General features: G+C 37.1%; 1 protein-coding gene across 1 annotated transcript; it reads left to right on the plus strand.

Moving 5' to 3' along the window:
* Nucleotides 1-24,345: 24,345 nt before the first annotated feature.
* On the plus strand, nucleotides 24,346-58,727 carry EDNRA (endothelin receptor type A). Its single transcript, XM_049815061.1, has 8 exons — nucleotides 24,346-24,627; nucleotides 27,572-28,051; nucleotides 40,853-40,980; nucleotides 48,224-48,422; nucleotides 52,303-52,455; nucleotides 54,625-54,758; nucleotides 55,165-55,273; nucleotides 57,271-58,727. The coding sequence occupies exons 2-8, from the start codon at nucleotides 27,650-27,652 to the stop codon at nucleotides 57,409-57,411; spliced, it is 1,266 nt and encodes a 421-aa protein (XP_049671018.1). The 5' UTR covers nucleotides 24,346-24,627; nucleotides 27,572-27,649; the 3' UTR covers nucleotides 57,412-58,727.
* Nucleotides 58,728-72,089: the final 13,362 nt, after the last annotated feature.

Consider the following 72,089-nt stretch of genomic DNA (forward strand, 5'->3'; position numbering starts at 1 on the left):
AAAAGTGCAGGTTTTGCTATGCAAATGAAGTGAGGAAAGTGATATGTCTCAAACAAAGGAAAGCTACAAAACAAAATGAACATTATCTGGAGAAGAGTACGTAGGAGGTGGAAATTTCAGAAGTGCACACATGGGTTGTTTGTAACACACCTCAACTGGCTAATTATACTTTACACATGCCAAGCCTCCTGATTTTATAGAAAAATCAAGAAGATGAATATATGTTCCATATATACCCCTGTTTACAATTTAGAAGACATGGAGCTAAACAATGTCTTAACAGCACCTGATGTATGCAATCGTATTACTATAATACCTATGAGCTTTTATTATGGAAAAAGCCCCTTTGTACTATCTGCTGTATTAATACAGAATAAAATAAATTAACTAAAGAAAACATTACTTTGGTAGAACTGTTGTAGAAACCCTGGTGCATTACAAGTCAGTAAATCAAATGTAATCACAGTTCTTGATTTCATGTTATTGGTCAGCATAGTCATATTTTGCTCTGATCCTTAAGGCACCGAGCTGAAGTTTTCATAGTTGTTTTTCCTCACGTTATGTTCTCCAAGCCCATCTAAGAATCATGGTAGTATGGCCTAAGTTTTACAGATGCTGAGCATGGATAATTTGCACCTTCAACATAATTCTGAAAAGTTCATCCCATCTGATATTAGGCTGTTTAATCAAGATACCTAATATTAACTTTCAAGTTCAATTTTCATAGAATCATAGAATAGTTTGGGTTGGAAGGGACATTAAGATAATCTAGTTCCAACCCCCCTGCCACGGGTAGGGACACCTTCCACTTCACCAGGCTGCTCAAAGCCCCATCCAGGCTGGCCTGGAACACTTCCAGGGATGGAGCAGCCACAGCTTCTCCAGGCAACCTGTTCCAGTGCCTCACCACCCTCTCAGAAAAAGAGATTTTTTCCTAATATCTAATCTAAATCTACCCTCTTTCAGTTTAAAATCATTACCCCTTGTCCCATCACTACACTCCCTGTTGAAGAGTCCCTCCCCATCTTTCCTGTAGGCGCCCCTTAAGTACTGGAAGGCTGCTATAAGGTCTCCCCGTACCCTTCTCTTCTCCAGGCTGAACAATCCCAACTCTCTCAGCCTGTCTTCATAGAAGAGGTGCTCCAGTCCCCTGATCAACCTCGTGGCCCTCCTCTGTACCTGGTCGTGCAGGTCCATGTCTTTCTGATGTTGGAGGCCCCAGAGCTGAATGCAGTACTGCAGGTGGGTTCTCACCACAGAGACAGAATGGACAGAATGACCACCCTCCACCTGCTAGCCACAATTCTTTTGATGCAGCCCAGAGTGCAATTGGCTTTCTGGGCTGCGAGGGCACATTGCCAGCTCATATTCAGTTTTTCACATACCAACACCCCTGAGTCCTTCTCCACAGGGCTGCTCTCAATCAATCCACTCATCACCCAGCCTGGATTTGTGCTTGGGATTGCCCCAACCCATATGCAGGACCTTGCACTTGGCTTTGTTGAACTTCATGAGGTTCACACGGGCCCACCTCTCAACCCTGTCAAGGTCCCTCTGGATGGCATTCGTTCCCTCCAGTGTGTTGACCTCACCACTCAGCTTGGTGTCATCAGCAAACTTGCTGAGGGTGCACTCAATCCCACTGTCCACATCGCTGACAAAGACATTAAACAGCACCAGTCCCAATACTGACCCCTGAGGAACACCACTCGTCACTGGTCTCGAATCTGAAATCGAGCCTTTGACCGCAACTCTCTGAGTGCAACCATCTAGCCAATTCCTTATCCACAGAGTGGTCCATCCATCAAATCCATGTCTCTCTAATTTAGAGACAAAGATGTCATGTGGGAAGGCAAGGATGTCATGCAGGAAGACATGCTGGAATTGACCATCTCTGAAATTTGGACTTAATTAATTTCAGCTTCAGTTAAAAACTATTTGATATCACTGTAAATCCAGAAATAATGCTACTTCACATAATCTGTGACAATGAGATTGTAGCCAGAATCTAACATATGGATTGCATTTAGAGATGTACTGTTCTGTTTCAGATATTACAAATAGACACACACTACCATGTATTATTTGCACATTTGTATTTGCTGTGTCTCATACAGCTATGAACTTTCCCAACATTGGATTTATTCAGTAAGGATAGAAAGTGAGAAAGCAATGAATTATAGCAACATTTTCACATAGCATGCAAGTCACCTTATAAATACAATGAAAGGCCAAAGACTACTGAAGGTAGAAAATTATGCAGTATCATCCAAAGTTTGTCAGTGACTAGAATCAATTTAGTTTCAGAAAGATTCAGATTAGACTGTTCAGCTAGCTGCCAACTAACTTTTTATATATGGGGAAAGCAACAACCACATAGCCAGCAATTGTGGAGTTTGCACACATAGTCTCTTTGGTATGCTTATATTGAAGACTCCAACAGAGTTTTTACTGCTTAAAGCTACTGTGGGTGAACTAGAACAACTGAGACTATCTTGGAGATAGCGCAACCCTCTTCCAAGCACACTTAATTCTACATAAACTGTGAACAAAGCATGGAGCGCAAGCACAGAGGAAGCCAATTCTTTTTACTGGTAAGCTTTGTTCATGTTACCGTGAAACTTTAGGACAAGCATGCCCTGGGTTTCCCTCTGGCTTACACACAACATCAATGAAGTGCATTTCGGTTGCCAAATTTAAAACTGCCGAAGTGAGAAAGAACATAACCTTGGGGTCATATGACCATTTGAGTTCACAGGTTTGCGGTTGTGTGCTTTTGTTTTGGTTTGGTTTTTTTTCTTCTATTTGCAACTTTTACTCACATATTTCTCTGGGGAAAAAAAAGCCACAAAGGGAATCCATACAAAAGTCCACAATATCCTCTTTAACTTTATTGTTACTGCTATGTACAACATACCTACACTTTGATTTCTTTGGTGTGTCCCCTTTTCAGAGAATATGTGAAGCATTTGTTAACAGTGCTGTGAGGGCAAAAGGATGTCATAGAACTGGAATGTTTCCATGGGACAGCCAACCGCAGGCTGATTCCTGAAGACAGTGACAGGATCTAAGTTATTGCAGTTGTTTAAACTTGAGCTGGGGGCATCTTACAGAAACTATTACTAATGCCTGTAGAGAGATGGAACTGATTATTTAATAAGTATTCCAGCTGTTTTTTCTGGTGCTTTCAGCCTGTGTTTGACAGTTGAATACTTCAAACACATTTGTTCTAGATCCAATAAGATAAAATCTAGTAAATAAGTGAGAATGAGATATTGTTAATACTCCCAAGTGTGGTTATGTGATTCTTTCACAGACACTTACAGATTCAAAATACAAAGGTTTTGCAATAATAAGCTGCTGTTTAAAGTTCCAAGCACTATTCGCAACAATTATAGTTTGAAATATAAATGCTATTAATTATTAGGAAATACATCTGACAGACAACCTATAACTCTCTGGACATGGTCCCGAGCAACCAGCTCCAGGTGGCCCTGCTGGAGCAGAGCGTTGGAGCAGATGACCTCCAGAGTTGCCTTCCAACCTCAACCATTCTGTGATCCTGTAATTCTGTGAATCTATGTGCACAGAAGTGGATATACAAGTACCTATTTTGTTTGGGAATTTAGCATTTTGAAGAAGTCCCTCTTTGAGGGTCCAAATATTAAAGACATAAAGGGACTTCTCAATAAGTTAAGAACATTAAGATGGCAGGCAGAATGTGAAAATCATACACTTAAAATACTGCATGAGGAGTGGCAAAGAGAAAAGGTTTTGCATAGAGAGATGCAAGTTATTGCTAATAAAACCTCTAATGCATATATACTGAAGTTCGTTTCTCAAAAAAAAAAAAGACAAAAAAAAAAAGAGTACTATCAATTGACTCAGTTACTTCCAATTTCTCTATATTCAGCTTCTCTCTCTCACTCTCTCAGTCTCTGATCAAGACACAGTCCTACCATGGTACCTACACAAAAAATATTCTCATAAGCTAAGGTCTGGCAAACATTCATCTGTGCACATAATTTTATTAAGAGCTGCTCATGCCTAATTTCAGCTACACAATCATGAGGACTTTAAAGGTCAGGTCAGCTCCCTAACCATAGCAAGACTGAGGCACTTTTAAAACTGACAGTACCTATAAGTAGATAACAACATGCATGTATCGTTTTGTATTGCTCTTCCCCACTCCTTAAAGGCTCTAAGTCTTTTGGAGCTTGGATCAGGACTTTTTATGAGTTAGTAGACACACCTAGCAAAATGCCTCTTCACACCAAGTTGGACACTGAACAAATAAATTCTTATACAAAATAGCAAAGTAGGAACATGTTAATAAAGATGGCTGAAGGCAGAAAGGAGGGTATTCAAATCATCACATTTAGGTGCCTATCTTAAGAGGATGATTTGCCTTTATAGTAGATGAAGAAGGATCTCTCTCCCCAGTGACTAGGAAAGATTCTAGACAGATGACCCTTCTAGCTTAGGTGCATCAGTTAGGTGGGATGAATACCGATACCTCTATTCATTCATTGCTTACATTTAAATGTTGTGAAAACACTTTTCCTTTATCCCACAAATCAGGACATTAGCTATGCCACCATAGAGATCATCTCAGGAGAACAGATAACCTTTAAATACAGAGACAAACAAGATTTAAATGTAATATGGTCAGCAAGAACATACATTCTGAAATAGAACACATAGGATTTCACTAGTGCATTGTGCAATGGCATTAGAACTTCCCTGTATCCTTGGGATACTCTCCTGCCTGCTGCTGCATCTTAACACTGCATTTTCTGCACTCATCTTTAAAGGTCCTGTACAATCCAAACTACTCTATGAGTCTACAGTTTGTTTCAAATTGATGGTTTGTAATCAAATGTTCACTAAATACTGGTAGGGGTTTGGGGGGTTTTTGTTTGGGTTTGTTTGTTTGTTTGTTTGTTTTTCATTTCTGGCTATCCTGGTTTGCAACAGAAACTCCTGTCCATGGTTTCCATTACTCATGGCCAAGAAAGACTCAGTTGGGCAGAAACATGTAAAGAAGAATCATAGGTTCCTACTTAACCTATTGTAAGAAAGGCATATAAGGCAACCTAGTTTGCTAGCCAAGCAAAATAAAGTCTGCAAGAGAAATTACTTCTCTTTCTAAACAACACCAAGGAATAAAAATTACCTAGGTTAAATAAAATGTTAGCATAAGAGAAATTTTCTTCAATGAAATTAAAGAAATTTTGGCCAAAATTTGGAAGAATATATTTTGGAACACCCTTTAATTAGGAACTAGGAGGGGCAAGAAACCTAACTGGTTTCAAGGAAGACCACTGATAAATTCTTGTAATGCACCAAATGTTGTGGTTATCTGTGACACCAAAGCCTGATCCCAGTCATCTAGAGATTGTGGATCCTAAATTCCCAATTGGTTTGTCTGATTGCTCTCCTAAGACCAGCAAGTTTGTTAATGAAAACAAATATAACTTACATTAAAAAGAATAATAAATTGACCACAAAAAATTATGAGCAGAAATCACATCAATTTCTGCCTACAACCTGGACTAGGGAAATTGAAGCTAATGCCCAAGTAATCCCTTACAAGCTATTATATTACTCATTCAAGCACAGGACAAATATTTGTTTTTTTCATTCTTTCTTGGCAATAAAATTATAAGCAAAGATCACAGCAAACCACTGTTTTAAGCAAAAGAAAACCTAAAGGATAGGAAGAGGAAAAGATGTGTTCAGCTGCACACATCCAAGAAGCAGCAGCATTTCTTCAGAGGGAGGCAAGATTAGTGAGTTTTATGTGGAGAATCTGGCACCTGCTAAGAAAATAAAAAATTCTGGAAATGCAACACCACAAATTACACACACTAGATAAACCAGAGAAGTACTAAACCTCATTAATTTACAGGTAGAACAAGGTCTACACTTTGGATTCATGAGTGTTCTCCTCAAGAAAATAGATTTTGAAAGTATTACTGTGAATGAAACAACTCCATATAAATTAAGCCAATTTCACTCACTCTTAACATGAGCTCATGCCTGAGACTTGGTAATTCACATTTTTGTATGTTCGAAAAGCTTCTTTAGACAAAGCCAAGTCTGGTAGCACCAAAATGGTGTCTGGAATGGCACTTCCATGAAAGACAGAACATAGAAGTGCCAGAAAACTTTCTGCCAGACCAGAAAGCCTGATCTCCTGAGGCTTCCAGACCAGTTTTGTTCATCTCAGAAGTAGGCATACATTTTGGAGAAGCATCAAACTTCCACTCACTACCCAATAAGATCTTAAAGTTTGACATGTAACAATGTAAAATCTGAGCACACAATCCTTGTGTGTTCTCTATAGACATCATTTTCCCTTTGATCACCTTTATAATTTCAAAGCAGAGAAGCATCAAGAAACATTTCAGTCAACATTGGTTCTGGTAAAGATTTCCTTTTTACTGTTTTCTTTGTAGATTTTCAGTAAGATCACTTCATGTTTAGTTTCAAGTCTGAAACTTAAATAAAAGTAAAGATCAGTCTAAAACAGCTTCCCATGTTTTCAGGTGACAAATGCTACATTTCAACTTGATCCACTCAGCATATTTCAGTGTTGACATACCCAGAATGTGCACAACTGCCACTAGACCTTTTGTTGAACTGGAATCTGGCTGGTGACAGAAAGTTATGGAGTACAGGGTTTTCAAAGGCAAACTCAACCATCTTTGTAAGAAAGGGACCAAACCAGAATCTTCCCTCTGCTATCCCTGCGAAGGTCTACAGTAAGTCTATTACTGTCAATATTGACAGAATTGTGAACATATCTGCAAAATCAGACAATCAATTTAATGTAAATTAATGGAATTCACCAGGATAAAAAAGGGTGTGTCCTGGTACAAATGTGATCTGCAAAGCAGAGTTTTGTGACCTGAGATCATTGCTATCAATTTTTCTTACAAGTCACACAGTACCATCTTATCTCTGCATCTAGGGCAATGCCACTACACACTGGGCTAACCTGAGATATGAATCTAGACTATTGAAAACTTCCTAATCATGGGTTCAAACTGACTTTACATGATACTGTTTTTATGGGATATTCCTTTTTTTTTTTTTTAATCCAGTTAGGGAAATTTTGCACACATAGAGTATGTGCAGTAATATAATCATTACACGTTATCACTAATACAGTAAAGCAATATTTCAAAACACTGTAGGAAAAGCAATCCTCTTCTCAGATACAATATAGTACCAGCTACCAGGGCATGGAGCAGTTAGACCAAGTAGTTTGGGTTGGTCTTATCAATATCAACAGTAACAAAGGAAATATTTGCCAAAAATATACAGTGCATTGTTTTCAATATGTTGCACATAACATGCTTCCCTAAGCCAAATGCAATAAAACTCAAAATTGGGATGAAAACATCCTACAGGTCAAACTCAACTCTAGGCACACTGAGCAGAACATTCATTATGTTAAGTACAAAGTGGAGGCTCTCCTGACAGCACACATTGCCCATTGTCAATAACATTACTAAGGTGTAAATAACATTAGGTAAATTTCACTCTTCCCAGGAGAGAAAGAAAACCTTTGCTATCCATGAGCTATGGAGATGCTTTATTCAGGATTTGCATGATAGCTTCCCCATTACATTCCATCTAGCTATTTACATGAAGCCATTCTAATGCAGCTCATTAAGAGTTCCACAATAGCAGCATGAGCCAATATAGAAGCACATCAGGTGGGAATGGGAATAGGTATTGCTGCTCATGGGCTTCTTCATGTCCTTTTGCTTTAATTCGTTGCATTTCCAAGCCTAAAGTCACAATCCAGAACAGATCAATTCACCTGACACTTTAACTCATTGTTAAAGAGACAGGCGGCAGCTGGATCACTTCAAATTAGTTTGAGGATCACCAGTTGCATACTTACCACAGTTTAGGCAAACTCTGAACAGACCAAAAATCAAAGTTTCTGCTAGAGTCTGAAATAATTCTAATCGGAATCAGCTATTCAGAAAAATTAAAGCAGCAAGGTTCAGGTATAGTCTGTGCACTTTGGTTGCGGACAGGAGGCACATAACAGCTGCCATCTCATGAAGACTTTTATTGAAGGTGTAATAGGAATGTGAAAGAGTAAGAAGCAGCAGGAAAGAGGCAGATACATGGTTCAGTTCCCTACTGTAGGTTAGCCAGAAAAGCCATAGGATATCACAGGACCTGAGGAAGAGGTGGAACAACAAAAGAATTATGACATAAAATTCTGGACAATAGTTTCTTTCTAAGGCTAATTCTGAGATGCTGGACTTTCATGCTACTTTTAGCAAAGGTCTGAACATAATCTCCCAATGACAAATGCTAACACGTGTGATGCTAATCACATGCAAGCACTCCTACAAATTTTTTCCGTTCTCCTGCCGTCCCTCTATACACATTCAGCTACCTTCGCATATTTGTTTGTAAGTCAAAGACTAGCTGATGTCAGTTAAAGGAAGTGACATTTTACTGTCACTTTAAAGGAGCTAACTCCTACCAGCAATGGCAGAACTAGCCTACAAAACAGCACTACTTAAGACAGAATAGCTTTAGAACTGCCAGAAGTTTGGGGGTTATATTTGTAGGCCAAATTTAATCATTCCATGGTTACATTTCTGGCTCCAAGAAATGTTAGTACCAATACAGCAACAAACGATTTTTGCTTTTTTGCATTAGGAATTTTTTTCTTATATGTTGTGTGCTGTGCTAGTTATCTTTCTGTAACAGACAAGAACAAAAGTACAAAATTTACAAGAGGCAAGCTGCTAATGTAAAGGCATGTATGTAAACCAGAAGTACTTTACTGGAGCAGTTTGAACTTACTTTGTATGATCATACAGCAATTTGCCTAGTGATGATGCAGGTTTTTAATAGTAGGTTATGGAGAATTTCAGACTACTTACTTTAAGTTACAGCCTAGAACTGGTACACATCCATAATGGTAGACGCTGAAAGATTCAGTCTTCATGTTGAGACAAAATGTGAAATCATTAACCAGAAAAAGGTCAATTGCCTCCTAAGATGTACACATGTCTTTCTCAGCTCACCTTTTGTAGTGTTTTACTATATATTGCAAAATATACATTTGCAATTTAATTATATCATCTGCTTCCTTCCTACAAAGTGAAAGGAAACAAAGGAAGACCTATATTAGCTGTGAGCCTGGCGTCTTCTACTGAAGAAGCATATCTTGTACAATAACCCAGGTACAGGGATAAAAAAAAATGTGTTCACCTCCATAGGGATTACGTATGCCATATAAACATTCAAATACAAACTTGTTCTATAGACTGCTGTCCTGGTTTCAGCTGGGATAGATAATTGTCTTCCTAGTTATCATTTATTATCTACCAGTTTTACTTACTCTAGTCATACTTATCTGTGGACTATATTATTGGATACACTCTACAGTGTGTCTTTCTGTTGAAAGGCATTTGGACTGGATTTATAATAAAGAACATATTATCTTTCTTGTAGTTCTGGAAATACAAATAATTTTTCTTGGCAAGATATATCCTGATATACCCTCTTTCTGGGGGTTTCTACTATCTTCTGCCTTAGCATCTGTATTCATTCCAATATTTTATCCTGTGCACTTTCAAAGTGCTACAGTTTACTTCCATGGTAAGAAAAAAAAAATAAATCTTGTTTGTTATGTTGACATGGCTGGATACCTTTACATCTGTCCAAGACAAGCTACCAGTTCTGTATCCACAGTATATTCTGTCTCAGACACAGGAAGGTGAAAGAGGTTTAGAACCAAGTAATGTAAAACACACTAAAAGCTCCGTGAAAACTGCTGAGATTTTTAAGTCCTACCAACAGCAGGCTTCTAAAGTCATCACTTTGATGGCTATGACTTCACTAAATGTCCCTTCCAACATAGAGCTCATTATGTCTGTAGAGTTAGTGTCAACCCCCACAAATCTTGAATGCTCTGGGTGATCACCGTCAGAAAGCACGCACAGATGTTTCCTTGATTGTAAATGAATTGGTAGCAAATAAATGGAGGGAAACTAATCAGTACTAGAAATGCACAAAGAAATAATGTGCCCCATCTCTATTCTGTTTGGGTTGTAATTGTCAGTGAGAAACCCTAATACTCCTTATGTAACATCAGTGAAATAACCACTACGACTCTCGAGAAATCATGACTGTTGGACTTGCTGTTTTTCTGTTGATGCAGCCAACATTCTTAATCCTTCACAGGAAAATCCTTCTGCATATAGTCTTTACTGTACAGTCACAGGAGCACGGACCCTTATGTGGCCTTCTATTTTTCAGTGTGAAAATTTTGGAACTCCATATTGGCTCTCAGGCTTCCATGACTAGGTAGAGAAGCTGAAAAGAATAATCTGTTCTTTAATGAGTTTGAGTGAGAGGCCAGTTGGAATTTATTTTAAATTTTAAAACAAGATAATGATGTAAAATAGCAACCTGACTTCCTTCACAAAAGGGGGAAAAAATGCAATTTAGAATGGTGCAAGATTTTAGTCACTTGGGATGAAATTCTAGCTTAACTGAGAGAAAAAAAAAAGAGTTTTCCAAGTAACTTCAAAGTGGTCAGGATTTCATTCCTTATATGCTTCAAATATTTTATTCCGAGGAGGAATAAGCTGCTGAAGCTTAAAAAATATGCTTCATTTAGTTAATTTTCAAATGCACCAAGATGCTGGAAGTATACCAATTCTTAAGTTGTAAATGGGAAAGAAAACCTTTGAAATGTCACTTTAAAGAGAATAAGCAGGCTTCTTATTAAAGGGTCTTATTTGGCAACAACAAATTGTAGCATGCCTTCCCATTCCTCATTCTCCTCTTACAACTATTATTTATTGCCATTACTGGGATGTATTCTATAATTGGATTCTGGCACAGATCAGTGGAAAGAGAAAAATCTTTCCAATCTGATTCAAAATAGGTTTTACTTTGTAAAATACACATGCAAAGAGTGAAAGATTATCTCTTTGCTCCCCAGTAGTTATTCAAACCATTTAGACATTTTAGTTTAGGCACACTTTAAACCTGCAATTTCTGAAGCTGTTTTTGAAAACTTTCTGTGTGATTTGGGGTAATTTTTTTCATATTTGTTGGATAGCTTTCTACTAATGGATTTTGGCTGAGCAAGTACTGTGTTCCTTTCAAGAAATACACTTTGAACAAACTTGCCTTTCACCAAAGTCACATACTCTGCAGTCATAAATAAAATAAATGTGGTACTTAGAGTTAAAAAGCTGAAAATCAGGCATGTTGATTAGGCATGAAATCAGTGATTCCACTTCAGTGTCTATTCAGAAAGCATACTGAAGGAATTAAAAAAAAATAAGAAAAGCATAAAAAAGCATAATAGTATAACATAATAACAAATACAAATAAGAATAAATAAAAAATAGCAAAAGAAAAGCTAAACCTTCTCCCTCTGTTTAGAAGATAGTCTTTCACAGTTGAAGAACTTTTTTAATCAAAATGTAAATGGCCAAGCTGAGAACTGTCAACACATTCACATACTCTTCAGCAAAGCACAAACTCTTTGGACTTCAGGCTAATTAGAACAATACTCAGAGAAGAGAATAAGAAAGAAAAATACAAGGAAAACAGGAAGCTGGTAACATTTAACTAAAACATTCAGGTTTTTTCAATTTTCTTTCCTTTCTATAAAGCTTAAGCTATAGCAACTGCCAGCACACACCAGTTGATGGTATCAGCTGCTTAACAAATCAGAAGTACTCTGTAGCTTTGACATAAAAATAATCGAAAACTTTTCTGAGCTTTAGACCACTTTTACAGTCATAATCACCAGCTGAAATCTATTTTGTAAGAAATTGTGTCCTTGCAGCCCACCTTACCCATTTATCACTACCAACTTTTTCTCTACAAAGGAGGCCTGCCCAAGGATCCCTTTGTTTGTTCCAGACCAACTCAGCTGCCCAAGTTTAATGCATAAGTGCAAGTGGGTATTATTATCAGGTGGACTTGGCATGAGGTGAATTAGAAATTAGCTTCTGATTCGTGACAAGCAATGGATGGGTAGCACCGTCTTAAATTTGGGCAACTAAATTCAGAAGATGCTTGTTTGTGGCCTACTTTGAATTAGGAGAGAAGAGCTATTTTACTTCAAAGCAATCAGAGAACAGATTCTGTATACCAGTTCCTCCTACTGAAAACCCAAAAGAATGCTACAGACTTGCAGAAATGTTCCAGTTTCTGTGCAAAGATATTTTTTCTAGTGCCAGGCATTTTGAGTCTTATTTTAAAAGCTCAGTACCAGCTTGTTTTTATTAAGTGGTTGAAAACATTTGACTCAACCATTTTAAAAGCAAAAAACCCCTAAAATCTCTTCTTTCTTTAAAAAAGCTACATCGTTGCCTCTGAGAACTTCACGTGCATCTACAGTGATGTTACGTACAAAGAGTGTATTTTTTTAAAACCCTGATAGTTTTAATTCCTCTGCATGTTTGTGAGTACACAGAGGAGAGAAACAAATATCAGATATATCTGAAAAGGTAAATGTTTAATGAAAGATCTGGTTAAACTGACAATGCAGTCTTTTGAATGCTTTCCAGGATAAACACAGCTTATGAGTATTTCTCTGAGTATGGTTTATCATATATGTGTAAATAAAGAAAATGGCAAAGGTAACCTCAACCCTTCAGATAAATGCATGCATTTCATGATACGTGTTGTCTTCCAAACAGATCGGTGGCTTTCATTAAAATTTTGGATCTATCTCAGCTCTTCATTATTCAAACTTAATCTTAAGAATTTAGTTTTCTGAAACTCTAGCAGGAGGAACAAAGCTTAAAACCTTAGCAATAAGCATAGTGCTCTAGAAATAGGTGACCTAAACAAGATGCTGTAAATAAGTCAAAAGGGCTGTCGGTAATGAATGCAGAAACATGTGTTTTTCAGAAGTGCGTGACTTCTAACAAGCATAGACTTAAACAAAGCAAACAATAATACACTACAGTGGTAGCTTTTGCAGCAACACCTCAGCAAATAGGGTAAAGGGATACATACTTAAGTACAAATCTTAAAACAGTGTCTAGCCTGTAGAATACTGTAGGTTATGATAGGGTATATAACCAAGTGAAGGAAGGAAAATATTATAAACATAAATATGCACAAGCAAATTAAACAATAAGAAAGCACAAGAGAAAGTTTAGTGGGCATGGTGGTGTTGGGTTAACGGTTGGACTCGATGATCTTGAAGGTCTTTTCCAACCTACATGATTCTATGATTCTATGGAAGTTGCTTTCTTTGAAGAAGATCCGTCCTGAGATGGTGACTGACTGATGTGATAACTTGTTTAGCAAACCAAATGGTGTTAACCTCAGCTAGGGTAAATACTAGAACAGAACAATGCTCTATGTCTCTCCCACTATTTACCTGTGTTTACAACTGTTCCAAGTATGCTTTCCATAAAGGAGTGTTGTGCTTTCTGTAAGAAACTTAAGTCCCCCACTAGGCCTGTGGGTTTTCACATAGATGGTTTGATGGTGGTTAAATAAGAGACCAAAAAATTGCTGTGCTCTACCAGAAGAAATAAAAAATTGATTAGTTAATATCATTTCATATCCAAAGTCCTAGGTGAAAAGGAGACTGTGTCTGAAAGTATTATTCATCCACCTTCCTGAGCACTTGAGATGCTCAGTCAAGTATAGTGTTAGTTGACAGAACCACCAGGTGACAATGGAGGGCAAAGTGTACTATAATAGAACAACCTTATACAAGGAAATAGCCCGAATCTGAGTCTCATCATTTTGATATAAGTTGCCAAACATATCTGCTCAAACTAGCATTTCTTAATATACCAAGTCATACCAACCCTCCAGGGCAGAAGGAATTAAACTATCAGTTCCTATTCACCACGAAAAAAACCCTTAAACTTTGTTTCATGTTGAGACACCTCATTAGGGGTGGGTACTTAAATCCACAGACAGCATTATAATAACTAATGATTAATTAAAATTTTTTTAAAACACAACAATTGAGAATTTGAACCCTTTAGAAAATTGCAGAGACTAGGCATGTGACTATCTTGAGGCAACAATTATTGTTACTATCTCTAGAGAGTACTTGGCCCAGACATGTCTATTAATACCAGACTTATTAGGTCTTGACAGCTTATAGGACATCTGTTTGTTTCATTTCCCTTTAGTCTCGCCAAATGCTAGCAGCAAAAATCATACAGACTTTTTTCCTACTTCTGCATAACTTGAAAGACTTTTTTGCATATATGAATTTTGACAATAAACAAGATCTTCTAGTGTTCTGTATCTGATATATATGTACAGGCATGTGTATTCAAAGAACTGCAAAGCTGGGTAAATTTCTTTAATCTGAGGACATTTATCTAGGAATAAAGGTGCAGTTCGTGGAGCTAACAAACATTCCTCAGAGGTAGGACAGTTTTAATAGATTTGGTTTTTAACTTGAACTACAAAGGGTCACAGAGACCAAAATATCCCAGCAGAAGTTTTTCACAAGCAACTCCCTCAAGCATTTCAGTATATAGCAAAATTCCAATAAAGCATTACAAAATTTCAGAAAATAATATGGAGGCTTTTGGTATGCCTTTCCCCATTTTTCCACTTTTTAACATAAATTGAAGAGAAAAAGTCAGCACACAGATCCTAACTCAAACAAAATTCAGTCTAAGGTATAAAGTACAGGTTATAAGCTAAGCTGGAAGCAGTTTTTTTAGTCCATCTTGCATTTTTCTAGACTGTTACAGTACGAGATTTAAATAGCACCAACTGAAAAAGTAGGAGATCGCTACTTGTATATTATAAATCAATCACAGGAAGTTGCTGATGCTTTGATACAGGTGTTTTGCTACGAGTATATGCCAAACAGCTAAACTATTTAATCTACAAGAATCCAGCTTTGCCCACTTGTTTGATCTTTATATGGCTGTATAAATAATTCGTTTAAATTTTTAAAGTGACTTTATCTTTGATTATAAACTTCATGTGAACAATATAATTTCATACATATACATTATTTGTAATTATTAAAAAAAATTTAGCCTCACTCAACCTTTGAGTAAGGCCCATCCACACAGTCAATACACAGGGTTTTTATTTCAGTTTAAAGCTTGTTTGGATGCAGATTTGTTTAAATATTTTCACTCCCAGGAACCTCATTTCCAGTAAGAATGTTTCAGATTACAGAATATTTCAGAGTCAAAATTTGATTTTCAACTATTTTTCAACACTTATTGAAAATTTACTTGTTTAGATTATTATAGCCACTAGTGAATTAATAATCAAAAAAGCCAGGAAGTACTAAAAGAAGTTATGAAAATTGATCAAAATTCTTAACAAGTAGAAACAGCTTTTGCAGAAAATTGCAGCAACTGTCCAGTTTCAGATATATTTTTAGATATAGGTACATGATGGTGTGGTTCCCTAGAAAGTACGTTAATAAGAGTCGGAAAGAATTAAAGCATTTGTGATCACTCCCTGACAATACAAATAAATGTGTTTCCATTTCCATCAAGAGATTTACACTCACTTATGCCAGCTGAGAATCTGATTCCAACAGTGTTGTAAGAGTCCCACAACATATCTTTGATTTCAGTGGGTCTGAATTAAATAATATTTGATCACAATATTGATATGTATGTTTTCAGCATCTGTTTCACAATAATGTGCATGGCTTTTAGTATATTCATAATACACTATTTTAAATAACTACAGAGCTTTCATCAAACAAAAAAGAACATTACATTCCCACCGTCTTAAATCTGACCTAGTTAAGATTTAGCATTATACCATTTACTTATGGATTAGAAAATATATGAGTTTTACATCCATAAGGAAGTGGAAAGTGCTTTTCCAGATGTTCTTCCCTTGGAAAGTATGATGCAAATTATAAACTCACTAGTTCAAAGAGTACATAAACTTATATTTGCATTCATTTATTGGTTGTATTTTTTAACCTACTTCCTGAATAGTTAAATTGAATAGCACATTAAATCAATTAGGAGTTGATGAAGGTTTGTGACTAGGATAAGTAGTAATTAAAAACTTAAAAACTGATCTATACTGATTCTTGTTACCTAAAGTACATGATTTTATTTAATTACTAACAATAGTTTGCTTTTGGCTATATTCATAAGAGTTACCACAGAGAGCTGATATCATTATTTACCCTACTGTGCCCAGGAATTTCATAGGTCTCAAATTTTAATTTTTTTATCTATATGAACAGAATAGTCTTGTGTTACAGCTTGATACAAAGGACTTGTTGTAGGACTTCCTTCTGTACATTATTTATGTTCTTCTTGCACTGGATTTTAACATGACAAAAATCCAATATTATAAAATGAAGGTCCTTATAACTGTAGGGGAATATCAGACAGGAAAGGGAGACTGGCAAAAATATCTCTTATTCATTTTCATTTCACATTCTGAAAAATCTGAAAGTACTAACTGTGACAAGAACAAAAATGAAAGGAAATAACGCACACATGGTACTAACATGCCTGTATATTTTTAACAGCATTATTAATTTATCTTTCCATAATTTCCCTTTATGTGAGAGGACACAGGTTAATTCGCAGTGGCTTGCCACATAGAAATCAGCTCGGTCTCAAGTTATTTTATAAGGCAAATTGAGATTGCTATCACCACAGAAAGAAATATTTCTGCCCAAAGATAGCAGAACTGAGGTGGGTCTTTTGTCTAGGATACTTAGACTAAGACACATGAAACCACTCCCTGTTTTCTTTCCAGCACTCCCTCAGAGCTGGGGAGCCAGCAGCCAAGGGGGATACCACAGACAGCGAGGCAGGGGCTTTGCCAGCCACAGGCTTGACATTCTCCCAGTTTCCTTGTCTGTCTTGCCTCACCACACCAACCCCAGCACCATGAGTGGGATTAAGGGTAAACCAGCAAAATGAATCCATTTAGTGTTTAGTGTGTGAAGAAATGGGCACACTACCAACTGTGTGAGAAACTACAGTAGATCAGCAACGGCGGGTAGGACAAGGATCGGTAGAAGGAAGATGGCTGATGAACACTGTTGTCAGCGTTCGATGCCTATCAGGCGTATGCGGAAGGTATGAGTAGTTCTCATTAGAAAGAATACAGTAAAAGAGATAAAGCTCTCTATGAACAAGCTGGGATGGAAGAGGAATGAAAGGAGCCAAGGTGAGTTGGCTCCCAACCCTCTGAATCCTCAAGACAAGTTCAGATTTCTTGACAATTCTGTAACTTAGTATCACTGAATTGCATTAACACAACTGCAAAAACACTCCTTCCATATAGTGTCTAAATTCAAGAAACACAGAACAATTTCCAATGATAAAATGGGTCCCGTGGTACTTTCACTGTAAGAAAGATTTTTGTGAGACTGGATTCTGTTGAATGGATCTATGGTATTTTTATGGAAAACACCCAAAATATAATTCTGAATTATGCCTCCGATCAAAACGCAGGATTTCAAAATAGGTCCTTAACATCAATATGTTATTATTCATTGTGGATCTGCATATGACTGCTAAGAAGCTCCTGGATTATGGTAGTTTTATATCAATCATGCAGAAAATGCTGGATTTGATCTAGTAAAAATGTTTAATATGACTTTATCCTGGATTTTTTTCACGAGACTACTGATATTTCTTTACTGAATGATGAAGTAAAAAAAAACCCACAAAACATGTATTTAGGTACCAACTGCAAGGAACTAACATGAGGCTTTAGCGTAAGGACTTTCATTTGTCTCTTGACATAATAACGTTCATGCTTGTTTTTTCTCATGTACATAAAGGAGGGTGAAAGCCATTACAATGGAAGTCCATGTCACAGCAAGGTAATAAAGGTAACTTGCTTAACAAAAACTATTGCTGTCTCCTCTTATCAGTTATAAGTATCACAATTTAGGTGCTCATTTGCCTCATGTGAAGGCCGTGACAACACATGACAGCACTTCATACCAAACCTATACCCATGACTCCAATCATATCTTAACCCAGCCCCTCTAAACATGGAATAGAGCCAGCTGTACTGTTAAAACAAACAGCATACTCCACATGCATAAACATAAAAGTAGAAGGATCATTCTTGGATGGGTGGAAGAGTTTTATCACCAAAATCTAAAGAGCTGTCTGTTCCTTCTTTCTCATGTATTAAAACCCTAGATTTTTCTATTTACAGTCTTAATGTTATCCTAGCTACATAAATGTGTGCTTTGGTTTCTAATAAAGAATAGCAGAAAGGAATGGTGCAACCTTTTCCAGAAACCTTGATAATTTGAAAAGTCTTTATCCTAAAATTGAGTTGCAGAGCATTCATTTTTTTTACATCTATAAAAACATGCAGAAGTTTGTAGATCTATCACTTGATGATAAGTCTGTAAATAGGCCTACATGTATCACTTATGGTAAGATAATATATGGAATAGTATATGTTAATCATTAGACATTGAATAACATAAGAATGGGAGTTTACTGTATCAAAGTAAATGTACAAGCAGCTTATTTCAACTTAGCTTTAGTCAGGCCAACAAAAAATTATATAACTTAGGAACATTAGAAGTAGGTGAGATGAGTCAGGGTTTTCTGTGAAAAACAGCTTCACTACAGAGTAGCCAATAGAAATAATTTTAACCTTATTTAGATTAAGATAAAATGGCATTCTAATATCTCACTATCTTATCTAGATAATTTTATTAGTGCATAAGATGATAAAAGAAGCATCTGGCAGCAGAGCAGCATTCTTCTATCACAGAACGTGTGTTCTGTACAGGCTCCCATCTGCAAATGCAGATTGAAACTTAACTTTTGTGAACTAAGGCAAATTATGAAAGATTTTCTAATCTAATATATTCTCTTCCTCTTAGTGTTCTTTAAATCAAATTTTAATTTGTCTTTGTATCTGCTCTTCCTTCTTCCATTTTTTCTTTAGTATGCATATAACCACTCATTGCATAATTTCACTCATTGCACGATTATGTAACAGGCTTCTTCTGTGACACATCTTTCTTTCATTGTTCTTTATGCATACATTTTTACTGCATATTTAGGAGTTTATGTAAAAATTTTTTATCTATTACCATCAAAGGCTGGTCTTTTTGGAGCAGGTTCCTTGAAGTCCCTTAGCTAGTTTCAGGGTTGCCTGAAACAATGGGGATGAAGAATGAGAACAGCTCAAGATCCCCAAATGCTCTTTATAGTGAATCGCTTTGCTGTGTTGGCCTCGGAAGAGAAGAAGAAAAAAAATAATTTCTTTATAGAGCTAACGTTTAAAAAATACACTCTTTGCTAAAGTTTTCAATAAACATCACACATAATTCTTTTGGACAATATCCAGCTTGCCACAGAATATTAATTTACAAGTAATCTTTTTAGGGTAGTTCGTGCTCAATGCAATACCACATCATTTTCCAATAGAAACAGTATAACTCAAAGTGTTTTAAACACTATAATTCTAAAGCTCAAGTCAAAATGCTCTTGACATAAAAGAAGTTTCATCTGAATCACAGAGTCACAGAATTGCTGAGCTGCTGAGATTGGAAGGGACCTTTGGAAAGCATCTAGTCCACCTCCCTGCTCAGAGCAAGGTCACCTCGAGCAGGTTGCTCAGCACTGTGTCCTGCTGGGTTTTGAATATCTCCAAGGATGGAGAGTCTCCAACTTCTCTGGGCAACCTGTTCCACTGTTTGATCCTCCTTGTAGTGAAAATGTTTTTTCTTATGTTTAAATTGAATTTCTGGTATTTCAGTTTGTGCCCATTGCCTCCTGTTCTATCACTGAGCACCACTGAGAAGAGTCTAGCTCTGTCTTCTTTACTGCCTTCCACCAGATATTTATACACACTGATAAGATCTTGCCTGGGCATTCTCTTCTCGAGGCTGAACACTCCCAGCTCTCTCAGCTTCCACTCATATGACAGATGCTCCAGTCCCTTAATCTTCTCTGTAGCCCCTCGCTCGACTCGCTCCAGTAAGTCCATGTCTGTCTTGACACAGCCTTCCAGATGTGTCTCCTCAGTGCTGGGTAGAGGTGTAGGTTCACCTCCCTCGACCTGCTGGTAATACTCCGCTTAATGCAGCTGCAGATCCCCTTGGCTTCCTTTGCTGCGAGGGCACATCACTGGCTCATGGGCAACTTGTTGCCCACCAGGAAACCCAGGTCCTTCTCTGCCAACTCCTTTTCCATGAGTAGCCTTTTTGTGAGTAGCCTCGCAATGACATTGGCCAACTCCCTCAGCACTCACTGGTGCATTCCCATCAGGTTGTATGGAACAAGAGCTTGAAAATTAGGGTTTCCATCTATGGAAATGGAGACCAACATTTCCTCTCCCAGTAAATCTTTCCTGAAATGTTCTTAGTCTATTGCATTCAACACAGTAGAAAAATGCTCCCCAGAAGCAGCTAAAATGCTCAGTAATTGAAGGGAATTAACGATACATGTTACTACTACTCCAATCTGCACACTAAAGGTCCAGCAACCTCGCTTCTTATTAAAACTTTTCTATCATGATTCTGCAAAATTTATATACACTTAATCCACTGTTCCTGACTAGTATTCCCATTTGGGGTGCAATAGCTCCTGCAGTTGTTCCTATGTTAATTGTTTGGCACCACGATCTATTTTGTTCTTTAAACTTCAATGTTTTTTCCCTTTTGATTCCATCACAGCTTCAGGTTTCAACTTCCCATAGTCCAAGGGCAGCGGTATTTCAGTGGTTCCAATACAAATACTTTTCCAATTCTTAGAATAAACTAATATAAAAGTATTCTCCGTATAATTCTCTTTGAACTAGAAATTCATATTGTAAATTGCCAAAAATTTCTAGCAGCATGAAGGAAACAAAGGAGAGAGGCAGAAAAGGGGGGAAAGAGAGACGGAAGGAGAAAAGGAGACAGGAAGGAGGGAGGGAGAAGCAAGATACTCTTGCCAGAAAGAGGATTTATTTGTGTTGAGCACATTAAGAGAGTTACAGATACGCCACTACTAGAGATACAATTTAAATAAAGCAGCTTCTGGGAAACAGAAATGTTATGTGATAGAAGCAACTAAATAGTTCAATGATCACTGGAAATAATGGGCTCTGAGTTTAAATGAATTTACATCTTCTGGTAGGTACTCTTTTTAACTGAATTATTCTAGAGCTGCTGCATAAGTGCATCTCTTGTTGAAGAACAGAAAACCTACCCAAGATAGAAACACTGTCTATGGTTTGGATTCTTCTTCTTTTTTTCTTTTTTTTCCAATGAGGTACAACTTCTGACTGAGCCAGGGTTAGTAAAATTTGAGAAACCTGCCGACCAAATATTTTTCAAATTAGGATGTTTCTGTGAAAAGTTTTGGATTTTCTGAGTTCCTTTTTATCTAAAAAATACAAAGCAAAATTATTCACTAGGTCTACTTATTGAATTCAAACTGAAACAGTTATCCAGTATTTTAACCAAAGTATCTAGGTTCATTTTTCCAAATTATCCAAGTGGCTCCTAACATAATATTTTGTATTGTTTCTTGAGGGGAAAAAAAAATTATAACAGAAATCAAGTGGAAGAAAGCAAAATTATTAGATATTTACATGCTTTGTTATTAATAACTCTTCTGATTTTCTGAAAATTCTACAGATTATAAACATATCAAATGACTGCTTATGAAAATGCCATTTATAGACAATCTCTGGGTTTGATTTTGGTCTTTTGAATCCCGGGAATGCAATTTAGGACTCCATGAGCCGATGAACATATGTTCCTATTTCATACCAAATCTGAGAGGATGAGTGGCTTAACAGGTAATACGTTTGCTAAACATTCATTTCAATCAAATAAAATTAACTCCTCCAAACATAACTAAAGATCCTCTTCTATTGCCTCTGAGGTAGCTGTATAAAAGGCATTGTAGCTTTGATTTCATTAGGCTAGTGACACTGGCATTGAAGTATTCCTTTCTAATACCTGAAGGCTTCAGGAAAATTAATAGTTTTTAAAAAGTTGAGAGTCTTCTTGATGCATGACTCCAGCTGTAAAACATAGGTATCCTTAAAACTGAAGTATAATGGGTTATTTTGTAATGAGAATAATATATTACCCTTACTCTGAATCTTTGAAGTTGTGCAAGACAAGCTAAGTAGTTTGTTGAAGACAAAAAACAGAAGAGGTCAGAGGAAACACTTTCACTGTGGTGAATCTGGAAGAGAGAGTCCTCGGTCAAGAACTCTTCCATAGAAGAATGCACGCACAGGAAAGCAGTCCTACAATGATGGTGAAAGCACCTCTAGTAACCGAAAATATCTTGGTGTAAAGAACTGTATCACTTTTATCACTTTTCTTAGTAGCTGAGGTCAACTGCATTTGCAACTGCAGTTTTGGGATAATTCATACATAACTTCCTTTTCCATGTTACTTTCCTGAACACAGTAAAAAAACCCTAGCAGGAACAATTAAATATAACTTTTGAATTTAACTTAGTTTAAGACAAGAATTCAACTCTGTTTTAGACACCTGAAGATTAAAGACAGAACAAAGATCCAACTAATAAATAAACAACAATCATAATAACAAAGAACACAGAACTGAGCAATTCAGTAATTTCTAATAATTAATACTACTTATGTGGGTTGGCAATAATAGAAGCATTCACAGTGGTAATAAAGAGCTCTCTTTTTCCTTATTTTGAAATAGATCTTTAACAGCATTAGTAAATTTGATTATTTCATTTAATATGAAACACAGTTATGCATGGCAGTGTCTGAATATATGATGTAAACCTTCCAAATTAATGGAATTAGGAATTGGAAGGTCAAACGTGTGTTTGAATGAGATCAGAAATATAATTTTATTTTTTTTTTAACAACTCTAGTTGTTTAGACACAAAGGTCAAATGGTCCTAGGAAAGGAATAGGGTGTTAAGAACATTTAGAGAACATAGAAGAGATTTAAGAATTGCATTTGATAAAGCACTCTGTAAAGTGCGCATGATCTTTAAGTACACCCTTTCTAGCTCTTCAATAGTTTTTCCAACATGTTATGATACAGATGATTCTTGACAAGGCACATCATCTATGACCAAATTGTAAAGAATTTAAAATAACTTTTACTAATATATGGACAATTTAGTGGCTTATCAGCATTTATTCAACTTCAGGGCAACTTGAGATTTTGAATTAAACTTTTCTACCTGATTTGCAACCAGTAGGCTTCTTGTGATTCTCAGCCTGAACACTAATGTTCCTTCAAAGATCGTGTGTTTTGACACATCATTTAACTGAGATGATTTTCTAGAAGAAATAAAGTATTGCTATTCCAGTCGATCCAGATGCTGGTTTTTCCTGTTCAAGATTTATGAGATGACTTAAAATAATGTCTACAGAAACATTCTTTTAACTATGCAAAACTCATAAAGTTCAAAGCAATTTCTTACATCATTTAGTGCCAGATATTTCAATTCTGCAGGCCACTAGCATCACATTTTCTATTGTTCTTTTCAGTCTGTTTTTATTCTTTTAGGACCACGTATTTTTATCTCATATTTAGGAAGACTGCCTTTTTGTATTGAAAAGAAACCCGTATGTGTTCAGAAAATAACTTCTGTGGTACGGCCAGGCGGAAACTTGCCATGAAATGAGGATCCTGAAATGACTCAACAAGGGACTCAACATTTCTTGAACTTGCTCGCATGAAGGGATTTTGAAACTGTTTCCAGTATAAGCTGCTGCCTATGATACCCTGGTATTTTTTCATCATGAGAAAAGGTTAGCTATAAGAGAACTTGCCACTTCTTCTGTGCAAGTTGTTTTGTACCACTCCCTTGACAGAACATTATTAGGAAACGCGGGAATGCCAGAAAATGTCACACTTTTATTATCTTTGTAAATGCGTTCTTGGTCTTGAAAACTAAGAGGTATTATTAGCAAGGTGTGTCCTGGATGGACCACAGAAATTTTCACCCAGGAGCAGTCACTGTTTTCAGATCCAGCATTTCTTAAGCTCTCACACATCGAGTTTTACCGATTGTCTTGGAACCATATTATAATCCTGGCCAAAGCCGGGGAAGAAGCAAAGCAAAAGCTGTATATTTCATGAGGAGATGTTTGGTTTTTTTTTTCTTCCCCTGCTCTGCTCGGGGCTCCTGTGTCCTCTGGTTCGATCAGACACCCAGCCTTCCCGAGCCCCCTGCGTGCTATGAGCAGGCAGCCGCCGTAGTGGATTCCCAAGGCTGCTGCTTAGACGAGTCCAGCAAAGTAGTTCGGCTCAATTTCGGCGAGGAAACGGTTAAAGAGCTCAGTGTTCCCCTGTGCCCGGGAGGCAGCCTTTGTGTTTAACGTTGGCAGGGGCTCAGTTTGGGCTGGAGGTTTGTTTTAATTGGGGGAGGGGGCAGAAGAGAGGGGACGCTCTGACTTCTGCAGTCCGTCTCTTTCTCGTACTGCTTGAGGGGAGGTGGAGATTTGCAATCCCACCCAGTCAGAGGCAGGCGGGAGGATCTGGTAAGACTATCCCAGGAAAAGCCACTCGGAGGCAATTCTCGGCAGCCGCGGCGGCAGCCCCAGCATGAGCCGGAGCCGGAGCCGGAGCCGCAGCCGGAGCCGGAGCCGCAGCCGGAGCCGGAGCCGGAGCCCGGCGGAGGAGGAGGCGGCACGGCGGGGGTGAGTGCGCGGTCCGCCGCCGGCGGAGCCGGGCCGGAGCCCCTGCCCGTTCCCGGGGAGAGCCCGGCCCACGGCCGCGGGACGCTTTCAGCACTTCTCGCTAACGCTCCCGACAACGATTAGGCGACGGCGGTGCACCCTCTCTGTGTGTGCGTGTGTTTGTGTGCGCGGGTGGGGGGGAGAGAGAGAAGGAGGGAGCGAGGGAGGGAGAGAGAGAACAAGAGACGGGCACAAGGCAGCTTGGGATATCGGCTATTAAATAAAGTTTAACAATACACAGACCTTGCCGGATGCTCTGCGTAGGCTGCAGGGGAGGTAGGACTAATGAGCTGCCAAGCGCCCGTTGGAATTGATCTTTCGCTAGTGTTACAAGCAGGGGATGTTTTTCTTTCGTGTTAGAGGAAGAAATACACGGCAAATACCCCAAGAGCAAAGCGCGCTCGCTGTCCGCGCTGCAGCCGGAGACGACCGAGAGAAATTCGTCTTGTCGGCAGTATTGCCTTCAGCCCTGGTGAAGTTTAGTGGCTCCGGGTGACATCTCGGCTGCCTTTTGGGCAGGTTAACCACTGTTAACGTTTTAGCTCGTCTTTAACACTTCGAACCATGCCATTTCCAGTAGTATGGTCCCTCCCTGTGAATCTCGGCATGGGAATTTTTAGGGCGTGATAGCCCGGGCGAGTTGGGAGCTTTGCTCTCCGCATCTGCGGCTCCTTCTGCGGTGCTGCAGGGGCAGAGGCGCAGCACATGCATGTGCCCTCCAGATTAACACAGCCACCTCCCACGCTCCAGGTATTCCGATTACACGTGAAGGAGAATACTAGATTATGTTCTTACGAAAAGTTATTACGGATGCTAGTATGTTACTTGTATGAGGCAGCAAACATGTTCTATTCTGTAACAATGGACATATTTGAAAATACGCACAGAGGGATGAAGGGCTGTCCGGAATCTGTAAGAAAATAGCCTTTGAAATCATTATATTAGAATTTTTCTAGTTTTCCCTCATCATGAAATGTTTCTTCTGGCAGAGGGAAGAGATAGATGGTAATTGGCAATTTTGTTCCTAGCTTTGCACGCTGGCTGCCTGATTGCCATGCTACCACCGTGTTCATATGATAGATATATCAACTTTTCACAAGACAACATCATTAAATAAGGAGGATACTAATATAACCACTGAAGAATAGGGCTGTGGGTTCTGTTCCTAACTGTATCACATTTACTTGGGCAAGTATGAACTTGGGAAAGTAATTTAAATCAGTGATTCAGTTTTTCCATTTGTAAATTGTGGAAACATAGTCATAGTAAGTAATAAAAGTACTCATACTTGCCTGAAAAGAGTTACAATCAAACACTTCCGTTGTTTCTGATGTGATTTAAAAACCTAAAGTGAAAGCATTTACATCATGCAAACTGTTGCTAACCGCCCTGAGATACAGCTGTAACCAGCATTTAATAAAGAAGGATTTACTATTTAGTATGTGAAACTTTAAAATTGAGTGCATAGGAGCTCATGGTTGGTCAGATCCTCGTCTCAAATACACCAATATAAAAGACTGTAAACGTGGATCCCTGGTCTGTGAGGGATAGCACTCTACACGCCAGAGAGGAATACTCAGGCTAACGTTGCCTTTGCTGCTGTGTATAGGCACACACACACTGCTACAGACCACACACAACAGAAGAGGTTAATAGTAGTAAATATTTATACTGTGGCTGCCTCCAGAAGTCCTATCAGTAAATTGTCTCTCACATTCTTTCTCTGGTAAATTTCTGATTTAATAGCCCCATAGGGAATGAAATTAGGATTAATTTATTTAAAAGGATCCTCCCAAATCCTTCATGTGAGTCTCTAGAAATCAGAAAGTTATAAATACTTTACTTTCTACTCTTCTTTTGGCAACGCTGCCAAAGAGCACTTCGTCTTGTTTCGCAGATATGAGCCATGTAAAGAAATCTTTATCGTAAATTAACTGAGGCTTCAAGGAAATGAACTTGAATGGCCTCCTTGGTTTCACTGGAGGTGTAGTATCTGTACCCCCTGTGGCAGGGAGCCAGCTCTGGTCGTTACACATAGGCAGTCATACTTACCGGGACAGAATGCTATGGTGCTTCCTTTCCTATCTGGAAATGTCATGAGTTGTTGCTTAGAATACTAACCTAAGTAGTTTTTATCTTGAAAAGAGCTTAAATTTTTATAATTGGCTTCACCGTGGATAAATACTGAACATGAGTTGCAATGACATTCAGGAACCAAACGACACATCAAGTTTGAAGGGCTTTTCCTGGCCAGAGGTCTGCCCTGAGACTATAAAAGTCTTCCTCCTAATATTGAGGGACTTTGTATCTGGCCCAAAATCTGATTTGAAATACATGTATTTTCAGTCTGCATTTGAAATCCAGGTAATTAGAAAGTCTGAGAAAGATAATATAAAGCCTCATTGTTCCGATATATAAAAAATATTCAGGAAATTAATAAATTTACTACCTTTAATTATTAATGCAGTGCTGTTACCTTTTTCAAAGAAAAAAAACCCCAACCTTTTATTTTAGCTAAAATATCATTCAGCAGTCTCCAAATCCTCTCTCTGCTGGCTTACTTTTCTTGCAAGACTATATTTTAAAACAGAACTTCATCTACTGTATTTTTCCTGTTCATACACAAATTCTGTCTCAAACTAACAGGGTTTTGTGGGATCTCATTTGTATAAGCCATCAATTACTTATGGAATTTTTTTGTGTGTTTGCCTTTTGTCAGACAGTTAACGTGGGTAATCTAGATTTCAGAGTAGCACAGTGATTCTAAACAGGTATTTATACATATGTGCTATAGAGACTGTACATTCAAATACCCGTCCTAAGTGAGAAACGGGGTGTGTTAGTCTACCTGTCATATTGATTCTGTTTCTTCTTTTTTGTTTTTGCTTATTGTTTCTCCCTGCAGGTGAAAAATTGAGAAGTATCTCACTGAAATACTGAAAAAAACCCGGTCTCACTGAATTTCCTCTTTGGGGACTTCAGGATGGAAGCCTCGTGTTTAAGAGTTTGCTTGCTGCTGCTGGTTGCAGGATTTGTCCTCAGTGACAGCTCTGACAGATATGCTGCCAATCGGAGCGACTTGGGAAACTACTTTTCTACTTTCTCAGGGATCGAATCTAGCATACTCCTCACCACCAGACAGCCCCTGGTGTCCAACCAAACTGTCAAATGCTCCCAGCAGACTAAGATTGCTGAAACTTTTAAATACATTAACACGGTGGTATCTTGTGCTATTTTCATCGTTGGAATGGTTGGGAATGCAACTCTGCTGAGGATCATTTACCAGAACAAGTGTATGAGGAATGGCCCGAATGCACTGATAGCCAGTCTGGCACTAGGAGACCTTATCTATATTGTCATTGATATTCCTATCATTGTGTACAAGGTAGGAGGCAACAACAATACATTCTAATTGCAGTTTCCTTACAAGCATGCTGTCTGTTCTCTACAGTTACTTCTTTGTCTAAGTAGTGCTCTTTTGTCAATGAATAGTCTGCTTCAGATAAAATGCAACTCCTTTTTGCGCTACAACAAAACCCCTGCTCTCGGGTCTCATCTCCATAAAGAAAAAGTGCATCTCCTTTCAAAGATGATACAGGTTATCATTTGGTTAGCTCTTAACCAAAGCGTGGCCTTGGGCATTTTACAGCAACCCTTCATTTATTACAGCTACTATAGCTAGCAAAAGAATTTATGAGGGAAGACTTTTTATAAACTGTTCTCCTCCTTGATGGACTTACAGCATCGGACTAGCTGCTATTTTTGGAATATCCTATCCTTACTTTATGTTTTCACAGAAAATACTCTCGGTGATCTGCAGGCTTCATGTTATGACTTTGCGGAGAGAGATTACGTCAATTAAGTTGAGGGTTAAGGTTTTAATTTAACATTCATTAATAGCAGATTCTCAAAATTATTCCAGAGTTAGTAAAATTAATTATATTACAGAATATTTTTGAAATGTTAGTTTCGTCTGCAATTCTCAAAGTATAGAAAGGATCCTCAGCAATTCTTTAATCTGGTATAAAGTTATCCTGCCCCACTTTTTTATTTTCCATTTTAATTAAACAAAGCCATAAAGCAGTGCTTTTTCTGATGTAATATGTGTTTACTAATGTAACTTGCATGATTCTAGGACAGGCTTGAATGAACAGAACTGAGTTCTTTTTTAATATATCTTGCTGATATTAACTTATCTTAGAAAATCATCAAAGAATTTTGTAAGCTTCTGTCTACATCTTTATGGACTGTATACAGGTGCATAGCTGATAGGGTATTGCAGTTTTTCTTTTTTTTTCTCAGTAAAAAATTAACGTGTTCCTGATAGTAAATAAAACACTAAGTAATATAATGAAAAAAAACCATTCCTCATAATTTTCGCCCTTAAAGATTCTAGAGACTTTAGTTTTATTTACATGTGTTTTAAACAAAACATTTTCATGCATAACTTTATAATAACTAGTGTCCTGTGGTTTCAAATTGGATTTTAAAATTAAAGAGACAGTGAACTGAAAAGATGTATTTTGTATCTATAAAACCTTTGACATCATAACTATTGACCTCCGTTATAAGGCAGGTATTGATAGGACAAGATCATAAAAATTTGAATTCATTAATGGATTAAAAATATGCATATGTGCATACATTACATTTGTACAGAGGCATATTATCTATGGTAGAATGCGGTACCTGGTTCTGATCTTCCAGCAGTATAAATTACAGATAAGTCTTTTAGCTTTATCTGGTTTTAATAGAATATGAATTTGAAACTAGGATAAAGACTGTTAATAATAATGCATGTGATTTAATGGAAATACTAGTTTCCACTTTTCAATATTCCACCTGGAAAATTAAATTATCAATTTGTTGATAAAATAGCAGTTATCTGAAGAGTATTTTGGATTAACAAACTGATGAGAAAGATTAGCCTCTGTCTGATTTGAGATTCACCTGTCTTCCACAGCTGTGTGGATGCCTAATGGGACATGGATTTGGGGTTCTGCATGTTTTCACTATTTTTAGCAAACAGGACTTGTAGCCTGGACTGCATCTCCCATGATGCATTATAGTTGCCTCCCTGCTAAATTATCCTGATGTCTTTATGGATAATTGTTAAGGCAATGTTCTTACTTCTCGTGGTATTTCTGATAGAAATGTTTAGGAAAAATGGCATGTATTTTTTTTCTAACCTTTCAAGAGTTCTGCTGCTTCTTCACAAAGAAGAATGGAAATCTGGAGTTAATTTTGCCTTTCAGAATTGCCTTTAGATGGTCTTCTAAAAATTCTTTAGAAGTTTAGTTAAAAGTAACAATATTTTTTACATTCCCTTTATTACTTTGCAATACTTTTTTTCTATTAATTTTCTGACACTTCTTTGGCATTCTGTAGCTTCACTTGCCTTGCTATGTCTTATACAATGAGCTGAACTGTGGTCCTGAATACCTCTGTACAAGTGAAATTACCTTAGCCTATATAAAAATTAACTTCTGTACTGCAGAGAAGTATTTGATAAATAAAGGCTGTGAATGAAACTGCAGCCCCTTGACATCAATGAAAGTTAATTCCCACATGTAAGAAGGCAGAATTAAAATCTCATTTACAAGTATAATTCTAGCATGTAGTAATTTTTTGAGTGCTTGAACCTCCAAAATATATTACTTAAAAATTACCATATCCAACCATCTTGTTGTGTAAGGTTAGCTGCGTGTATTCTGCATACATGGAAGCATTTATAGCATTTATAAGTGAGTTCTAGTACTTCTGATAAGAAATACTATTATTATTTTTAGTCCATTTTTCATATAAACCATTCAGTAATATGTCTGCTTACATTAGGACCTGATTTTAAAGATTGTTAAATGGCATTCCTGTTTGTATCACTAGGGATCCTAAAATCTGTGGCACAATTTAGCTCCTCTTGTTGAGTGACAGTATCAGGGTGGCCACTGGAAATATCACAGCTTGAAAGTAGAAGTGATAGTCTTTTAAGGAAGAAAATTAGCATAGTTTTATTTTTGTTTTAAAGTTTAAATTTTGAAGTATTTTATACACTTAGTTCTGAACTTTATTTTAAAGATTCTTTTAGCTTCAGAGTCAGCCTTATGTTGAACCATGTATTAGTACCCTATATATACAAATGGTGTCGAACACTTAATACCTTATAGGTCAGATCTTCATTTTTAGGAGGACAAAACAGATCTGAAATCAGAATTAGAGTAAACAAGCATTCATCTGCATATTAAAATAACCAATAGTACAGTATTAGGATGGCCACACTGTATAGAACAAAATGGGTAATACTATGTAATTATAATGTATATATCAGAAATGGGTATAATCACTTTCCTGAAACATAAGGTAGCCTTAACTATTTTGAAAACACTTTCTAAAGAGAAGTAGGTAATGTTACTGATATTCAAATCCATTATACAAATCGTTAGACAGAAGCAGCTGTAAGATTATAGTAATTGAAAATGTAAGGTCCCAGGAGAATTGAGTCCATCAATCTGCTATGGATTTACACAATTAACAAAGATGTGATGCTGGGGGGAAAAAAAAAAAAAGAAATTATATAATTTATGTCAGCTAAAGATATGGTCACAGGTGTTTGACATTTTTATCCTTTCTTCACAGTACACTAGGCTCAAAAATTCCCCCTTACTTTCTCCAATTACTGTAACTATATAGTGGATTCCCCTTAGCAATTTGTTAAATGGATTGAGATGTAAGTAATATTCACTAGCCTCCTTTGAAGATATTCTGTATGTATTAAAGCCCCATTACACTTAATTACTGCTAGTATATCCACTCATAGTATCAAATCAATATTAAAAATTGTAACAAATTGAGTTTTACAGGAAGGATGCCAGTTATAAATCCAGCCTTAAGAGACCGAACTAAGACAATTTCCTTGTCAATCACGTTTGCAGCACCTGGGCCCAAATAGTTTCCTCTTTACCCAAAACATACCCATCTCAAGACATTCAAGATGTCAAAGCCTAAAGCCTCCAAATCAGTAAGAATGACTTCTTTGTAGTGAAGAGAAGATTGAGAAATACAGCTTTCATGTTTTCTGCTGCTGTAGAGGTAGGGTTAAGGCACTGAAGAAGAGACGGGTTTCATACGTCCTTTTCTAGCATCAGATGGCATAGCACATGTAGCTGAAAGTTGCTGCATCACCTGCGTTACCCATCACTTCCATGTGTATTTGTAGCAAACAAGCTAAGTTTGGATGCAATATATGAAAACTTCTTTAGAGGACTGCTTTCCATAAAGAAACTAGACAGTTTTCTGAGGCTATACACAGGCAGCAGCAGAATATCCATAGCACCGCTATTGCCTTGGCTGCGCTCAAGCTCTGGAAAGTCCTCACAGCTGCTGCTGCTGTCCCTGACCAAAGTTTAGCAGAGCAACAGCAAGAACAACAGGTGCTTTCCACAAAAAAAGCTGTCCATAGATCTTTTCTGAGCTCAGGGACCTAGAAACACTCTAGGGCAAGACTCTTACCTTTAGAATGGCACAATTCAGTTTTAACTGTGTGATTGTGAAGTTCTGAGCTGTCTCTGTTTCCATTTTTATGCATTTTAGATAAAAAAATGTTTAAATGAGTTTTATTTATCGAACACTGACCTACATAGGATTGACATAAATTATATTGCCTTACATCTTAATATGCTTAACTCCTTAAACCGTTAGTTTATAAAAAAGTAGATGAAGCAAATGAGCCGGCTTTTAACCTGTTTCTTTAAATGTGAATAACAAAACTTTTTCCTAGTTATTTTACTGGTATAAAATGAAAGACATCTACCCAGAAAACAAGCAAGAGTGTTCTCTGCTCAAACAGCTCAAGAAGATGATGTTTTCTTTAATAAACTAAGCTTTTTTTTAGTAAATTGGTGTTCACGCTTACCTTAGTTGCAATGGCATCTATATCTGAGTAGTCCACCTAGAACATTAAGAATCTAAATATAAAAGGTAGCTGGCAGTAAGCAAACATCTTCAGCCATTTTGTCTTCAGTAAAGGAAGACTAAGCTGAGGAATTTCTAGCCATGGACGTTTTTCAGCATCAGAGCAAATACATAAGTGTTAGACCAATCCCTTCTTAATCACAAATTATTTGGCATATCTGATTACCTTTACTGATGGAATTAATATTATACATAAGCAGGGGAGATAATTAAACACACTGGGACTGATCCTGTAAGCTAATAGAGCAAGTGGCATCTACAGTAGTTATAGTTTTGTGCCAAAGGAGTGTAAAGCCAAGCCCATAGCACACATAAAGTTAAGTCTACTTAGAAAAGAGACACCCCTGCCCTTTAAAAGCAAAATTTGATGTATGCGCAGCTTATATTTCTCAATGAAGTACCAACACCAGTAGGAAAGTCTGAGGCCACTAGTTTAACAACTGCATTCTGGCTTTCACTGAATTTTTATTAGTGACTCCAAGAAGCAACACACTGGTAGCCCAGTGTGATGCAGAAATCCATATAACTTGCTTAGAACATGACCTATTATTTGGGTGTATGTCTCCATGTAGTGATCATACATAAAAGAAATCTAGAGGTAGCACAGGAACTGATCGCTGTGTCCTGAAGGCAGAAGTTACCCAAAATGGAACAGGGAAGGGAAGTCCATCAGGAATCTGTTCTCTCCATTTACAGATCACAGCTTCCTAGCAGAAAGTGTTTAATGTGCATATCAGGGTAGGAGTTAAGGAAGAGATTTTATATCCTAGGTCTTAGTTCAAGATCCACTCCACCTTAAACTAATGGCTGGACTTTGGAGGGGTGGGATATATGTTCAATGCACAGGCAGCCCCTCCCTCATCTTTAATTTCACATCTGATGCCTGCCTTGCTGTTCTGTGGATTTGTAATACTGTACAGTACCTAGAGACTCTAGGTTTAACAGAATATTTTAGTATGTTCGCTCTCTTTAGTTTTCAATCAGCTGAACTCTACAGATAACAAGGAATTGTTTGGATTGTGCATATCCAGGGTTTACAAGTTTGCAGTAATTTCTCAGCAATCCTGTCACTCTCTTTAGTAACACAGAAAGGACAACACAGCTGAAAGAATAACAAAAGCAGTATTTTGCCCAGGGATTGAAAAAATTCTTTTCAACAAATCACCATGCACATAAGCGCACCTTGCAGCTCATTTCCCTGAGGAAGAGCAGCACAGCTTGAGAAACAGTCTACCTGAAAGGATGGGAAGTTAGCCAACACCATGAAGCAACAAAAAAGAAACTAATCCTACTTTGTAAACAGCAAAAATACCACAGCAGAGATGTCTAGAGTTGTTAGGAATGCTTTACCACTAAGTAGATTTTTGTAATAAATATAAACATTTTAACAAGAACGTAAATAGGATTTACTTTTTTTACCAGTTAGTTGAGACAGAATGTTCTGCTTCAAAACAGGGCATTTGTTTTCTTACCTTTCAGGTTCTCTTGAAGTATAATCTATTTTATCTTGTGGAAAAACTATACATGCCCTTCCATAGCTGCCTAAGCAGGAGAAAAAGACTGTAGGCATTCATGAAATGGCATGAGACCCTCTGCTATCTCCACCTTTAGTCAGATGGAGAAAGATGAGCAAAGTAGCAGAAAAAGTTGTGGTAGGGCAATTCAGAGGAAAAAATGTCTTTGATGGTTCTCATGCATCCCCACATAACCCTTCTTCTTTCCAGAAGAAAACACAGTCAGTCTTTTACCCACCCAAATTGGAAAGACAACGGTCTTTGGTTGTAGCAAAATTAGGAATGTATTTCCTGCAAGGAACAGCTGAAGAGACGCAGTGTACATTCTCTACCATGGTAGTACCAGGAATATAAGTATAAGGAAAAACCCAAGTGATACCAGAGTTAGCAGAAGCCCAAACTATCATGTCACCGTGATATACTCAATATTGGTCTTGTGTCCTGCATTATAAAGGTTAGTCTTGCTCTTTGTTTTCCTCTACTTTTCCTCTGCTCACTGTCCTTCCCAAAGTTAAGGCTTTTCACTCCAGCAGTGGAAAGGGAAGGAATACCTAGAGACAGACTTTGTTCTCTCTCCTTCACCCTAACAGCTCTCCCTCTTTCCAGCAAAGTGGTGGAGCACAGCTGGCTTACATATTTGGGATGAGCAACAGTCTGTGGGTCCCAGGCAAGAAATGGATGAGGATTGTCCTGCAATGCAATTCTCTCTTGGATATATGGGTTGTAGGAAGAAGAGAAAGGCTTGAGAACATGCAGTGAATTCTTGTCCTATGAAGTTTCACGGGGACAGAAGGGTCCCAGTTGAGTCACTGAATCAAAATACCACAATCAAAATACCACAAGCAGGAGACTCAATCCACCCTTCTTCCCAACTAACTAGCTTTGCAGATCAAAGCCAGTAGGAACACTTCAGTCAGAATCATCAACTTTTCTCACTTAATGCAGCCAGCTCAGTGGTATAGACCTTGGACACTTCCAAGTTCAGTCAGATTTCACCTGGATTCCAACCAAAACACCAGCTACCATACTTGGCCCATGCCTTGAAGCAGACAAGGGCATACATAATTGTAGAACACAATTTAAGAAAGAGTTTTGCCAAGAAAGCTCAATGTCTCCTAGAGGAAACTAGCCTTAAAAAACAAGGAAAAAAAATACCCCAGATGTGCTGATCTGACAAAACCAGAGGAATTTCTCTTGTCTTTCATTCTGGGCTATGTTGCAAGGAAAGGAAATCACCCTGGAATACACTGGTTTTGTAACTCCCACTGCACAGTTAGGAGATGCTTGTCACATAAAACTAGACATTATCTTGCTTGTTTGGTCCCTTTCTCCATTACTGCACAAATGTAACAGAAGTCATGGAATAAAGAAGGTATTTCTGTTTGTCCTGCTGGAGACAGAGCAGAAACTCTTGACAGCCAGGGTTGTGCCAGAGCTGTTCCATCAGTATCATTGAACACTTAAACGTCACGAAACTCAGGAGAGTATCCTGCATGGGGATGGCATGAGGGGCAAGCTCTGTCTGTACGAAACACAGTTCATTTTCTGGGAAACAGATCTTGTCTGCCAGCACAACAGTGGTCCCAAGTGGATATAGGAAGAGGAAGGCTGTAGAGCACGAGGATTAGATGAGAGCAGGAAGGGGAAGGTATGAAACCTTTGCTTTCATCCTCAGTGCCATGTGGCAGAGAGAGAGGACCTCTTGACATGTAGTTGTTGAACCAAAGCAGTTTTTATAGAGCAGTTCAGAGCTGGTTCACATCCAGCACCTAACCCAGTCCCTCTATTTTGGGCTGAGCTCCAGGGTCATCATCTGCCTGTAAACACACAGTATCAGCCCAGTATTAGATAAAGACTGTGGATGCACACGCATATGTACTGGTGAATACTCATGTGGCTGGATTATAACATTCTCACTTTTAGACTATATAAATTGCTTGGGATGCACAGTAAGACTTTATGTTTTGTACATCAGCTAGTATACTAACGGAGCTTAGAAAACAGCAACAGCACTAGAATAAAATCAACGGAGTGACATTTAAAAATCATTGCAAAGGAATGTTCTCAGTGCTGCTGTTTTGTTTGTTTCAAGCTGCAGCGTCAGGGCAGAGAGGCCATATAAAGCAGCAGAGAAGGAGGGATGATCAGGGAAGCTGCGTCTGTCTGGTCACTTTGCTGAGGTTTTTTAAGAGCGACAGCAGAACCTTGAAATCTTGGTTTCTGATTTCAGCATAAAAATATGCTGTTGACGACACTCTTTTCTCGCTCAGGAATTGCACCACAGTTGAACTGTATGAAATACTCCTAAATTTCAAACTGCACAAGGGGAAAAGCGCATTTCCTTTGCCGCATGTCTTATTTTGAAACCTCAGAGATTTTGTAACTGGGTTTGCAAAAGCACAATCCATTTGACCAACTCAGAGAGAACTGGGATACAAGTTGGGATAATCAGCCTGATTCCTCCTATCCTTGTGCCTTGAAAGAAAATGTAATCTGCTAAAATTTTATATTCATTTTGTTTGGATATTAAAACATACAAAAGCACTGGAAGAGCAGAGCCATTAGTCCCAGTTCTTATATCATCCCTAAGTAAATCAGGACTAATTAAATTAATTTCCTGGGCCCATTTTTTTATACAAAATAAATGTGTTATTTCCCTCCAAAGTTTCTGTACCCTGCTAGGGCAGAACAGAGGGGAATGCACTTGTTTTGATGTAAAATTAGTAAAACCAAAGACAGGACCAGATTTGCCAACTAAAAATATCTACAGAAGAAAAAACTGGCACCTGATCCAAGGGGAACTAATGAATGCCTAGCTGATGCAGAACGAGAATTGAGTATACCCACAGAAATGATTGCAAAGTTAATCTTAAAAATCAAGTAACTTAATTCTGATCCTAGTGATTTTGATTAAAATCAACTTTAAAAGAATGTCTAATGATTTGGTGCTGATGTTATTTCAATTAGTGGAAAAGTGTAAGAAACAAAAGGAATAAAATACTTTTAATCTTATAAAAAGAGAGCTTCCTAGGGTGTGGGGAAGATGTGTACATGCTGGAACCACGATAAAGCTTCCCTCTGAGGAGTAATGAGTTAGTGAACCTTTTTCAAGTACAACGCTCTTCTTTTTGAAGCTAATATTTGCCTTGTAGTAAGAGAGTTTCACAGTCACTACAAAGTGCTTGTTCGTTTCTATTGCTGGGTGTACACTACAGCCACAGTCAGTGCACATAAATGAATAGGTGTCTATCTTTTGATTGCCTTTTAAAGTGTGATCAATAATGGTAAATCAGTTTTGGGGCTCTGGTTGGCTCAGGGAGTTGACAAAAGTCTGGTAGGACCTCTTTTCCCTGGCAGTGCCATTTATAATTTAGCCTTCACACAGTGGTTCCTGAAAACTATTTTGATTTTACCCAAACCCAGACAAGAGTCTGGAGCTGAAATTCCATGTGACTACAACTGATGGGAGAATTACCACAGATTCAGATTGCCCCTTCTTCTTCCAACATTTTTTCTGCAGCCCCTAAAGCCTCATGCAAGAGTTCTAGGCGAGAGGCAAAAATAGGCCATGCGAACATTTGTTATAATGTTGCGAATCTACCTAGGTTATAATTCTGCTGGAACTTTCAATGTATTTAATTAAGTCCATAAATACAGATAAAATCAGAGGAACTAATCAGCAGCTTGCAGGTATAATCTCATTACCTTTGTTACTGAAGGTACTGACAATAGTTAAATCACCAATCCTAGTGATCCACTCCCTGGCCTTCTGGCACAAGGGGGATTTGCTTTCACTAAATATGATTGTCCTAAACTGGAATACCACTGCAAAGGTGCTCACATTTTCTCTGCTCTGGTCTTGATGGTAAATAAGATACTCGGCTTCCTTGAAGAAGGCAAGAGTTCTCAATATGCCAGAAAACACACAGCAACATACAGGAAGTAGACAAACTTGGACTGACCCTATAGCTTATGTTGAGAAATCTCATTTTAATAATCAGCTGAAGAGAAAAAATAATCCAGTAAAAAATACAATGCCTAACAGATAACCCCTTTCCTATTTAATGAGCAGTCATACACATAAGTTTGCTTCATAGTATTAGCCAACCCAGTTTGCAGAAAGTTTTGAATTGCTAAAATCTGTCTTGAAATACAAGTAATCAAATGACAATATGAATGTGGTCCTAGAGAGAGACATAGGCAGCATGTAGTACATAGCTGCTTCCAGCATTTTTGAGGTATTATTTGGGGAGAAAAAAGCACAAGTAATTTAGCATTGTGATGAATGGCTGCAAAAAAGAGCGGATGTGAAAAAGCCAGATCAGGACTGACTATAAAGAGAAGATGAATTCCTACAAATCTGGCATTCAGTGATAAACATCCTGTACTCTATAGCAAAGTGCTCTGAAAAACTCATGCTGTGAAAAAACAGAAAGGTAACTCCTACCTTAACTGAGATGAAGAGAGATGTGAATTTTAACTCCTCATAGTTAACATTTATATTGTTAAAAGTAGTGATTATTAGTATGTTTCAATTTAACAGTAATTTAAATAGAAATAAAATGTTTACTTTGAATACTGCAGTCCTGAGCTACAACCAATTTTTTTTTCTAATTCTGCAGACAGAATCCACCCACTCTTATTAGATGAGTGTTTTCCAGAGCCTAAGCATCTGCTGAAAAAATTTTCTAGTCCTTGTGGTTGCAAAGATAACTCTCAAAATATGAAGCGACTGTAAGCAAAGAAGTCTGCCCAAGTATAAAGATGGCCTGGCAGAACAGGTCTGCAAGAAAGTAGACTCTGAAAACAACAATTCAAATTTCTATTGATTTAATCATATTCCAAACAGTATCATCTTTGTTCAGTTTTAACTGTAAAAATGTTAAAAATATATGATTCATAGGTTGTGTTTATTGTGGAAAGAACACAGCTAATGTTTGTGTGCAGAATACAATGGCATCAGTCCTTGCACGTTTGTGCAGATGAAAGTATGGTTCCGTGTTCTCTCTTTTCCATTTTGCGCTCTTGCCCAGGGGCAGCTAGACAGTGGCACATCACTTATACTGTATTTATTGGAAACACTTGTTTACAGTTTAGCTCCATCTCATGCACTTGAAAAAAAAACTGTTGTGAAGTTTAAATCTATTTTAGTTCCATAAAACAGTCCCAGGTCTGGATCTGACTCTCTTCAAAAATTCAGCAAAATTAGGTTTTAGAAGCTTTCAGAAGCTTGGGTTTGGCTTATAATTGTTACTTCATAGTGTATAATTTGCTGTCTTCCTCTGAAGCAAATAAAAACATCTCCAAATTTAGATGGTACCATCAATTCTGTGTTCTAGCCTTTGTTCAGTAAGGCTTAATATAAATCCAATGACTGCACAGTAGTAATAATTAGTTAATTATCCAGTAAGACAATTATTATTACTGCCTTTGAAAATATGCCCCCCTGTTTATATAGTGGATACAACATCAACTAGGATGTTGACAAAGTTACACATCTGGCTCAAGCACTTGATATTTTCATTTCAAATCTAATGTTCTCTGTTACACAACCACTTTAACAGAAGTTGGTAAGAGCATAAGAACTGCTGGGCTACATCACACAAAGAACTCGTCTTACCTCTTATTCAGTATCCTACCCCTGGCAAAGGCTCAGTAGCAGAGGCTTAGGGAAGAAGATTAAAAAAACAGTAGCGCAAGAGTGACTCTTCCTGTTCTGGAGAAGGTTTAGTGACTTCATTTTTCAAAAGAGTATTCATGGCAACTTAAGAGTCCTTTCTTGAATGGAATCAGCTAAGTTAGAGCTCAGTAGTTTGTATGGACTTCATAATTTTTTGCTTATTGCATTTACTTACATTTAATGTAATCTGCCATTTTACTGCCAGGCACACAGTAAAGGGAGATCTTCTGTGATTCTGCAGTCACTTGTACATTTGACTATCCTGAATAATAGCCTGTATTTTATATGTATACCTGTTCAATGCTTTAACAGTTACAGCTAGAAAGATTACTGTTTAGATGCTAATTATTCACAACTATTCACATGAATCAATGTATTCATATTTGTTATATAAATGCTTCCTTGGAAATACTAATCTAAACCCCAGCCACTCATTCACATCTTTCCAAATGGGTGCTTTTCTGTTGCCTTGTAGTACAGCCCACATGTATGTAAGATGTTAATCCTTTAAAACATAATATGGAACAAATTATGTATGTACAATATTTTCTCCACATGCTTAAGAATCTGGCAGTGAATACTGTCATGAGTTACATAGTGGTATATGTACAATGACAAGAATCTACTTGCGTGCAGCATGAGAATTTGGCTCTGAGGTACTTCATTAAGAACTGCGAGTTACGCTTTGACTGCTTGGTTCTGGGACATGGTAATTGCAACCATTTACGACAGGGCTGAGTTAGATTTTCATTACTCAGTACTGGTAGCCGAAGCACAATAATAAAAACTCTTTTAACAATGCAAGTTGCTGTTACAACAGTACAAGGTTGACACCTCAAACTTTCACCCCCTGTGCTTCTATAGTAGCAGTTACTTCCCAGGTTCACTCACTACTAAGGATGTGCTTGAGGTATGGAGAATTCAAGGTTACAATGGCTGTGTCCAAGACAAGAAATAATACAATTGTTACATAATTGGTAAGTTACTGTTTAAATATTCTGATTATTTTATATCTTCTCTTTAGCTCCTTGCTCAGAAGTGGCCTTTTGGAGATTCTGAATTTGGACAATTTCTTTGCAAATTCCTTCCCTTTATACAGAAGGCATCAGTGGGAATCACAGTCCTTAATCTCTGTGCCCTTAGTGTGGACAGGTACAGTATGTTTTACTCTTTTGATAGACACTGTTCTTGCCCTTGCAGTTTTCCTAAAACTGGGAGGACTCAGTAGGGTCTTCTTAGCAGGCAGACCACAGTATAGATGTAACTTACATTCTGTTTTTTGATATCCTGACTATAACAAAGCACCACATCTGTGGCTCCAAGTATAATATGAAGCCATGGGACTAATTAAATTTAGAGGGTTTTGAAAAGGTATTTAAAAGCTCTAATAAAGCATTCTTTCAATTTCCTTTACCAAACAATAATTTATCAGGATTTGACTCAGTATTCAGACTTCTTTCTTTCATATGACTTCATGTTTGTTTTGTATTTGAACAGGATCATAATCTTTCGTCTTAAAAACAATTTTTTCAACTCACTGCCTGTGGACCATAATTACAGCATTTATTTTGATAACTTTTATAACTAATCGAGTTTTATTGAAAAACATGTTGGAAACTTGCGTTGATAGTTTGGAAATTAATGCCTCTGCTAAAAGTGCTTGGGAAGATACATAAACTTTTTGATAGAACAACAGCTAAGATGCTTTTGAACATTATGCTTTTTCTCTTCATACATATAAGGCAATAGCAGATGAAGACTTGACTTGTGAAAAAGCTATTTTTTTGGTCTTGAGTTTACTTGATCATGTTCTCATCCAAAATATCAGTAATTCTGATGCAGTAAATATTGATAAATAAAATACATTATGGGTATTAGTACAGCAATGCAAAGGTAAAAGAAACTTTAAAATTAATCTGGGTTTGTTTTTACATAAAAAGTTGATGTACAAGGTTTGCAACGGAAGAGTAACTTAGTAGTATCTGTAGCTGAAATACAGTTCCTTATTGCATAAGTAACTCATTAGCTGAAGCCAGAAACAAAAAAAATGTAATATAGGCAGGTGTTCTATTTCCATTTCTGAGTCTGACAACTATAAAAAGAATTCTGTTTCTCAAACAAAATCTGCCCAGCATAAAATACAATCCCATGGACTGCTCTAAGGAATAAATCATAGATCAAGCACATATGAAACAGTTTGTTAGGTAAGTCCTGACCAATGCAATTTCACTAGATTTAGTCCTACTGTTACATGCACTTTCGTAAACTGGAAGTAAGTCAGCTGAAGCTACCGCTTTATATATGCATATATGTATTTTTACACGTACTGATTTGCTAATCCTCACAACAACCAAATGCTGTTTCCATTTGAGTACAAAGTCTTGTATGGGATCAGACTCAGACTATTTAATTTCCTCCCTCAGTTTGCACACTTTGTCAAGGACATATTCTTTATCATCTGGTGCTACTCTAGTAAATGGTTGCAGAGAATGTGTGTTAGAAAACAGATGTGTACAGCCAGATTCTGATATTGGCTAACATGAAGTATATCTAGGTTAAATCAACATAAAATCAGGATCAGAGAGCACCTTCACCAAGTTAGGTCAGGTGCTGAAAGTAGTCACATTAATACAAAATTCCACATTACCTACTGTTTGCTTTTTAGTATGAAAAATGAGTAAATATGGAATTTTGTGCTGTCACAGCTGGACTGTTTCTGATCTACAGGCAAGTTATTTTTTTCTTTAAAAAGCTCCTGAAAACTATCTCATTGATAGTTATTTTGGGTGTCTGTATATAGAATTGCTTTCTACGAGGTAGAAAAAGATGGAGTCAATTGGTATAATGAATTCAAAGCTCCATAGCTTTGATAATTGTTGACTCCTGTCCTTCTTGCAGACTACAGCCCAATTTAGAACAAGATATTTTTTTTTTCCTGCAAGGACTGTGTTCTGTGCTAACTACATCCTACGGTGAAACTCCAGTCATTACTAGTGCCCCTCACACAAAGCAACTTGCACTAACAGTGTGTTAAGGTTTAACTGTGTATGCCCAAGGGGAACAATGTCCACTCACAGGTGGAGAGGGTTTCAAGAGGCTGACAGAAAACACCAAAACAGCCATTCACCCTTCAGAGGAAGCTCACACTTGTTTCAGATGTTTCTCAGGCATTTTTAAATGCTAGGTCATGATGGTGACAGTAGTCTGACTCTTTTTCTATACAGTGCCTGACTGTGACTAAGAGGAAGGATATTTCCCTTCCTGAGCTTTTATTCTTACATATGTCTCAGGCATAATGATTTTGATGAAGAAATGGTTTTAAGAAGAAGAGTAAAGATATGGATCGCATTTAATAAGTATACACCCTCTTCTTGCCTCTGCATACCAAATTCTATAGAACAGTAATCTCAGGGTAGGTAGGTACTTTCATTTGGCCTAACTTCCAGTAAGTGTATTAAGTAAGTCAAGATTTTACCACTAAAACAAATCTCCAAGAGCTTTATTTTATTAAGAGCTTTGCAACCAACATAATGCTGGCTATCTTTAAAATCGAAGAACAGCTGTGATCTCTCACAACAAAGAGGAATAGATTGATATCAGCAACAGTAGTAGTGTCATTTAGGAACTGTTCTGACACTAATCTTGACAGTGACTGCTTCTTACATCCTTGATAAAGTCTCTTATCTTTTCTGTATTGCTTTTCCTTCTTATAAAGGGCCGATGATACTTGAGGACAGAAATATGTTATACTAGTGGGCCATTTCAACAACTAATTTTCTAATGCAGTCAAAAGAAACAGGGAAACAAAAGTACCTACTCTGTAAGGCAGCAAGCATAGGGGACTGGGAGTTCAAAGACAAGCTATAGCCCATAATTTAATTTTCATATACTCCTTGATTTCATTTCATAAGGCCTACAATACATTTTCTTTTTTAATTCTGATTAGATACCAGTATGGTAAAGTTAATCCAAATTGTTCCAAAAACTAATGTGAGCCACAGCAAAAACCACAACCATGCTGCATTAATGAGATCAATACTGGAAGGCTAACTAGATTTCTAGAATTATTCTTTACCAAAGAACAATGAAATCATGGAGAGGGCATAGAAAAGCATCAAAAATGATTCAGTGGCCTTACAGATCTCAGTTTGTTGCTTATTAAAAGTGATACTTAAGGAGCCACTTAAACATAATATCCAAGTACTGAAATACAGATGATGTATCACATATTCATGGGGTCTTCAGCTTAGCAAAGAAAGATATAATAAGAACCTATAGAACAAGGTTTCAGCCAGACAGATTCCAAATGAAAATAAGGTACACATTTTAACAATGAGGGTGATTAACTACAAGAAGAAACCACCTTGGAAAGGTGAAGGTGTCCTGCTCTTAATATTCTCAGATCAAGACAGGATGTCCTTCTGAAAGAAATGCTTTAAGCAAGTTATAACTAGATAGGAGTGCAAAATATTTAATTGTATGTATGTATACTTCATGATGTAATGATCCCTTGTCCTTAAGTACTGTGAATCTATATGGATAAGTAGCAGGAGGGAGAGGAAAAAAAAAAAAAACAAAAAACCCCAAGCTGGAATAAATAGGAAGAATGGGAGAAGAGGGAGGAGAAGAAAACAGAGGAGAGAGAGCAACTGAAGAGCACAATATACTAAAGTTGACAGCACATGCATGAGCAGTAGAAAATGAAAAGGGGAGGGAGAAAAGGAGCCACAGCAATAAACAGAGAAAAGGAAATGACCTGGAAAAGAACTGAATATTTTAGACAAGGTTGGAGACAAAGGGGAAACAAACAGGAAAAAGGAAAGTAAAACAAAACACTCATACAGAGATTTTGGATTAGACAATTAAATGTAATGCATGATGCATGTATTTTATGTCAGTTCCCTGGCAGACATCCTGTATTTTCTAAATATGAAGGAAATAAACCCTGCAGTATTTTCCCACTCCTAATTATGGGAGGTTTGTGGCTAGACAAAGATCCTATATATTACATAACTCACAGAACACCCACTTTAAACATTATACTACCACTATTTTTCAAATCACTCTTACAGCAGTGAGTAAAAAGACCAAGTAATTGCAGGGTAATATGCATTCAGCAAATTCTGATCTAATTACTGAGCTTCTTATGCTTTAGCTGAAACCATTCATAAAATTCTTCAGTCAATAATTCCTTATCTGATAGTTATTTTAATTGTGAATGGGAAAAAAATTGCTAATAAAATACATACAAGACCCAAATCCTTACTGCTGTGCATACTGATCTCATGTGGAAAACAGACATAACTCAAACAGAACAGGTACAAAAATGCAAGAAAGGATAGAATTGGATTCACAATTTACAACCCATTTGTTGACACTTACATAGTTACACAGGTGACACATCACAAACTTTGCATTTCTTACTTGAAAAATATGTATAGTCAACATGCCCCTGTTTGCTAAGAACATCATTCAGTCAAGGATGAGATAGTATCATGTACCTCGTGCAGCTGATGGGACAGACTATAAAATTGCCAGTCAGTATAAAGTAAACTTCAAATTGATTGTTAAATTTCCAAAGTTCACAAATATTTGAGTATTTGTGTGAAAAGTTATGTTTCTATGAATATTCCATTTAGTCATTAAAGCCAATATTTGATATTTGGTAAAACAAAATATGAGAGGATCACAAATTATTTAAAATTAAATTTGAATTTTAATATGAATAAATATGTGTGAGAAGATATGATGCTAAATGTTACTTTCTCAATTATCTCAACTATCTCAGTATCGTTTATTTGTTTCGATGCTCTCAGAATTCCAACCTCTTAGACCTCCTCCCCATGAGTGAACCATTGCCTCACTCCTGTCTGATATTCTGATAAGGATGCCTTTAGAAGATGTTTTTTTTTTTTTAATCTGCAAGTCCAAAATGTAGTTTGCTTTTGTATGTTCAAAATCTTTATACATACATTTCTGTTAAAATTATGTACTAAGAACCTGTCTATAGTACACCTGTTACTGTGCCGTGTATAAATATTGCTATAGATATCAAAGTAAAAGTTTCTAGTCTGTTTACTGCAAGAATGATGGCATCCAAAACTCTGACACCTTCCAGTGATGTTCTGTAATAATGTTTTCTGAAGTTTTTGTGAGGGGCTTCTGGCCTGATCTTGCACTCATGCATCTTCCTGTAACATCGAGGCTGCAGGGGATTTAACTCACAAGTCTTCCATCCTGTTAAGAAGAACACTTCCAAACTAAAAAGGGGATGTGATACAGGAAATCAGAAGAAATGCTATGTGTGTGAATCCCAAATTAGTGTCTTGGTTAGAGGACGGGTGAGGAAGCCTTTTAATAACTCTAAATTTTACTGATCTCTGTAGCCTAGGTCCTGTATCACTTAACTAATGTTTTTTCCCATCGGAAGCTCTTCATTCCTTCTATCTCAGAAATTCAAAATCCAGTGCGTCTGAGTACACTCAAAGAATCCTAACCCAGAGTTCTCAACTACTCTTTTCCTTAAACCCTTGTTATCCCTGAGCCTTCAAGCCCATGCCAAAACTCTGTATTCCTTCCAATCACATCTCTGCTATCCCACCCTAACCCTTGCACAACCTAGTCCTCCAGCCTAAAGCTTTCTGATCTAAATTCCCCTGTTCTTTCCTTCCCTTGCCAAACCTCACCCATCCCTGCAACTCAGAGCCTACATACTTACAAATTGTGTCCTCCTGGTCTGTTGAGGGCATCTCCTTTCCCCATACCTTTCACCTTGCTTGTGCCTGCTGGTATGCCCTTTTGTACTCTGGTTAGCTGCTGTCATCAGCTACAACCCCCCTCCCCATTTCCTTTTCTCTGAAAAGCTTAACCTTGGCTCATGCCTTGGAAAGTTGTTAAGAATAGAGGTGGCAGCTGCACATATCCAAACGTATCTGCCAAGAGTCTAGGGGGCAGAAAATGAGGGTATGTCTGAGGAAGAAAGAATACTTCCCATAGTCAGTAAAATGACACAGCTCCCTACCATTTATAATCTGCTTCAGTGACTTCTTATTCTGACATTTTTTTAAAGCAGATTAACAACCTTTCTTGACTTTTTTTTCTCCTCAACTAAAGACTAATTCACCACTGGATGCCATAATATATCCATGTAGCACTGTAATTCCAAATGGGAAGGTGCTATTATTTTAGGGAAGTAAAATAAACAGTTTAGAAACTGTTACATCACCAATGACAGAAAGCTCTCCAACATAATTTTTAGATGGCACTGTCTTTGCTAAATTGTTAGAAATGCTAAGTAACTTGTTTACTGCAGCTATTGCTCGACAACAGTTAAGTCTGCTACTGAAAATTTTATTTATGGACTGGTTTGTACTCTGTATTGTATGCCTATCAGTCTTCTCCAAATAGCTGTTGACCAGAGTTGGCAGAGAGGTTGAGGTCTCAAAGCTAATAAATTGCTACGAGTTCCTTGAAAACTCGCAGACAAGTAGGGGAGAAAGACACTCTCAGTTGCCTGACTGGGGGAAGGGCTGCAGCCTGGTAACAAGAATCCTCCAGCATTGGAGGGACAGAGAAGGTAAAGAGAGGAAGAGGAAAAAGGAGAGATGCATGGGCCATCTTTGAAACTTCTTTAAGAGTTCACACCTTTTACCAAGATGACAGTTGAGACACATACACATAGGAAAGCAGGTTTCAATAATTCCACTTTTTACAGAGCAACTTGCTATCTAAGGGATAAAGTAGTGCGAAAAGATGTTGGTTTTGCCACATCCAGTCTTTTTACCCATGCGCTTCAGTTTCTCATCAGAAAGGTGATGCAGAGGCTGAGATAGCTGTCAGAAAGTCCTAACTAGCACTCAGCTGTAGTCTAAGGCAAATACAGAATATGCTGCATAAACCCAGCATTTTTAACATTCAGTAGTGTAAATAGAAGAAATGCATTTTCATTTAATGAAGAGTATTTTCACAGTATTTCATTGCATGGAAGCTGACAACTTCAGATAGCACTGCTATTACAGCTGAGGTAGCTGAAGGAGATAGGCGTTTTGTATCCATTAGAACGGCTTGGGTGCCTGGAAGCTCTTTTTCTTCTGTTATGTAAGCTGATCTAGTGGAAGGTACAGTCTGTCCTCACAAACCTTGCCTACTTTAATTAGAAATCATTAGCGTAGTCCACATGGCAGAATTCCACACAGTCCTGTACCTAAGTAGAACAGTTGCAGCCAGCTCTCCGCTAACCCCCCTTGATGAGCTCTGCTGTGTCCTAGGTGGCTTGACAGCTGGCAGAGCCCCTGGAACAGGCAGAAAAAAACAAGCAATGCAAGTCTAAGATGTCTCAATTTAAGGAAGAAACTGAAGGTTGGAAACTAATGCCTCTTATACTGGTCTCTTTCAGGTACAGAGCAGTTGCCTCATGGAGTCGTGTTCAGGGAATTGGAATCCCTATGATCACTGCTATTGAGATTTTCTCCATTTGGCTTCTGTCCTTCATACTGGCTATTCCAGAAGCAATTGGTTTTGCTGTGGTACCTTTCAGATACAAGGATGAAGGTTATGTTACGTGCATGCTCAATCCTACAAATAATTTTATGTTGGTAAGTAACATCCTTTCTTCTCTTTTTTGAATCCACAGTATATAGGTTAGACAGTTGAGATACCGGATTATAATACACTTTATTCATCCATTAAAGTGCAAAATGTATTCTAATGTATATTGGTGCAAAGAGGATCCTTCATTTACAGGGACCTGTCTCTACTTTCAGCCAGAGATACTAAATGGGACTTTACAACATTTTCATTTCTTCACTGCTGAGGATTCTTAATACAGAAATTTGCAATTTGGGCCTGCTTAAAGTACAATCAAGAGATGTATCAGGGTAGCCAGAGCCTTGGAAGGTATTGTTTCTCTAGGTATAACACCTTAGAGCTTGTAACTGTCAAAACCCATGTTTTACCATGATTAGTCATCATTTTGCATGCTGTAGCCAGCTCTTTTGGCAGATAAAGAAAAGGGTGGGACCATGCTCTAACATAACTTCTCCTATATGCACTTACAAAGTCAAGCAGAGAATAATCCCTTCCTTTACAAAAAATCATGACTACAAATCAGACAGACTCAGATCTCCAACCTAGGTAGCTTGGGCACTGTTAGCTGTCATGTAGATACAGCTACTCAAGAGCAAGAGAAGTGCCTAAGACATACCAGGCTTCTTTGGCATGTTTCATAGCCCTCATCCTCTGTGCTACAGCAGCTTAACAGTTGCCAATACCTACATTAGCGTTCAAAGCAAGTCAGGTGAGTAGTCACTACAGAATTAATAGATCTTTACTGCATAGGGGGATAGTGATTTTCTGCCTGGTCTTACACTGAGAAAATGGGAAAGTGGTATCTTAATTCTTTCTTTGCGAACCCAAAGAAGGGTCAGCCACCATTCACCCAGTAATAAAAAAAGAGTAATATTCTGTTTTGTGTCAGAGAAGACAGATAGTGCAATGCCTTAAGTCTTGAGGGAAACTCCATAATTTTTTCTAGACTAGACTTTTTTCATGATAGAGTGAAAAGTTTCACTTTTTTGAATGTCTGGCACTTCTTTTATTGGATCAGAATGTGGCTTGGGCTGGAATTGGGAAGGATAGGGCAAAACGGAGCTAGGAAATTTAGAAAATAAAAAGTGTGGATGATTAGAGTTTTTCAGAGGAACATCCCCAACTTTGGCAGGGTTACACAGACTCCAGGGATGGCAGAAAGAGCAAGAGACAATTGCAAGAGAAGACAAAAGAAATTCCCTAATGGAAATAATTAATGCAGGTGAAAATGGAGAGGAATTCCCCAGGACTTACTATACCTTTGTTTCTAAACTCTACAGACTATATGACTGTAGATACTGTAGTTAGAAGACTATGATTTATGAAATGCACACTGCAGCAAATTTCCCTTTTGCAATAGTTGTTGTTCTCCACAAATGCGCCTGCAGAAGAATCTTCACTTCTCTCCCTAAGAAAAAGAATAGTTTTCTCTTCCCTTTTCTCAAAAACACTACAGTTCAGGTCTTCCACAGGCATACTAACTTTAATGACTATTATTCTGTTCTTAATGTGGTAAGTAGAATAGCTTGTTTTGTTTTATTAGCAGGAATTAGTATTTTTACTTGCTCTGCATAATTCAAAAGCTCCAAATCTCCCCACACCAGTTTGATTTTCAAGGAGACAAACCAGCATTTACGTCCAAGCCGAGAGTAAATGTTGGACTTGCCAGTCAAAATGGAGAGTGTTGTGTTTCAATGCATTGCAAGCAAGTACAAACATGAGATTAAAATGGAAATACCATTTTAACCTTAACTATAGTATCTACTACCACAAACACCACAATAAACAATTACTAAACTTTGGGAAGGACTTATAATTAAATTTTGTTTTTAATAGGAGCTTTATTCATGTTTAAAGCTATCCTTGAAAGACTTAAAAGATTCATGCTAGACCATGATTCCCAAGAGGCTGAGTGCACTAGGAAACTTGTTTAAAATGCACATTTCCTGTAGAAAACCAGTTCCATGTGGGCTTTCAAGACAAACAAAAGAATGTCTACTTCTCTTAAATCAACCCAATTTTGTGCTTTGATGTAAGCTTTGTGAAACTCAGATTCCACAATTAATCATTTACAGACGTTTTCTTGTAGGTTTTACAACCTCACAAAGCCAGGTCCTCATACAGAATTGATGCACTGGTCAGGGTTGTAACACAGAACTCTATGCGTGTGTTTTCTTGACTGACAGGCAATGCTCACAAAAGCTGGTAGACTGACACAACAGAAAGTTTTCCTTGTAAACATAGCATGGATTCACAGAGCACACATTTTGTTGTACTGCCCAACCAATATGATTCTAGTCTGACTTGGAGGAATTTGCCACGGAAAAGATAATTGTCTCCATGTATTAGCAATCCTTTTCTCTGCAGAAAGAGTGGTAATTAGATTTCCCCTCAGTACAAACTCTGCAAATATGATGCATATTGTTTTTCTCGTTTTCTGCTGGCAGAAGCTCTATTCCCAGTGGGGGAAATTGTGGCCCCAAGGAGAGTGTAACTATGCAGCAGACTGTGGCCCCTCCTCACACAGGGATGAGTCTAATGAGGAGGAGGAAACAAGCTAATCAACACAATTCAAAATGTCCTGTGAGGTGGGGTTGTGGCCTAGATACCAGCAGCATACTCTAAATTAGTGAGCTCTGTAAGCAGCTGTGTTAGAGCAGAGGGAGAAAAATCAAAAGCATTCCCTTTTCTTAGTAAATCAACTTTCTGGTGTAACTAAAACAGATTTAAAAATGAATATTATTAAATACTAGTCTATTAATTGCATCCATTTTTTTCATCTTTCAAAGTTTAGTACCATTAGTTTTAAAAGTAAACAAGATGTCAAAAGTTTGACTTTTTCAAACAGGATTCATATAATCCTCAGTTATTAGCATTTTGACATTTGGTGTGGGAACTGTGATGTTACAAGAGCACATCTACTAGGAATAAACAAGCTAGGGGAAAGATTGTGAGAAAGAAGGTTCCCTTTTACACACATCCATCTCAGTGACTAATAACATAGAGACAGGAAGTATTTAAAATGTCATATTTCAGTGCACACTTTTGGCTAAGCATCAAGTAAAAAACCAAGATACAACATTTTCTCAAGTCTGAAAATATAATTGTCTACAGAAGAGTAATTTTAAATGTTTTGTCAAATGTAGTATTTCCCATAATACATACATGTATTAACTTAAACCACAGCTTAAATCACAGCTAACACTTAAAATTACACAGCAAAGTACTACTCTAGCAAGTCCTTCAGTGTCCTGTCACAAAAGGCAAATCGTATGAATGGCAGGCAAAGGGTTAAAAGTAACTGTACCAGTAGAAGCCACCCGTCTTAAGCTTTGCATATATATCAGACAAACGCTTATGAAGTGGCTCCTATCTGCCCAGTACATAAGCAAACCAACTACCAATCTTTTCACTGATAACAAAAGGTGATTAAACTTACAAGACATTTTGAATTTTCCTTTTTTGGAATCAGGACAGAAGCTGTAAAGGTAAATGGCATTTCCTGAGACAGGCTTTTAGTAAGATTTGTTATCTCAAACTGACACTGTCTACATTTTGGCATGTCTTTTTCATGAATCTGGATTCCAGTTTTCATGAATGAGTGTTAAGTGTTCAGAAAACACAACCCAAAAAAATTAATTTCAACCCAGGAGAGATTGCAACAAAGGTACAGGCAGGCTATCCGTAAGGTAAAATAAATGTTTACACTGCCAGAATTCCCATTTTAATGTTGGTTCAAAACAGATCAACAATAAGGAAGTTTACATCATTTGTGCTGTTTACCAATAGACAGATACCAGCATACCATCACACTTTCCAAGACTTTTCTGTGGTACTTTTCATTAAATAGTAAGAAAATATAATCTCTTTTCTTTATCTTATCAACAGTTTTACAAAGATGCAAAGGATTGGTGGCTGTTTGGTTTCTATTTCTGCATGCCACTGGCATGTACTGCCATCTTTTATACGCTAATGACTTGTGAAATGTTAAACAGAAGAAACAGCAACTTGAGAATCGCTCTCAGTGAACACCTTAAGCAGGTAAATATTAGGAACACCATTGTTTGAAAATACTGTTGTTCTTTCTTGGGGTTATCTTAGAAATGTTTCAAAGTGTACTTGAATACAGTAAATTACAGAAATAGAAAGCGAGGATGTATATATTTATGATGTTAAGGTATTCATTTAAGCCCAGAACACAAGACTAATTCATAGTATAAGGAGGTATTGAAGACAGTACGCTCAGGAAACTAGCCAGTTTCTTTTCTTAAGTATGTATGATTACTGTGCTCTCCTGCTCTTTAACTTCAGATCACTCCTGGCTAAATGCTTTGAAATTTAACTACAAAGATTTGCCAAAAAAATGTTTCTTTTTATTCATAAAGATAGGACTTCATGGGTCCTCCCTACTTTTGGCACACTTTGATATGTAACTTTAGTTTCATATAAGAAGCAACTGTAGAATAACATGGTTTAGAATAGAGTGGATTTTTTTTTTCAGGGTTACTGCACTGTTGCAGAACCACTGCTGTAGCTGCTTTGAAAAGAGCAACAGGAGAACAGTACAAACGATCATTGAGTAAAGTCACTCACAGAACCATCAGATCTCTCTTTGCTGTTTTTGCAGCACTGTCTGATATTTAATTCCTAACTGAAATTTTAAAAACAGTCTGTAGCTTTCCCCCAGCATTAACGTCAGCCCCTCAAATTCCACTCTTTCTTTCAAATTCCACTCTTCCTTTCAAACTCCACATTCACAGATGTGAATCCCTAAAGCAGTCCCCTGTGCATCAGAGTGAGTTCTCTCAGGGGTTCCTCCTCTGCTGGTTCATTCCAGATCAGGGCAGACTGGAAAATCCTCCCCTTGTGCAGATGCTCCGCTTTTTCCCCTCATCAGGCCCCAGGGCATGCAACACAGTCTGTCCTAAGGCCACAGGCAAGCTACTCCACCCATTAGAACTAGAATGGTATGCAGTGGGTGGGGGAATCCACCCTCCAGCTTTCCCATCCTGATGTGCAGTGACCAGCAAGCTACTTAGGGTGGTTGCTGGAGGATGACTCTATGGTACAATTTACAAGTGCCTGTCTTTTTAACTATCACCTTTTAGCACTTCCTTCCTTCCTTCCTTCCCTACAGCCTTGTCCACATTAATGTCTAGTCATGATCCTTTTCGTATTTTGATAAAAACTGGTATTACAAGAAAGAAGAAACAATAATAGTCATACCGAAAGCCTAACAAGACTTACTGTAATCACACAGTTGACTTTAAGTTTTTTAATGGCAGAGCCTTGCAATCCTTGTTATTTGTTACATTACAGTGGCAGTTTCAGAAGTGCTATTCTTACCCCTTCATGTGCTTCTATCAAATCCATGCCTACCAAACACCACTGGTATGCATTGTCAAAAATGCACTAAAACATCTGTAAATCTCTAGAGCCATATAAAATATCCATTAAATTGAAATTATTTCCTAAGTATTATGAGTTTAATCTGCAATACAGACATTTCTAAAATTTTGTTTGTAGAGGAACTTTTTACTTAAGAACATCAAGATCACAGAGAAAGAATCACTTAGCAAAATTAATGTATTGCGCAGTATCTCTTTATGTAACATGATGCATACTAAATATAAAATAATACATCAGAGAGAATTTGACTTCCTGACTAGGTACGTGGTTGAATGGGACTTTTATTGCTAATTGATTTAGGTGCCTTGGGTTTACAGATTGCCCCACATAAAAAGAATAGGTACAAGTGGTTTATCAAGCAGGTGTGATCCCAGTTTCCTTCATACATGAAAAAGTTCTTTTGCAGATTATGCATGTTTCTGAAGAAGGAGGTTTATCTGAGGGATTGCCAGAAAACTAATCCAGTGTAGAGGAAAAAGAAGGGCTGGGAAAGTAATCAGGTTCAGGAAAGACCAGCTGTGGATTTTCCTTGGCTAACATCTACAGTGTCTTGGCAATGACCTGTGTCCTCCAGCTGCTCCAGTCTCAGTGATGAGCAGATGCTGTTGAGGATGGTCAGAATCAAGAACATAACAAGCCCCATAAAAAATGGTTCAGGGACATCAGATTGTCTGGAAGCTGCATTTTGGGAATCCTTGCATGCTTTATCTAGATTTCCTTGCCACCAACTACACTACACTACAATCGCCTACCAATATGAATTAGGCACTCAGTCACAGTTATCTTTACTTCTTTTTCTAGCGTCGAGAAGTTGCAAAGACAGTTTTCTGTTTAGTAGTGATTTTTGCTCTCTGCTGGTTCCCTCTCCATTTGAGCAGAATTTTGAAGAAAATGGTATACAATGAAAGAGACCCCGGCAGATGTGAACTGCTCAGGTACTTCATTTTCTATGTCAATCAGTTGTTTATACTGGAAAAATAAAATGCTGCACACTTGGAGTTTATGTGAGAAATGTCATTGTGCATGCAACTGTGGTGTTAGAAGAGTAAACACCTTGTTTTATGACTTTTCAGCTGCATCCATTTTTGGGGGTTTCAATTTTAATAGGGTAGCATAATTTCAATAAATGTTGTTTGTCACCATTGTAGTCACTTCCCTCTAGCTTTTATGAACCTCTGTGGACAGATTCTTACAGACCTGGCATGGTACAAGATTAAATTGAGGGAATTAGGTAAGAGACAGTTAGTTTCTGTGACAGAAGATATTGTAACCACAAAGAGCATGGATGCTTCTACAGTATATGAAGAGTCTAAATGTTTTGCTTTCTCTTTTGTTGCTTAGTTTCTTGCTGCCACTGGATTATATCAGCATCAACCTGGCAACCATGAACTCTTGTATAAACCCAATAGCTCTGTATTTTGTGAGCAAGAAGTTTAAAAACTGTTTCCAGGTAAGATCTTCTTGATCAGATTTTATGTCCAGTTAATGAACTGTATTAAACCACTTAGTTATTACCTATTTTTAGCAGTTGGGAGATGAGGCATGCAAAGGAATGAAAGATTATAAATTATCTAGTTTACCAGCTAGCAGCTCACATAGCACACATACCAAACTGAAAGAACTATCCACTTTACCTGAAATGCTAAACCAGTAAATAAGTTTGACTTAGTCCTCATATGTAAACATGTAAACTGAGACAGACATGCTCTTGTAAGTACTATTTATCTGCATGTGACATGTACATGAAATAGAATTTTTTTGTAACATATTTCCCACTCCAGATGAAGTCAAAGAACATGTACATAGGACACCAAGCTGTCTGCAGTTAAACAATCCCATTAACAACTAAAAATTTCAGGCTTGATTACCAAATCAGGCACCTGAGTTGACTTTGGCATTTAAATATGCATTGTGGCTTTTGCCTGCATTTTTCCAGTTCCTACAAATAAAAATGTATTTTAAGGCTAAAATAATTTCCTTGTGACATTGTGCCTCTGCAAGTCCCAGTTCACCTAATAAAGGCAATACAGGAAGAAAGAAAATGGGAGCGTATAGTGGTAACGAAAGTAATTAAACGGAAAAAAAAGACTGAAATAGCTTTATCTGCAAAGAAAAATAAAAGACGACAGGACTGCACCACTAAACTTTAAGTCTGTGGATAGGCAACTCAAGCTACTGAAAAAATGTAATAAATTATTAGAATAGAGAATACCTGTTTGTCTGTAGCTTGCTCAGACTTACGAAGTATTTCAAGGGAGCATTTTCACATGATAAATAAGAAGTCAGCTTTGCTTTTTATAGTCCCCTACTTCATTTGGGAACTGTGGAGAAGATAATATACCTGAACTGGTCCTCAGGTGAAAGGGAGAGGTAACAGTGCATACTACCAGACTACTCCTCATGTCATTACTTCATTCTTCCCATTTGTCCTTCCATACTACCAGACTGCTCCTCATGTCATTAGTTCATTCTTCCCATTTGTCCTTCCAAATAAAATTACCATCCAACAACTCTAATTAAAGACTTTTCAGCTATTATTTAATCCTTCTCAGCTTCTCAGTATAGCTTACCGTTTCCCTTCTACTATCAAGGTCATTAATTCAGGCAATCTTTCCATTTTGTATTTGAGTTTCTCACCCTACCTCTGTTGCTATTTTACATACCCACCCACAGAGAGATAGCACATATATCTTAAGTCTGGCTTTACCTCTCTGCAACACTCCTTCTCCTTGAGTTCACAGAAGTGATGGATCTACTGCTGATATTGCCGTTGCTCCTCTGAGGCCCTAACTCTTTCCCCTAAAGTAGAGATTCCATCTACATAGAATTAGGCACTAGTTTTTGTGAAGGGAGGGGAGGATAGCTGAAGAGTCCTTTCTGCTCCTTTCAGAAGATACAACTGAACATACCAGCCTGTGAAGAACCTGGGAGCATGATCCTGAATGATCATCTGTTCTTAACTGTGAAAAATTATACACCTCAATATATTCACCATCCCTTTTCCTAAACTATTTATATTCTTCTGCAGTGTGAGAAGAGACCTACGTCACAGGCTGGGGAATTTTCTTCTTTTCTTTTACATGCTAAGCAGCACACTGATCCCTAAATTTGAAGTGCAGTGATAAAGACGGGAAAAAACCCAACCCAGCTCTTACAATATGTATTGAGTTCTGCCAGCTCTCAATCTATTTACCTTAGTCAAATTTCCCTTTTGATACTGTGGAAATTTTTCTTAAATAAGAGGCACAGGCTGGGCCTAATTTGCTGCATTAGTGATGTTTAATCACAAGAATCGTTTGCATCCTAGGATAAAAAATTTGCCTGCATGCAGCTATCACTCACTTCAACTAGAATCGTCTGCTCATTTCTGAATGAAAAATATGGCTGCCAATTTGCAAAGTTGAAAGATTTGTGTTAACCTTTTTTTTTTTTTTTTTTAATTTCCAGTCATGTCTTTGCTGTTGCTGCTCCCAATCTAAGAGTCTAGTGACTTCGGTGCCTATGAATGGAACAAGCATTCAGTGGAAAAATCAGGAATTAAACAATCACAATACAGATCGAAGCAGCCATAAAGACAGCATAAACTGAAAATTAAGGACTCTCATACCACTTCAGAATCAAACAGGAAAAAAAAAGTCACAACAAAGCTATTTCAGCAGGAAGCCCAGTGACTGTTCCATAATCAATTCAGACATGTACACCCTTGTACCTAATTCTAGAGGTGACTGAGTGGATTGACTGGCTATAACTGTGATGTTCTATGGACTGAGATCCACTGGATGGTAATTCTGTCTCTGAAAATGATATTGATGTGATTATGACACCAAAAAACTGACTTGAACTACACAGGTGGTTTGCTCTTCTGAACCAAGCAGGAACTGTCCAGTGTCTGACTGCTACAAAACAATCTTTTTACTTGACTGTCACCTAGAAATAATCACTCTGGAATTTTTTAGAAGATATCAAAATGGAATCTGTCTGTGACTATATTTTCTCTCTGCCCATTTGTCTTTTAACTTTTATTTGTGTGGTGGATATATTCCATTCACCAGTATGTTTTGCATGTTGTTGTTGTTGTTTTTCAGGTTTATGTTGGAAAATGTTTTGGTCCACACCAGTATTTTATTTACTTATGTTACAATGGGTCGGGACATTAGCTGGGCAGTTCACCTTTGTAGCACTTCAGTACTCAAAAAATAGGAAATGACCATTTAAAGTAGCATAAACATTTGGCACTTAAGCACAGATTAATACCAAAAAAAGAGGTATTAATAATACAGTACTATACTGTGTTATTTATTCTAATGCTCTGTACAAAATAACCATAATAAACATAATCTATATCAGCAAAAAGAATGAAAGATGCCCACAAAGGGGCACCTTACAATGTGTTTTTAATTAACCTGCCATGTTAATTCTTAAACTATATGAACCTATTAACCTAGTTAGACTGTAGCTGTGTTAAATCTAAGTCAAAATGAGGGTCAGTGAAACACAGTGAAACATTATTCAGCTGTCCAAAGAGTTCTGAGAATATGGTTATTATCATAGCAACTATGCAGAACACTACTTACACATTGTGAACATGAGGTTATAGTCATAGTGAATGCAGAACTGTGGAAGTCCCTAACAGTTGGATGTGCACAAGGGTGTTTTGTGCCTTATGCTTGCAGAGTTCTTTGTCTTACTCTCACAATGTTAAAAGATTTTAATGGGGTTTGATAGTTTATTAGAATTGTTAACCATACGAATGCTATGAATAATATATAGAAAATATTGCTTGCATACATGTAAACTGGTGATTTACTTATTATTTCCATCCATTATGGTTACATGGCAAGAGATTCCTTGTTTGGCTATAAAAATTTTTAATAGGTAGCCTTTCATTAAATAGTGGAATTAAATAGTGTGGTGTCATATATAATATGCCTCCTGCACAAATCTGCTAGGAAATTTGTAGCATGTGTTGTGCCAGGCTAAGAAGCAGTAATTAAAATTCCACAAAATTTTAAACATCCATTACATTTCAAGTGAAAGATATAATCCTGCATATTTTTATTTATGAGGTCAAAATGCTAGTGCCTACAGTGACTTCTGCTGCACAAGTTTCCCAAATGTTTACATTCACACAAATCTTCTAAAGTATATTAAAAAAAAAAGTTCTTTAAATTGGTTTATGTATTTTTGTGTGCTTTTGTGTGACATATATGCATGTATAAATACATACAAATTTATGTTCATATGTTATAAACCTAAATACAGTCTTCTGACAGTACTCTGTAGTAGTGCCTAAGAGCATGGTATTGAATGAGGCTTGGCTGAATTTTATTCCAAACATTTCATCCTCAAACCGTATCAAAAATCATAGTAAATGAGTAACAATGCTTTCCTTTGAGAAGGTTGAATTACTGAGTCTCGTTATATCCTGATAACTTCACTGCTTCTTCGACAGAATGTATTGAGCAGATGATAAAAGTAAACAGAAAACAGACATGAGAAATGAATTTAAGTTGTAGATTGCCCCTTCTTTATTTCAAGGCAAGAAAAAGCTTTGGGCGCATTCCCCTCTTCTGTTATTTATCTGATGGTTAGATGAACCAAAAAATTCATACTATACCAGCAAATCATTAATCTGGTTTTTTAGAGACAATGTTTTCCACCTGTCTACATAAGACAGTGAGCAGTAGAGACAATCCAGGACAGAAACTTCCAGACTCTTAACTTCTACAAAAAAACTCATCTACATGCAAAAGTTTCAGACTCTGAAATGGACTACTTTCAGGCTTTACCAGCACTGATACCAACCACAAGTCATGAAAAGCTAACAGTTTTCCTTCCAGCATTAACACTTCAAACATCTATTACTTTCAAACCAATAGTTGGCTCTATTACGTGGCAAAGATATATGGATGCGCGGACACAAAGCATACTTGAAGCCAGTTCAGCCTAGACGGAACAAACATCTTCCTACTCCCCAAAGAACTGACTGACCTTAGCGGCAACATTATAAAATACAAAACCTTTAACTAAAGAAAAAAGAGGGTAAAGTATCTAACAGATGTGAGGGATGTTTTCTAGAATGTTTTAGAATGATTTTTGGAAGCTTACTTAGGCATCAAAGCCTGCAAAAACTAATTGGTGATCCTCATTTCATCTCCTTCACCCAGTGGAAGGACAGACAGAGCCTAAGTTAACACTGACAAGTGAGGTCTGGGGAGGTCTCAGACTCCTTTTTGCCATGCATGCTCTTTTGTATTTTCACTGGCAGCTGCTGCTCCCACTCACAAATGAATCATAAGGACAAAGGGTGTTATGATGTGGCAGCTATGGTGAGGGGGGAATTGTTTCTGTAAAACTTCCTAAGGTTTTTAATTGCTCTCCTATTCTGCCCACTGATAATGGTAAATATTCCTTCTAGTATTGTACCTACCCTCAATTCTGAAAAAGCTACCTTTCCAAAAGAGCCAACAAAAGTCTTCCACAATTCTGAAATTCAACAAGACTTAATTTTAGCCTTTCCCTTTCCTGCCAAGTTCTGCAAAAAGATGCTCTGGCATTTCTCTTTGTGCACCAAAACCAGTGGAGGTTTAGTTGGGACTTTCCTCTGCTGTTGCACAGAAGCTGCTTTCTCTTTTGCATCAGAACAACTTTCTACAACAAGTGTCCTTCCATCTTATTTTATAGACATTTTTATGTCTGCTATTTGCATTCCTCTCAGCTGAACCAAGCCTAGCTTTCCTCTGCAGCTGACAGGATCTCTATTCCACAAGTTTCAGATTAATTTCTTACACTGTTTGGAACATCTGTTCATCATAATCAACATCTATTTAACTATCACAAACATTGTTTTTGTGGACTTCACAGTTCCCAACTCTTTTCAGTCCAGTCAGTGTATAATTTCATTGACTGTTTCCTCTTACATGCAGTCTCACATCTCAACTTCAAACACTTCACAGAATTTTCTTTAATTTTAGAATCCAATTATTGTTCTTGTTTTCAATATGCATTTTTTCAAACCTCACAAAACATTTCCTCTTTGGTATATTTTATACTCATTTGCTTCAAAGATACAGCATACATAGGTTTTCACTTACTTTTATGCTTGTATTCATTTATTTACATATGAAACTCTGCTTCAGACCTGACCTAGCCAGCTCCTGTGCTTTGGAAAAAAGTGCCAATGTAGTAGTTCATCATAAATTTCACCTGACAGAATTGTTATCTTGGTTCTGTGAATGGAGGCTTATGCAGCTCTCATGTCTGAATATGTTTATTTTTGCTTTTAATATAGTCAGTTTCAGGTGTTTACCTGTCTGTCCCTCTATCTTTCAAAAAAACCTATGAAACCCCTACCCAATTTCAATAAATTTTACAGAATAGAGTTATCATCATTATGAAATTACAGAGAATTTCACAAAACCTGCAGGATGAGTAGAAGAACAAGATCCTACTTGTGCTCTATGCAGAAAATTGCTGAAATGGAGTTTATATGTACTCAACAAATTCACATGATAGAGAGATGTTATGAACATTTCAGATACGGAAAAAGCTTTGATCAGAGCTTGCAACTTGTAAGACATCTGAGAATAAAATCACAACACACAAATTCTTTGAAACCAGTATTTGTAAGTTCCATTGCTTGTGGAATTACTTGCTTTTGTTCTGTTTCCCTCTCATCATTTACATATTTACCACAATCTTGTTAATACATCATTTGATTCTGTGAAGCCTTATGGGTTTCAGTTTGTGAGAAGACATGGTACAAATTCAAATTCTGCTACATTTGTATGAACAGATTTCTGCTCAAATGTCCCTGAGGCAAAGCATGCATTTTCATTACAAGAAACACAGTTGGACTGCATGCTAACGTTGCCTTGCAAAATTTCTTCCAGACAATCAGTTGTGCAAAGCTTGGCTCAGTGAAGTATTCCTCATTTACACTCCTCACTCTTTCAAAGACTAAATAAAGGCAATTATCTCCAAAATCAGAGTAAGAGAAGCCACATAAAAAGTTTACAGAACAGAAACAATTCCCAAGTTGCATAGGGAAAAAACCCAACCAAAAGCAGGCATGTTTAAAATGTGGTTCTAAAAGAAACACAGCTTATCATTAGTCCAAGTGTGGGAAAGGAAGATAAGAACTAAATAAAAAAAATGTAGGTCATCTCCAGTTTCCCTAAAGGAAGATGAAATTAATTGACCTCTAGTATCTCATCTACGATCAGCTTTTTCCCTATACAGATACCACTGCTTCTGAAATGAACTCTTGCTTGAGTCACAGTTTTGCAGTCTCATTACTTACAGTAGCTTATTATTACAATAAAGCTCAACATAATAAGTGTTACAACTGATAAGAAAAAATAATTTCTTCCATTCATCAGCAGCACTCTGCCCACATTTCTTAAAGTAACTGAATATTTACAAACTGCTCTGAAATCAATGATCTGGAAATACTTGGTGCATCTCAGAATAAGGCCTTCGCTTTAATCTCATGCTGTTTTAGTAATTGGGAGTAAAAAGACTGAGTCTACAAGTTACTGAATCAAGCACCCAAAACAATTAATAAGAAGCATTTCTAAGCCATCCAAGAGAACATGCATTCTGCTATATATTTTAAACATAGGGAAAGATTAGAAATCCATCATTACTAGACACCACTGTGCCATCCTGTAGCCACACTTCATATTTATTGAAATCTCTGTGTCTAAAGTATTTGTGTCTTTTCCTCTCCAAAATTTTTGTACAGTGGCCTCCTTGGTATTGCCTCTGAATAAAGTATACATTTCTATTAGCTTTCTTTCAAATATCTACACAGTATTAATAAAGGATCCATCTCCAGATATATGGTATATTCCAATACAGAAGCACAATTAAACAACACTACCAGAAAAGTCACAAATTTTTAGAGTCAAGTTTTAAGCAGAAAATTAACATAGTACTCTTGGGACAAATGGATACTACAGTTCAGTACTACTAGTGGAATTTTTTTTTTTCCGGGAAAAAAAAAATAAATTAAAAAAGTAGATGTTTACATGAATGGTGAGAATGTCCAGAGTCTCATGAGCTGGAATAAAATACTCTAAGGGCTATAAATCTTTATGGTCCAGTATATAAAATGGGTCTAAATTCTGGGGATTAGCAAGATGTAACTATCCAATGCCAGGTTATTTGATTTCCCTGCAATGTTTATCTAAAGTATTAGCTCCAGGAGACATCTTAACCTCAGAAATAATTGTGAAGAAAGGGAGATGCCTTACTGAGTGTTAACTAACATTGCCTTCTTGCACAGCAAAAAAGTCTTTAGCTAGAATTTTTTGAAATATCCAGCATCTTCTGGGTTTCCTGTATCACAAATGAACTGCAACAACTCCAATGCCAAGAATACTCCAAAATCAAAGAATAAAATGTTGAATTATTTCATTTTTATGATCATTTGTATATAAGAAAATTTGCTTGCACAGAACTTTAACCAGTGGCTGTTCTTCCACATAAAGTGCATTTATATACAACACCCTCTGATCTTCTCTTCCATTTTCTTTAAAAGTGTGACTCATTTAGAGAGAAAGCAGGGAAAAAAAAAAAAAGTGTAATTTAACTATAAGCACTTCGATACCAGATATGACTAACCTATGATAACCAAAGATGTGAATAGCCCATTTGGCAATCAAGTATTGCAATGTTTTAACATAGAAGTGCTTGTTGAGAAATAGAAAAGAATGAATATATTCCTAATAATCAGAGTTTGTTTCAATATTCAATATTCTAGAAAAGAGACTATCACAGTAGTAAATTTCAAAATTGGGTAAATTCACTTGATAACAAATACAAGAATTTAGCCTGGACATCCAAATTTGTTTAAGCTTATGTTTGAAATACCACAGGGAAAAAGGCATGAGGTTAATCTACAAATAAGATTATTGGCTATAACTTCAGTATAAAAAAGCAGCTAAGGAAAGATCAAATTCACTTCTAAGATTTCCAGATTTTTCAGACTAGAAGTGGTCTTACATATGAACTGTATCCCAATTCTGTGTTTTGTAACTAATTTATGTTTCCAGTTAATGACTTTTATACATTTTATCAATTTTGGTTTTTTTTTTTTTATAATCTGCTTGGAAAGTATGAAAATGGCATCAAGACTTGCCCAGTCTAGCCTTACTTACCCCAGATTATAATTTGTTCACATAAGAACTGAATGCATCTACACTGATTGAAATAATAAAATAAAGAAGGATGTTATTTTATTCACTGTCTGAAGGTATCACCTCAATCAAAGTTAAAACGAGCTATTAATGTACTTTCAAGTTTCAAGAGTAACTTGGGATAAAATGCTGAATCTACTGAAGTAAATGATAAAGTTCCCACAGACTTCAGTGGGACTGGGATTTCAGTCAGAATGTATGATGGAGACCCATCAGCATGGTAACAATGGCAGTGTGACTAAGCCCATTACAGCTAAGCAGGACAGAAGTAAAAGATTCTGTGGGGTTTACATGAGTAATTGCGAAATTATCATCTCCTCATATGCTCAGGTGAGAAAAGCTTTGGCACACTTTTCCTCCCATAAAATCAGCTTAATAAAGGAAGTTAAACATTACAGGGTTCTCCTCTAACACCACTCCACCACCAGAGACAGGTGGCCAGAATAGGAGAACAGGAAGATTGTCTACTTGCAGGCAACAATCCTTACTATAGAATACTGATATTCTGAAAATCCAGAGTATTGTCCTGATCCTGTCCTTACTCCAAGATGTAACTCTTATACAAGTTATCACACAGATACCAATAGAATGATCTATGTCAATGCACTTCTTGCATGTGTCCTCTTCACTGTTCAGGCAGATACTGGAAATGTACAGCTGGCTGGAATATCCTAACATAACGAATCCCTGACATGCCTTCTGCAATTATGCAGATCAGTTTTACTGAAACAATTCTGGTCCACACTGAAATCAATGTGGACATATTATAGTGTGAGCACATATCTCTCAGAAATATAGCAATCCTATGTCAGAGGAACCACAGGATCAATTTTTATTACTGCAGGGGATGTAGTATGCTGTATTCCTGAAGAAGTTGATGTATCCGAGACAAAAGTATCTCTGTGGGGGTTTACCCTACTGAGTCAAACTGAAACCCTTTACAATTCTCCTGATATACAGACCTCTGGGATCTGCCTCCTTCCAGAAGATTTCATCTTCTGTAGCTGATTACATATTTAGCCGTTCTAAGGATGTAGTTTCTAGGCTTTGGGAAAACAGTTTGCACCAACTAAACACTGCATGAGAACTGCCACGTACAGTCATTCCCACTTTGCAGTTTTTGCCACAGGTTTGTGATTTCATAAATGTTGTTCTGTATGCAAATAAAATAATCAAGTAAAATAATATGGAAAATGTATTACATGAAAAAGAATTACATGTCACAAGAAAAGGAGCTCTCTATAACTAAGCCAGCCTCACAAACTTCTTATGAAGCTCCACTTAGTAATAGTAGATTACTTTTTAGTTAATTTGCTAGTAAGTTTCAATAATCCTTCTCTTGAATTGAAAATAAGAATGCTTAATTTATTGGGTAATTGGTTAAATTTTTCCCTATTGAGTCTCAAAACTGAATACAGATAATTAATTTAATATACTCTTTATGTCTTAGTTCAAGTACGATTACTTCACCACTACTTTGTAACCCAAATTGCTATGCTATGCCTAGAACTGGTTAACAGTTCCAGACATGTTAGCAACAATTTGTTACAGTGGGTGCCAAGATGGAAAATGGAAGGGATTGACCAACCCAAATAAACAAACAATGCAATTCAAGAACAATTTCGAGCTTACCAGGGAGCTGAAAATCTATTCCAAATGCTGCTTCAACTACGTGTTGTATAAATACTCTAAAGATTTTTTTCCAAAACTATGCTCTGCAAGCTCATGGCAACATAGGTTGCATAACAATTTTATAAAACATTAAAAATGAAACTTCATAATGTTTTTAATACTAAAAGATTGATGATAAGTAGTGATCTACAACAAATTTGGAGTGTTAACATTTTTCATTATCCAAATTCTGCAGAACCCTGAGAACTCTGCAAATTCAAAAGATAATGAAACTTTCTCTAAATAGTCTAATACACAGGTTAGAGAAATTGGAAGTTGTGTGTTGAATTCCAGTTTCTCTGACCTAGTGCTTACAGTTTGTCCTTGACCTTTCTGTCATTATTTTGTCCTTCTCTCTGAGATACTTTCTTGTCCCTGACTTAACAGTGTCAATAAGCAGCATGAATTAACTTATGTTGAACTCTTGACTGCTTCCACTACTTCGAATGTTAACGTTATCTGGGCCTAATGCTGGCCTTCAGTATTACTGCCCTATACCAAAAGTTCCAATGTGAACATACCTTAAATTGTCAGGGTAGTTCCTGAAGATGAAGTAATTAAAATGTAACAGTTGTAGGGCAGGTGATTATAGGAAACAGAATAAAATTAATGGGGAAAAAACCAATTAAATATCGTTATTGAAATGAGTTTTTCCATCTTTAGGAAAGGCTTTCTGTCAATTTTCCACTACTTTTTTCTCAAAGTCTCTTCAGAATCACAATCAATAAAAAGATGAACGCTTCTGTGTCACATCAAGGAAGAAAAAGGTTTTATGCAATCCTTATACTAAGCTAAGAGTAAAAAGCAAAAAAATTAACTTTTAGATATACACAGTATAGAAGATTCTGAAGTCTAATGTAATGTGCAATGGATTAGTATTTTTGTTACAAACAGTTCGAGAGCTGTCAAAGTACAGATATAAATAAATACAGCCAAATTAACTTTAGAGTTGGTATTTGCAATCTCACTATACAGACAAAAAGCTCAGCCTAGACAGCCTAAACTTAACTCAGCAGTACAGCAAACAATATAACGTGCTACTACAATTAATGGTTACAGGTACCCGAATGAATTAATTTAGAACTAGATCAAGCATAGCTTTGGCAGTCATGATTTCTGTTATGAATTTTAGGAAAGAAACAAAGGTCCAGAAACCAAAATCTACTCTGGACTCAAATTACAGAATTTATCCTTAAAGAGAAGTCTAACATAAACTAGCTTGTTGTCCAAAATTGCAGGTTTACAAGAAAAAGAAAAAAAAAAAACAACCACAAAACATTTGTTTCTACCTGTGGAGCTGCAGAAGTGCTGCGTAAGAAATTTCACCAATATAAACACTGCCTAGAAAAACCTCTTTCAGGTCAAACTTGAAGTGTATTAACAGAGCAATGTGTGGAATTTAACCGTGTGGGAGTTTACAGCTCTTGCTGTATTGTTCACGATCCCAGCATAGCTAAAGAATTTACATTTTAGGTCAATCAGCCTGATACCTTTCACAAGTATTACTTTAAAAAGAAAAAGGACTTAGAAGATGAAGGATTTACTATAAACAAGGAAGTAAATCAATTTAATTTTATAATAACATCATGGAATGGATTAAACCCTAAAAGGAGATAAACATAGACAGAAGATAATTGGTATCAATTTGCGGAAAAGGAAAGGAATACATCTAAAGAAGATACTCAGAAGCTGCTCTCTAATGGGAAGATGGAATCATGGAAACAGACCTCCAGGTGACTGTGATCACCAAGTAAGTGATATTTTTGCAACTGAAATATGGCAGCAAAAAAGCAAAATGCAGTTTGGGATGAATACATAGAGACATTAAGTGTCACAAGGTAGGGATTTAATATGTGACTGTAGTGCGATTATAGGTGGAATAATTGCATTCAGAATATACAATCGTGATTTAAAACATTCATTTTTGGTAGCATATAGTTTAGGAAGTGGACAAGCCAATTTCTTGAGAGGTCCTTCAAAAGTAAAAATAATTTTTAAAAAAATGGTACAAAAAAAAAAGAATGCTATAAAGATAGATGAGTTTAGAACTCTCTATGTAAAATTAACACATTCCTGTCCAGCACAAGAGTCAGCTCTATTTTGTATATATATGAGCATAATGATCATAGGAATCTAAGAACCTAAAGCAGTTATACTGAGTCAGACCTTCCTGTCACCCATGATGATCAATAGCAGACACCTTGGGAAGGGTGTAAGTGTAAGCATACAGTAACACTTCACTGGTATTTCTCCATGAATTTATCTTTTTGACCCAGTGTAATCTTTCAGTATTCATACCATCTTGAGGCAATGAATCCAGTGGTTTAACTTACATTGTGTGAGGCTGCTATGAACTTGCCATTTGATAATTTCCTTCAATATCCCCTAGTTCTTGTATTAAGAGACAGTAAACAATTGCTCTTTGTTTACCTTGCTATTCATGAGCTTATAGACTCAGATGTCTTTTTCAGGCTGACTAGTCTGTTTACTCCTATGTTGTATGAAAGCTGTTCTCTACCATTGATCATATTTTGCCCTTTACTGTATTTTCCTGAGTTCTACTATGCTATTTTCAAGATGGAAGGGATGGAAGAGAGATCAATGTGACCTAGATGCAGCAGCACAATCATGATCTATTTTGTTCTTTATCCCTCTGTAATAAATCCTAACACTGTATTTGTACCATCAAAACTTAGTTGATTTAAGTCTTTGAAGATGGATCTTGCAAATAGTCTTCTGGAAATCCAAACAGATTATATCAATGTGACAAGTCTCGTGAACATCTTCAATGACACTCTCAGAGAACATAATTTTGTGAGCTGTAAGTTCCCTGTACAAGTCCTATTGATTATTCTAAATATGTAATGTTTAGCAATGCAGCCATGAACTCTATTCTTCATTATAGGTTCCACTGGTTTCCTGAATACAGACTTTATCTTTTCATGCAGAAAATATCTCTCTCTTCCTCTCCCCCGCTCCTTGAGCATATGTTTGCTATGCATTGTTTCACCATACGAGTTTCTTCGAAATACTTAGGTAAATACCATTTTGACCCGGGATTTGTTACTGTTTTCTTGATTTGACCTACAAGCTCTTCCTTGGTTTAAATCAGATCTTTAGAACCACTATCAAGACAGTTTTGTTATGGAAAGCTACTTATGCTCCAATACAGCGAGTGTAGATGCAATGGATTTAGCTAATCTGCTATGACTTTATCTTCTCTAAGCTTCCTTTTATACCTTTGACACATGTCAGTCTTCGCTATCTGTCTGGTCTTGATGTGCTTGGAAAAGTATTTATTATTCTTCATCAGGTTGTTCCTCAAATTTGTTTTTGATAGCAGTATTTAACCAAGTCCTGTGAACTACCACAATCAAGTTCAGACTTCTCTTGTGGGTTCCCTGATTTCTGTTCCAGAGCAGCCATGTACAATACCATAGGAAGTTTGAGCATTGCGTCCCAGCATTACATTTATGCACTCTACCTCATGTAATTGAAGTGCTCCATTATTAGTGTGTCCATACCCTCACAGCATTCCCACCTCCCACAATACATCAGTCATTGTGGCCATACTGTTCAGCCAGTAAGAAAATGACCTTTTTACTATCTTTATGCTACTTATGCACTGTTTGTACATTAGATTTGCAGGTTTAGTATAGAGGGACTGTTACTTCATCAATACAGTTTATCTTTGATTTCACACATGACATCAATTCTCCCTTGACGGAACCCATTATATTTTTCTTACATAGACATCCCACTATTTCCATTGAGCTGGTTGCTTGGTTCCATGTCCATTTAGGTCTTGAATACCTCCAAGGATGGAGACTCCACAACCTCTCTGGACAATCTGTTGCAATACTGTCACCCTTCAATAAAAAAAAAAAAATCCTTAGGTTCAGACATTTTCTTATGTTTCCTTACGTGTAGATGTGGCACTTACAGACATGGTTTAGTGGTGGACTTGGCAGTGTTAAGTTTACAGTCAGACTCGATGATCTTAAAGGTCTTTTCCAACCCAAATGATGATGCTATGATTCTATGATTCTTATGTTCAGTTATTATAAAACTTAGTTTTAGTTTTTTGTAAAACTTAGTTTTAGTTGCTTGAAACTTGCATACTAATTGTTTGGGTCAAAATTTTTCATGCTGGTCATCTTCCTTATGCCAAAGATGTGTTTTCTTATAAGAAAATATCAACAATCACTCATTCTCTTCCAAAAACATGTCTACAAGTCCTATCAGGCTTTCACCTGCAATGTTCTTGCCCAGATACTTAGAAGCAGGTACTTAAAAGTAGCATGGTGTCTCTAGGATGCAACTTTCATGGCCTTGTGGAACTCCAAAGCAGGTCAAAGTACAATTACCTGGAAGAATCACCAGTGTAAGTCATTAGTAATGCCCTTGGTTTTAGCGGCCAGAATCCCCAAGACACCATTTCCACTGAAACTCTCACAGATTTCTTTTTAAAATTTTCTTTAAAAATTAAACTTTGCAGCTTTAATTTATCACTGCTGATTCTTGGGCTTTTTTTCACTGTAACTCCTTTTTAAATTGCTGTATTTGGGGTTCTCAATCACAGATGACACTCAGAGTAATAGGCATCTCACAGCATAAAGGTTTGTTCTTTTATGTTTTCTAGGGACAGTTATGTTTGGGAGGTCCTGTTCACAACCAGCAAGGCTAAGTTCTGCCTACTTTGTATTTTGCTAAGTGAATGACTGCATTCTTCAAAAAGTCGTATCAATAGTCCAGTCCTATTTATCATGCCATCCTGTTTCAAGTGTATTACAGTATGTAGGTACTTGAACATACATGTACAGTGTTCACAACTGCCTCTATATGCTCCAGAATTGCACATGGATTCACATAAACTGTACATATTTGTGACTTTGCATCTTTCTCACAAATAAAAAGGGTATTTCTCCTTGCTTAATTCAATTTATGAAGTATACTTAGATGTGTTAAGGGTGTCTGGTTTCTGAATACTGCAAAACCATAAAAGTGTACATTTTTGAAGCTGATTATATATTTTTTCCTTTAACTGTATGTGTAACTGTAACTGAATGAATTTTCCTTTAAGCTTTCCAAAAGGAATCTTCTTGGGGATGACAAAGCATGAAACTTTTGTCTACAAAATGTATTACTGCAGAATCATAGAAGTAAATAAAAATAGTGTTTTGCAAGGGAAGTATGTAATTTTGAAGATAATTATGTACGCTTTACTCTAGCAAAACTCAGACTGAAATGGACTTAACTGCTGTTTTACATGCTAAACTGGATTCTTGGAAGTCAGTGGAAGCTTTGTCTGAGTAAGCAGGGGAAGGACCAGATACTTAAGACATGAGTTGATTTCTTCTTTCAGCTATTGTCTGAGCGTCTTTCAGAACTGAATTAACCACTTGACTCAAAATTTTTTTCTGAATTAGGTGAAAGCAGCTCCCAGCCAAATCCATGGGAGTGCTCACATGCACCTGGGAGTGCTGGCTCAGAGAATAGGACCAAGCCTGTTGTGATAATGATCCTCTGATGTATAAATACTCTATGTTTATTGATGTAAAAACTCTCTACAAATTAACTGAAACAATCAAGTTCAGTATTCCTGCCCCACGACTGGAATGCTAGCTGTAGCACACTAGGAGTTTGAGATGACTAATGTGAACCTTTTTGCTGTAGTTCTCTCTTTGCCACCTCATACAGACTTCCTTCAAAATACACCAGAAGAAATTTCCTGTTACTTTGGCTTTGAACTACTTCAAGCACACACAGAACAAACATTATTCCCACCTGAAACATGAAATGAGCTTATGCCAAACTCCAAGTAGCACAGGTGTTAGAGGCAAGTGTAGGAGAAAAAAAGCAATTATATAGAAAAGCTCAATTTTCAATGGCAGCTGATATTCTTGTTTCCAATGGAAGGTAGCAAATGCTAAAGTTTGACAAGGTCTAGCAGTGGATAACAGTCCAAAGAAATGCTACAGACTCGCTTGGATTCACTTCCTCTAGGCATGGTAACTGAGAGCTGAATTTATCCCAGGACTCCTCCAGTACATTTCTCCTTCTGGGCAATGTGTGTCTAAACACTTTGTAGATACAAAATATTTTGATGTGGTTGTAAGTATGGTTTAGTGTCTGGCAAAATCAAAGTATACTTGCATTAGAATAGGCATAGCTAATTTATAAAACAATATTAGGAATCATATTGCTGGTAAAAGAAAACAGTGTCTTAAACAGAGGAAAGGAAAGTGCTAAACCAGTGTAAGACACAGAACTGAATTTCTTGTATTTGTAAGAAAACCAAGCAAAAATATTGCTGGGTTCATTCAGAGGCTAGTTTCTATATTGTAGGTATTTTGGAATCCTGTAGTGAAATCTCTCTTTGGGAATTGCACT

This window comes from Accipiter gentilis, chromosome 12, assembly GCF_929443795.1.
Source record: "Accipiter gentilis chromosome 12, bAccGen1.1, whole genome shotgun sequence".
Classification (NCBI taxonomy): Eukaryota; Metazoa; Chordata; class Aves; order Accipitriformes; family Accipitridae; genus Astur; species Astur gentilis.

Bases quoted from the DNA above. Each gene is read 5' to 3' on its own strand.
- EDNRA (XM_049815061.1), top strand. From the start codon at position 27,650: ATGGAAGCCTCGTGTTTAAGAGTTTGCTTGCTGCTGCTGGTTGCAGGA. The intron at 40,981-48,223 runs GTACAGTATGTT...GGTCTCTTTCAG, and splicing joins TGTGCCCTTAGTGTGGACAG to GTACAGAGCAGTTGCCTCAT. The intron at 55,274-57,270 runs GTAAGATCTTCT...TTTAATTTCCAG, and splicing joins AGTTTAAAAACTGTTTCCAG to TCATGTCTTTGCTGTTGCTG.